The sequence below is a fragment of the Rosa chinensis genome, chromosome 6 (genome assembly GCF_002994745.2).
Source record: "Rosa chinensis cultivar Old Blush chromosome 6, RchiOBHm-V2, whole genome shotgun sequence".
NCBI classification, from domain to species: domain Eukaryota; kingdom Viridiplantae; phylum Streptophyta; class Magnoliopsida; order Rosales; family Rosaceae; genus Rosa; species Rosa chinensis.
The window spans coordinates 22868492-22940580 of NC_037093.1; the positions used below are offsets into that span (position 1 = coordinate 22868492).

The 72089-nt window shown below is 39.1% G+C and overlaps 2 protein-coding genes, 2 long non-coding RNA genes and 1 pseudogene across 6 annotated transcripts in view; 2 read left to right on the forward strand and 3 right to left on the reverse strand.

Annotated features, from left to right (window-relative positions):
* Positions 1-9192: 9192 nt before the first annotated feature.
* Positions 9193-51311, reverse strand: LOC112171069 (annotated as a pseudogene).
* LOC112173299 lies at positions 19688-21181 on the forward strand. Of its 2 annotated transcripts, XR_005801149.1 has the most exons (6): positions 19688-19906; positions 20042-20157; positions 20267-20386; positions 20632-20685; positions 20959-20999; positions 21127-21181. XR_005801149.1 is itself a non-coding variant. In XM_040507724.1 (5 exons), the coding sequence occupies exons 1-5, from the start codon at positions 19831-19833 to the stop codon at positions 21149-21151; spliced, it is 378 nt and encodes a 125-aa protein (XP_040363658.1). In that variant the 5' UTR covers positions 19688-19830; the 3' UTR covers positions 21152-21166. The 2 variants fall into 2 exon arrangements, 1 of the variants encoding a protein (XP_040363658.1); XM_040507724.1 differs by lacking the exon at positions 20632-20685 and having other exon boundaries at positions 21127-21166.
* Positions 23193-23813, forward strand: LOC121049721. Its single transcript, XR_005801152.1, has 3 exons — positions 23193-23229; positions 23337-23421; positions 23686-23813. It is a non-coding gene; the product is annotated as an uncharacterized LOC121049721 (long non-coding RNA).
* An 11547-nt stretch (positions 51312-62858) lies between the features above and the next one.
* LOC112171070 lies at positions 62859-65718 on the reverse strand. 2 transcript variants are annotated; one of them, XR_005801151.1, is made up of 4 exons: positions 65653-65718; positions 65135-65305; positions 63437-64238; positions 62859-63323 (listed from the first exon to the last, which is right to left on the reverse strand). It is a non-coding gene; the product is annotated as an uncharacterized LOC112171070 (long non-coding RNA). The 2 variants fall into 2 exon arrangements; XR_005801150.1 differs by having other exon boundaries at positions 65120-65305.
* A 5370-nt stretch (positions 65719-71088) lies between these two features.
* The window catches only part of LOC112168776 (3-ketoacyl-CoA synthase 4), a 1607-nt gene continuing 606 nt past the window's right edge, over positions 71089-72089 (reverse strand). The window contains exon 1 of the mRNA XM_024305694.2: positions 71089-72089. This exon is cut by the window's right edge and continues 606 nt beyond it. Coding sequence (XP_024161462.1) covers positions 71229-72089 — 861 coding nt within the window. The 3' untranslated portion in view covers positions 71089-71228.

The following is a 72089-nucleotide window of genomic DNA, read 5'->3' on the forward strand; positions in this document are numbered from 1 at the left end:
TGCAAGCCCGTATGAGTAAACTCAAAATCACAAAGCAAAACACATTTTCAAGTCACCTCAATCTAAACATGATATGCACATATCTCACACCTATGGCCATCAATTCCTTAACCTTTCATATCGTGCCTACATAAGTCAACTGGTGACTAAAGCCTCATGCTCAGATCCTTAATCCTAGCATCCAATTACACAAATTTCAGTCAAACAAGACTTCCTCAAGCAATGTTTGACGCCATTCTAACGCACTAAGGTGAATTCCAAATCACACTCATTCCCTTCCCCCCCCCCCCCAGGAGCCTTTGTCATCAAAGGTGAAAATCAATGAATCACCTTCCTATCCTCTCCACAGAGTACAATTCGTCACCACTATGGCTCTTAAGATAAATCAAACCATCAATCAATACAATCAAGAAGAAACAAAGCAATCACATATCAAAATAAGCAAAACAATTCATAGTAACCCCTGCATATAATTTAGTTCAGGAGGTCACATTAAGTCAAGCAATTCAAGTCAAAGTAGTCATCATAATCCCACACTCTGACGTCTGTAGGTAACCCCGGCCATCACAATAGTCTTCTCGATTATTGTTAACTTAATAACAATTCAGCTCCGCTACTGAGCCGTCATCGCACAGATTCCACCGGTCATCACGCATATATTCATCATCCTACTAATCATCACATAGATTTCAAGGATCATCAAATAGATAGCAATTGTCCAGCTGATCATCACATAGATTTTGCCGGTCATCACGCAGATAGCAATGATCCAGCGATTCATCACACAGATTTCACCGGTCATCACGCAGATAGCAATCATCACAAAGATTCATCACACTGATTTCAATGATTCATTACACAGATATTCCTACACAAGATTTACATGGCAATCATCATACTGATTTCAACGGTTCATTACACAGATATTCCTACACAAGATTTACATGGCAATCATCACAAAGATTCATCAATACATATATAATCACGTAAATATATATGTACATAGTCATTCACTCAGGAATACCACTAATACCAACTATAGTCATAGTTAACGTAATAACTCCAAGACAATAGGGTAATCTCGCTCATAACAAATATCGATCATGCTCATAACAAATATCGATCCTGCTCATAACAAATATCGTGAGATTTACTCACCTTTGAATCCCGCTGCGTCTTCACACGAAAACCAAAACAAGCACAATCGCCGCAATCCGTTCAACAAGTCCAACAAGCACCTGAACACATAGGGTCTTGATTCAGAAAATGAATCACAAAGTGATTAAAGTTCGAAACCGCCGTTTTGAACCCAAATCCCAAAAGTAACGCCAATTGAGGTGAAACTATATTCGAGACCTCCCTAAGTCTCCAGAACACTTCTACGATCGATGTGTCCAAACCACAACACGATCGGAAGCTCAAATCCTCACGAATCAAATAAATCAACCGGTATGAAACCGTAAAAATCATAACAAATCCATTCGAACTCCAAAATTTGCATATTATATATCGAAACGCTCATATCAACGAGTAGAACATATATAATACAAAAATAGTTCCCTACATGGCCGGAAAACCACCAGAATGCCGCCACAGGCGGTGGCTCACAGCCGCCGGCCAAAACTCAATATTTCACAAAACTCCCAACATAAAAAATATTCATCTAAGCATGCTTGTGAATTTTCATAACTAGCTTGAAGTCAGAAAACAAGCATAAAGGGTCGTAAACTACCTCACAAGCTGTGGATTACTATTCAATCCGAGTTGAACCAAGTTTCACGTGAATCGATCCAAACAACCACCAAGGATCGATCAAGGAGGTTGCTGCGAGCTCCCCAAGCTTTGTTTGAAGCCCCGCTGACGTCAGAGATCAGAGAACCGATCGGGTCCGAAATCCTCAAACTTCGCAGCCTTCTATTGCCGCCACCACCGAGAATCGCCGCAAGAGGATGCCAGAGGGACGATCGGAGCAAGGTGGCGAACCGATCTGGAGAGTTTCACCGGTAGAGGTTGCCGGAGTTGGCCGGAAAAGATGGGTCGGATCTCCAGGTTCGGGTCGGGTCAGACGCGGGTGAAGAGAGAGAACGGAGAGTTTCTGAGTTTCTGGTTTTGGAAACTTCCGAAAATAAAAATGGAAATTTCCGAAAACGCAAACCCCTACATATACAACTTTCCAAATTTTCAAACGCTTATAACTTTCCCATACGAACTCCGATTGACACGTTCCACATGTCCACGAACTCGTATCGACGCGCTCTACGACTTTCGTGCAGCAAGTTTTCGGAGAATCCCAACTAATAAAAAGTCAACCTTTGCAACCCCCCTAAAACCATATTCTTCGAATAATTATTCTCGAGAAACACTTCCGCTCCATCCACGAGCCACGAAATCGTCCAATAATCAGAATTTAAATTCCGGAAAATCCTCGGAAAATAAATACGAATTTCCGGGGCATCACATATGTACATGGCATGCACTATTATTAATGGAATTACCATTATTTCAAAAAATATATATAAATAAGTACAAATAAAATAAAAAACTCTTAGTAATATAATTGATTGAAAGCATACTAAAAAAAAATTAATATAAGAGTAAGTACAAATAAAAGTTTATTTAAAATATTGGGCAAATAAAATATATATGAGTCCCAATATATATTTTGAACAATTTTTTTTAAAATCCAACTTGTCTAGGTGCTGCCCAAATTAATCAAGGCGGTTAACCACCGCCTAGGCAAGGAATCTATTCATAAATTAGCCAACACTGCAATAAAGGTCGTAGTAATATAACTGATTGAAAGCATACCAACAAAAATAAGCATATAATAAGTACATACAAATAAAAAGTTATTTAAAATATTTGGCAGACAAAATATATATTTTGAACCATTGTTTTAAAACCCAACTTGTGTAGGTGCCACCCAAATTAATCAAGGAGGTTAACCACCGCCTAGGCAAGGACCCCATTCATAAATTAGCCGACACTCGATTCAAGGTCCTAGTAATATAATTGATTGAAAGCATACCAAAAAAAAATTCAGCATATAATAAGTACTTCCAAATAAAAAGTTATTTAAAATATTTGGCAGACAAAATATATATTTTGAACCATTGTTTTGAAACCCAACTTGTCTAGGTGCCACCCAAATTAATCAAGGCGGGTAACCACCGCCTAGGCAAGGACCCCATTCATAAATTAGCCGACACTCGATTCAAGGTCCTAGTAATATAATTGATTGAAAGCATACCAAAAAAAAATTCAGCATATAATAAGTACTTACAAATAAAAAGTTATTTAAAATATTTGGCAGACAAAATATATATTTTGAACCATTGTTTTGAAACCCAACTTGTCTAGGTGCCACCCAAATTAATCAAGGCGGGTAACCACCGCCTAGGCAAGGACCCCATTCATAAATTAGCCGACACTCTATTCAAGGTCCTAGTAATATAATTGATTGAAAGCATACCAAAAAAAAATTCAGCATATAATAAGTACTTAAAAATAAAAACTTATTTAAAATATTTGGCAAACAAAATATATATTTTCAACCATTTTTCTAAAACCCACCTTGTCTAGGTGCTGCCCAAATTAATCAAGGCGGTCAACCACAGCCTAGGCAAGGACTCCATTCATAAATTAGCCAACACACCATTCAAGGTCCTAGTAATATAATCGATTGAAAACAAACCCAAAAAAAATTAGGCATATAATAAGTACTTACAAAGAAAACGTTATTTAAAATATTTGGCAAACAAAATATATATTTTGAACCATTTTTTTAAAACCCACCTTGTCTAGGTGCCGCCCAAATTAGTCAAGGCAGTTAACCACCTCCTAGGCAAGGACTCCATTCATAAATTAGCCAACTCTCCATTCAAGGTCCTATTAATATAATTGATTGAAAGCATACCAAAAAAAATTAAATATATAATAATTACTTACAAATAAAAAGTTATTTAAAATATTTGGCAAACAAAATATATATTTTGTACCATTTTTTTTATACCCCACTTGTCTCGGTGCCACCCAACTTAATCCAGGCGGTTAACCACCACCTAGCCTAGGACTCCATTCATAAATTAGCCAACAATCCATTCAAGGTCCTAATAATATAATTGATTGCTAGCATACCAAAAAAATTAAGCATATAATAAGTACTTACAAATAAAAAGTTATTTAAAATATTTGGCTAACAAAATATATATTTTGACATTTTTTTTAAAACCCAGCTTTTTTTTTTGAAATAGAAGTTGAATTCATTAGATCAACAGCAAAAAAGGCTGAAGTCTACCAAAACTTACATAAGAAATCCGGCAAGAAAATCCGGAGTAACCTACCTAAGCTAAAGCAAACCTTTAAAGATCACTGGGTCGGTCACAGTTAAGCGAGCCTATACAAGAAATGAAAAACCTCGCCTCCTACGGAAAAGAAATCATTCAACTAGCCCTCACTTGCCAAGCACGCAATTGTGGTACAAACAAGAAACTAGAAACATCATAGAAGACTCATAGAGGTTAATCCAACCTCACACAGGCTCATACCCTAAGACATTAGGGCCCCATTTGCCTGGACCCGAGCCCAAGCCCTTAGGCCCAAGCCCAAGTCCAGTCTTGTCTAGCAGAAACAGAAACAAAAACAAACAGGCCCAGCAGCCCAAGCGCAGGCCCGTGTCCCATCAACCCAAGATTGAGCCCAGGCCCAGAGACCCAGGCCCAAGCCCAAGCAAACAGAGGAGGAGCCTCACACCGCTGCTCCGTTGCCAACGCCGCCATCATGTCCTCCGGCGGCAAAACTTCCGACCACAGCTCTGGCGGCCGGCCTTTCCAACAGTGCAGCAACATTGAACACTTGTTGCCTCTCAGCTCGCGGTGAACAAACGTCAATCCAAACCAACAGCCGATCGGAACGAAAGGAGAAAAAACCGAGCCTGCATAAAGGACCGGCCGGAAAATAAAATCCCTGCCGCTCTGCTATCAAATCCGACCTCGACGGCTTCCCCTGCGCCTCGCCGGTACGACGATCGGTTCAGCGTTGGTGCCCCCCCGAGATCTGTCGAGCAACCAGATCTGTCGCTGACCCCCCAATATCTGGTATTCTGTGTTGTCCTTGACCCCCTACGACGAGCTCCGTCGGTGCTGACGCTGATAGCACCCGGAAGGATGTTCCGCCGCCACGCTCTACTCAACCCTAGGGCTGCTTTAGAATAGTATACTTTTTGTATATTTTTAAAACCCAGCTTGTCTAGGTGCCGACCAAATTAATCATGGTGGTTAACCACCGCCTAGGCTAGGACTGCATTCATAAATTAGCCAACACTCCATTCAAGGTCCTAGTAATATAATTGATTGAAAGCATACCAAAAAAGAATTAAGCATATAATAAGTACTTACAAATAAAAAGTTATTTAAAATATTTGACAAACAAAATATATATTTTGAACAATTTTTTTAAAACCCAACTTGTCTAGGTGCCGCCTAAATTAGTAGGCGGTTAACAACAGCCTAGGCAAGGACTGCCAACACTCCATTCATCGTCCTAGTAGTATAATTGATTGAAAGCATACCAAAAAAAATTAAGCATATAATAAGTACTTAGAAATAAAAAGTTATTTAAAAATATTCGGCAAACAAAATATATATTTTGAACCATTTTTTTTAAAACCCAACTTGTCTAGGGGCCTCCCAAATTAATCAAGGTGGTCAACCACCACCTAGGCAAGGACTCTATTCATAAATTAGCCAACACTCCATTCAAGGTCCTACTAATATAATTGATTGAAAGCATACCAAAAAAAATTAAGCATATAATATGTACTTACAATTAAAAAGTCATTTAAAATATTTGGCAAACAAAATATATATTTTGAACCATTTTTTTAAAACCCAGCTTGTCTAGGTGCCACCCAAACTAATCAAGGCAGTTAACCACCGCCTAGACAAGGACTCTATTCATAAATTAGCTAACACTCCTTTCAAGGTCCTAGTAGTATAGTGGAATGAAAGCAGACCAAAAAAAATTAAGCATATAATAAGTACTTACAAATAAAAATTTATTTAAAATATTTGGCAAACAAAACATATATTTTGAACCCTTTTTTTAAAACCCAACTTGTATGGGTGCAGCCCAAATTAATCAAGGCGGTTAACCACCGCCTAGGCAAGGACTCCATTCATAAATTAGCCAACACTCCATTAAAGGTCCGAATAATATAATTGATTGAAAGCATACCAAAAAAAATTAAGTATATGATAAGTACTTACAAATAAAAAGTTATTTATGTTGTAGAGAATTGATATTTGAGAGTGAATTGCTGTGTGTTCTCATTGATAATAGGAGCCTCTTTATATAGAGGATTACATGATATAGAATCTGAATTGTACAAGGAAAGATAATCATACAATCAATGAATATCTCTAAGATTCTCCGAGATTATCTCTAATTAAAACCCTATTACCACTAGGTCAAGTAACCTAGAGTTTGGGCTTAACACAAAGTAGAGATTTACTTAAACAATTTAAATATTTGGCAAACAAAATATATATTTTGAACCATTTTTTAAAAACCAAACTTCTATAAGTGCCGCCCAAATTAATCTAGGCGGTTAACCACCGCCTAGGCAAGGACTCCATTCATAAATTAGCCAACACTCCATTCAAGGTCCCAGTAATATAATTGATTGAAAGCATACCAAAAAAAATAAAAGTTAAGCATATAATAAGTACTTACAAATAAAAAGTTATTTAAAATATTTGGCAAACAAAATTTATATTTTGAACCTTTTATTTTAAACCCAGCTTGTCTAGGTGCCGCCCAAATTAATCAAGGCAGTTAACCACCACCTAGGCAAGGACTCGATTCAAAAATTAGCCAACACTCCATTCAAGGTCCAGTTTATTGAGGAAATATTATTCATTATTGTGCTCTGATATCTGATAGGAGCATAAATGCGACAAATATAATGTGCAATCCTCTATACTTTTCTTAGCTATTTCCTTTAAAAAGTCAGTTTTAACTTTGTTTTCTTTTTAGATAGTTCGTGGAGTGATTCAAGAGAAATAAGCGCTTAAAAGGAGCAACGAAGCCATGAATCATGAATTACTGATGCAGAGGACCAACATTGATCAACCATTTGGCCAGAAATTACAAGGGAAGTCCACAGAAATCATTGTGCAAAACAGTTGCTGCAAAGAAGAAAACTGCAGTTTCAGAATCAGCTTTCTGGGAACGGTTTTGAGGAGCAATTCTTACATTCTTCCAGATGTACCTTTTCATAAAGGGCCAGCGATCCTTGAAGAAATGATGTTATACTTTAACAAGAGCCAAAGAACTGGTCATAAGTGTCAACGAGGCAGTAGGAAACCAAGCTCCAATTAGGCTTCCCAATAAGCCATAAACTTTCAGCTTTTCACGAAGCTTTTTGGGAGAACTTTTCCGGCTAATGAAGTGGAGTTTTTCCAGAAGGTTGTTGATAATTCTAGAAGATATGATGTCATAGAGAACATAGGAGTCAATAACCATCCATAAACATGGCAAAACGAAGTCGTTCCTTGTCCAAAAATGAAGCTTCCGAGACAGAAATTGAATCCTAGTCAAAACAGGGCATTTTGGCCGAGACTCTTCTTTGGACGGATTTTGGGTGCATTTTTGGAAGGTTATTGCTGCTGAAAATATTAAGGAGAGTCATAGAATAATTCCACAAGATTACAACAAGATTACCAAGGTTTGAAAATCATTTAATTGAGCACCAATTAAACGAATCCTCAAGCAACTAGGGAAGGTTTTCAAAGCATTGTTGAAGAAGGAAACTAGGGCTGCACTTCTCCTATATATATATATTGAGCTTCTGCACACGTGAAAAAGGACCACCCCTTTCACCTTCTCTCCTATCTCTCTTTCTTATTCATCTGCCATCATCTTTTCCTTCTTTTTCTCTATTTGTTTTATTTTGGTTTTCAAAACAATGTGTAACTAAAATTCTTTTTGTTAGGGGCGAGGTTTGAAGCCCCAATTATGTAGAACATATGTTTGTTTAAATCTAGTTTCTTGATCTTTGGTGTGGATTGGTTGTTTATTTCCGCTTGATTGAAAACTTTTATGTGTTTATGTTCTTTGGGTCGACACTTACGATATATGCATGAAATTGGAGCTAGGTTTAGAAAATAATTCACCTAATCGTCTTGTTTTCTAATCCACAAGTATGCAAGACTTTGGACAAAAGCTTATGTTTTAAACAACTAGAAGAGCATGCTAGGTAGGCGTTCCACACTAGACTGCAACTCTATAATCAATCGTTTCCATGAGATCTTAATGCTTCAAATATGTTGACACTATATGTGTTGTTGATAGGATAGCGTTCTATACCTTGATTGCATGTTTGATAGGCTTAGCTATTGTGCGTTCACGTAGACTAAGTAATTAGGGAAACATTAATAAGAGACATGATCTGCTCCGACTTGTTTCTTGATTGGTTTCTGTTCACACCTTAGTAATTGAATCTAGGTTAACTTAACATTGTTCGAAAGTAATTGGCGGTGGATTTCCAAGTCTCTAACATGTTCTCCATCTTATTTTCTCAAAATCAAAATTCAAATTTGTTTTCCTTTTGTTTTCTCTTTTATTTTCGTAGGAACATAAAAACCTCAAATCTGTTTCAACTTAGGATTGAAACACACCTTTCTATCCCCTTCTGTTTCCTGCCATCTTTTTCTCTCTTTTCTAGTGTTTGACGTTTTTGTTTTGTTTAGTTTCAGATTTTGTTTGTTTGATATGTGTTTTAGTTAGTTTAAATTAGTTTGTTTTTACTTTGTGTGATTAATTTGTTACCCTCAATCCCCGGCTTGAACGATCCTTGCTTACTCTATATTGCTAACTACTACATTTTGCAGGGTTAAGTTGAATGCTTGATTTTAACGTATCAATATCCATTTCTTTTTTCGGATTTGAAGTGGTTGTGTGACACCCCTGGCCAATTGAGATTAACTAAATAGAAAAAGGTCACCTTCAAATCTTCAATCCACACAATCATACATCATCCAATCTAGCTTCAACAGCAAAGAAAGATATATTGCATATGGCAATTATATAACTAACTTTCTTTTGTCTTTATTCCCATCGAAAGGCCTAAGAAATTCACTATGCATGCAGTAGCAACATGAACTGTTAGAAGCTTGTCATAAAAAAAAAATATTAAAAAAAAAACCTTGTACGTAGAAGCTGCAAATTCTTCTCAATTTCATCAATCACAGACCTTCCACTAGCATGGACGTAGAAGTGATCGAAAACGAGTTTGAAATCCGAGATGTAAGGCTTGATTTTCGCATTGAACAACTTGCTTGTAAGGAAAGTAGCAAAGAAGAGAAGCTGCTCGCTTATATGCAGGACAAGAGAACTAAGCAAAGTTGTGATCGATATTTGTCTTAAGAGCTACACCAGCTATAGCCATGAGCACTTCGACAACGAAACCCTAGTTTTGCCAGCATTGTCCTCCTCTTGATAAGCACGCCGACATGCGTAATCATCAGACCCTTTATGAGTCCTCACAACATGCACCAGCTCGGACTTAGCTTGCACCTATCTGATGACTTGTTTGAGAGCAAAACGGCAGACCTACCAACATGAAACAAACAATTTTGTACTAACATTGTCACGCCCCGAATTTTGAATAAAGGAATTCAAATCTGAAACGCGAAAACTCAACAATCACAAGAAAACACTTTAATACCGACTCGTTCTTAGAGTCACATATTACTTATCGAGAGTCTACAAATTAAACTGAATAACAATTTAATAAGTAAAAGAACCCACCACACTCACTACACAGTGGAAGACTAAAACTAAAGTACCCTACTACGTCCAAGCTACGACAGCAACTGATTACATGCATTTCTATGAATGTAATTGTATCTAAAACACTAGAATTAAGTTAATCCTCAAGTCAATTATTATGTAATTAATCAAACCTTTCACTCATTTGCCAATCCCATCAGCACGTGCCTCCTTATGTATTTCATTCCATATTGTCGGACAGAAGCCGAATGACGAAGAGAATTCCTTTCTGTTGTGAAGACCCAAGTGACCCAATCATCATTCAAGCCCAGCCCGTGGTATAATTAACCACCCTCTGTTTCTTCGACCAAGCCAGCCACCAGCATATATATACCCTCATTCATCTAATCTTGAAGGAGAGCGCCGCACACACAAACAGTAGCTGCAAGGGGCGGTCCTTTGGGCTGCTCTCTCTCTCTCTCTCCTCCCCTTCCGTTTTCCATTCTCTTAATTAATTTTCTTTTGGGTATTTGAGGGTTACTCACCCAAAGCTTCTAAGCATCAAAGAACTTCATCATCATCAAGATTTGAAGATTAGGTAAAAGTGGGGAGCTATAAATCAAGGTTTGTCAGAATTGCATCATAGCAATTGTGACTTGTTCTTGTTACTTCTCACTTCTTTTCATCTTTTCCTCTTTATTGATGTTTGTTGATGTTAATTTAACTATGGGTAGTGAGTAATTTCTTTGTTGGGGGTTAGGGTTGTGTGCCCTAGCCCAAATTTGACGTAATGGATGCTTAATTTAATTATATATGGAATTTGTTAATTATTGGATGCTTGTGTTTTGTGATAATTGATTAGAATGCATGCTTAGGAATTGTTAACTCTTGGGTATGTGTTTTATTAAGTCTAGATTAAAATTTAGGGGATGACGTCCTTAGATTTTAGAGCTAGAACTCCGATTTAAAATTCGTGGGAAGTACAAGCATGGTTCACTACATGATTAGCTTGATCGCAATTATGGTGAGCTTGGTTGCCTAATTCCTTGAACTCTAGGCCTCTTGATGTGAACTAGTGACCCTTGAACCGGCTCTAATTCATGTCAAGAGAGTTCCTAGGGCCCTTGAACCGGAGTAGGAATACGATGAAAGGGAATTTCGACCCTTGAGCCTTGAAAAGCCTTGGGTATGGCTTCTACCATCTTTAATAAATTGCATATAAATTAAATTAGCATCTAGAGCATTGAATTAGGGTTAGGATTCATCCCTAGCTACCAATCCCCAATTTATATTCATTTCTTACTTTGCATTACTTTATTTAATTTAGTAGTTTTCATTTAAATTCTTGCACTTTAGTTTCTAGAAATGCAAATTACATTTTCGGTGACATTTCCTACTTCATTGTAAATAGTCATCACTAGGCTCATAGCTTTGATTGGTTTCGGTGCAAACCAAAGCCGACCATTGCTAAGCTTGGTGCCTTAGAGTAACATTTTTATTTATTTTCTTTTTCTTTTTCTTTGTGTGCTAAGTGTCTTTATTTCCTATTACCCAAGGATTATGGGTTAGCCACTAATCCCTTTGGTACGATAATTTTGGGCATAATATTTCCCTATCTTGACAATGATACGTGTGCTTGCGTAAATGTGTATCAAGTCAATGGCACCGTTGCCTGGGATTAGGGTTTAATAGCCTTAATCCCTTGGTAAATCGGTTCTTGGTCACTTTGGCAATTTTTTTGTTTATTTGTTATTAAAAAAGAAGAAGAAGAAGAAGTGATTCTAATTAGTTGTTATGTTTTGTGTGCCTAGTTTTCGATTTTCTTTTTAATTGTTGGTTGCTAATCTCACTCTTGGGAATTCATAGGTACTTATTTTTATTATCACTTTGAGATATGGATCGATGGAGCTATGGATGGGATGATCGTAGGGGATATGAGCAACAAAGTTATAATGGTGAAGGCTATCAAGAATGGAATACATATGCCGAGAGTCCAATGCCTTGTTACAACCAAGCTTGTGCCTTGTGTAATTCTCCGTGGCACTCACCTTTTGAATGCTCTTTGAGATTTGAGTACCCGGATTTTATGCTAGAGTATGAGTACAAGATCGGCATGTATCAAGAGACATTTGTACCCAAGGCATATCCACAAGAGCAAGCTTTTAAGCCTAGGAAGCCATCACTTGAAGAACAACTTGCTCAATTGGAAGCCTCCAATGCTCAATTGCAAGCCTCCCAAGCTCAATGTCTAGCCTCCCAAGCTCGATTGCATGCTAAATTGGAAGCCTTCAATGCTCAATTGCAAGCTTCTCAAGAAATGACTTCACATTCCAATGAGCAACTTGAGCCTAGTCTTGCACAAGAGCCATCCTTCACCATTTCTCATGAGCAAGAGTCTTTCTTTGACCAAGCGGAGCCTTCTTTAAGAGGAGTGTATTATGAGCATCATGAGCAAGAGTTGCCTATTCAAGATCGAGAGCGTGATGTTTATATACAAGAAAGTGAGCTTGGTTATGAAAGTTCCAATGCAAGTAGGGTGAGAGACAACATTTCGGAGGAATCGGTGCAATATTGGAACTCTAATCTTCGCAATGAAGATGTTGTATTTGAAGATGATTCTGAAAAAGATGATGATTTGTCTTGTGAGGAGGAGGCGGAGCTTGAAGACTTACACCATATTCCCTTAATTGTTGAGGCCGATATTCCCAAGGAGGAAGAGAGTCCTTCAATACCTTGTGATGATGAAGAAATTGAAGAGCCACGGACTTTCTCTCCTCCCACATCCACGGAGATCCATCATGTGCTTCCCAAGTGGAGAGTAGAACGTTGAACACTTATGTACTTAATGAGAAGATTGAGATCAAGGTACTTTTACCTCTCAATCCACCGTTTAGTGATCAATGTTTCTACAATGAGGTGATGGATTTGAAAGGAAATGGAACACTTGTACTCACCCTTTCCCATCACTCTCAAGAGTTTTTCCACCTATTGTTCCTAAGAGCATCATTTCTACACCACTTGAGAAGGAGAAGGCAAGGTTTGCCTCTAGAAGAAAAATTGAGAAGAAGAGGAAGATTAAGAAGCTACACTTTTGGTTACCAATTGGATTATTCATGGATATCTCTTGGTCTTGCCTCTATGATACATCAAGAAGTCCCTTAGCCCCAAACAATAGGGTGGTCGCACTTGAGAAGTATCCACCTTGACAAAGTTCACGTTCTATGGACCGGCAATGAAGTCCTTAAACAAAGCGCTCGCTAGGGAGGCAACCCTAGCACATCATTGGTATTATTTCTTTCTTTCATAGTGTATTCTTGTTGTGAATAAAGCTTTTGAGGCATTTTGGGAGGATGGGAGGTGTTTGGAGTTGGAAGTGTGAAGAAAGAATGCATTCTGCAGTGGGCAGTTTCTGTTAAGATGTTCAGTTAACTTTGGGAAACTATAGTTTTCAATATACATGGTAATTTGAGCTGAAAATTTCTAAAACTATTATATTATGGGTCTGCTATCTTCTGCAAAAATTTTAGCCATTCTAAGTCTCTAGAACTTCAGTTATTTGGTGGTAAATATGTGAAGGTCAAAACAGAGACAGCTACTGTAGAGTGACTTTGGGAAGCTACACCTTCTACATCCCAAGCAATTTGAAGCTAAAATTTTTCAGAGATGTGTCTTCACATTCCTTCTATATACAGGAGAAACAGTTTTTTATTTGGACCTTCACCACTTCAGATTTAATGTTCCAAGTGACAGAGGCCAGAAACAGGGCACAACAGAAACTGCAGAACAGATCAGTGAGTTTGGAGGCCAACGATTTTTGACTCAGAATTGATTTTTCAGTGTAATTTTAAGAAAAAGTAGCTTCATGAGTCTAGTTTTATATCCAATTAGTCTCACTCTCTTTACGCCTCTGGAGCCTCAGAAATTGCAGCTTTGGTCGCTGAGGGTCAGTAGCAGTCATCATTACAATCTGGCAACTTTGACCAGCTATAGATTTCTTTTCAGTTGAAGATAGCTGGCTAACTTTATATGGAAAGAAAGATCTCTGAGTCTACTTTTTATTCTATGAAGCCTCCTCACTTACTTATCTATTTCTGAGTTTGAGATATAGACATTGGAAGACAAATAGGTCATTGCTGGAAGTTTTCTGCACTCACTAGTTTTGTTCACTCGGGTTGGTTGGACTTCTTGCACTTCAATTCTTCAATGGAGGCCAATAGAGGGTAGTTTTGGGTGTATTGGAGGTGCCAAGGCCTATGATCTTAATGGAGGACCTTTGTCTTCACTATTTGATGGGCTATTTTCGACGCATTGCTGTTTGGACACTACATTTCTCAATGGAGTCGATCTTTCATGAGCGCCTGGAGCTAGCTTGGTGCATACATTAAGGAAGTCAAGGCTTTGTGCCTTGAGGTTGGTGTCTCATATTGGGCTTCCCCAAAGGTCGTGAGCAATGGAGGGTCACAAAGGGGGTTTTCCGTAACTTTTCTCCGCATTTAGATATTTTCATTTTCATAGTTAATTTTTGTGCCTTCGCCCGGACTTCACTCTCATGCCTAAATCCGACTTGGATTTAGCTTTCGAGCTCACTTGACCGTATTGAAGACAGTGTTGGTTTTAAGTGTGGGGGTGAGGGTTCGGGCACCCTAAAAAAAAAAAGATTGCTTTTTGTAATTAGAATTTTAGTTGTTAATACCTTTTCCAACCCCAATGACGAGACATGGACTTAACTTGTTATGATTGTGGATAGATTGAGCATGATCTAGGACTTTGAATTTTTTTTGTGATTAAGTGTATATGTGATCTATGCTTGACTATATGTGTGCACATAGCCTATGGTTAGGTTGGTTCATCATAATTAGAGAAGCATATAGATGATTTGATTGACTTGCATGCCCTTATTTGTGAGCTTTTGTGCCAATATCTATAGTGTATGCATTGTTCATTCACTTATTCTTTCATGTGTGTACAATTTCATGACATTGCATATCTAGAACTTGCTTGAGACCTCTCGTGGCTACTTTTAGCATGCTACATGATAGAAAGGGTGGAGCCATTAGGACTATATACCACCATGGCCAAAGAAGCATGTGCCCAAAAATATTTACCACTAGGTTGCCACTTTGAGCCTATTTATATATTTAGCATTTTTGTTCATTACCACCATAAATTCCTACCTAGCATATACACTTTTATCCTACCCTTCCATGGTAGTTGGGGAATCGATTCAAGAGAATGACTTTATGTTTGAGTGCTTCAAAAGAAAGAAAAAGTCAAAAGTGCGAGGTTACAAAAGAATAAGTGTGAGGATGAGCGATTTTGTTTAGAAAGGAAAGTTAAAAAAAAAAAAAAAAAAAAAAGAGTTGTTTGAAAAGAAAAGAAAAGAAAAAGTCAAATAGAAGAAAATCCAAAAATAGAAAGAAAGTGAAGTATTGTATATATTGTAGTATGGGTTGTACATTGGGTTTAGAGTAAGTGAGTTAGCATTTGAAAACAAAAGTCATATATCTCGACAAGAGAGGGTTTCTTCACCGGCTTCTATGGACTTTGTGTTTCCTTATCCTTCATTTATTATAGTCACTTGCCCTTAGCCCCATTATAACCAAATAAAAGACCTCTTGATCTTGAATTTTGTGGGTTACCTAGTGGAGATGAGATCGAAGAGCAAGCATATGGCGACGCGTGTTGTGAAATTGCTTTTGAGTGAAACACATATAGCCCCTAAACACTTGAGGGTAATATCTAGTGAACCTATGTGAGTTTAGCGGGTTATGTTGGGTCTTCTATATGCCTATTTGATTATGGCGGATTGATTTGACACATGGTCAACACATGCATATACTTGAGCATTTCTCATATGTGCTTCTTAATTGCCTTAGAAATTTGTAAGTCCTATGTTGTGTTTTATCAACTTTATAGTCATATACATAATTAGTTCTCTGAGGGTTATGGTTGGAAGGGCTAATACCACACTTTCTTTTGGTTGAGCATCTTTGTCTGAGTTAATAAATTTTCGGATATTATTTTACATTTAGTTTGCTTGAGGACAAGCAAAGTTCAAGTGTGGGGATGTGATTACACGCATTTCTATGCATGTAATTGTATCTAAAACACTAGAATTAAGTTAATCCTCAAGTCAATTATTATGTAATTAATCAATTTTTATTTATTTTGTAGTAAATAAGTGGAGTTATGAATTTCGGAATAAGTTGTGTAAAAATAGAGCAAATTGGAGTTTCCGACAAAAGGACGAAATAGTCGATGCCGGTCAATTGTGGTTGACGCTAACAAGAGAGCGGAACTTCACTAGTCATGATGTTGTGTGCGGAAGTATTTTAATTTGGAGGAAAAAGAGAAGAAAATTGAAGAAAAAGAAGTTGGATTAATTAATCATTGGTTTGATTAATTAATATTAATCATTAATTAATCAAACCATTTGCTTAATTATCCACATTCTGCTTCCATAACGTTCAGCATGCATTGGTGATGGGTTAATTACCCATTGGTCAATCACCACACTACGTCAATAATGGCATCAGACAACATGCTTCAGACAACTGCAAAATTTTTAACTGTTGTCTGATACTTTGGGACGACAGCAAAAATTATTCTGTCGTCTGAATTTTCGAATCAGACAATAGTTGTTACATTGCTGTTGTGCAATTATAAACCAAACAATGATTTTTTTTTTTTATGTTGTCTGAATCCACAATTCAGACAATAGTTATTTCATTGATGTTGTTCAAGGTTGATTAGCACAATAGTTGAGAAAATATGTTGTCTGGTTGTTTTTAATCACACAATAGTTATTACTTCTCTATTGTGCAACTATTATTCAGACAATGGTGGCATTTTGATGTTGTCTGAGTAATTTAATTCAGACAATAGTTTTTCCGTGTCTGTTGTGCGATTATTATTAAAATAATGTTAATATTTGATGTTGTTTGATTATATCTTGAGACAATAGTTTTTCTTGTGTCTGTTGTGCGATTATTATTCATATAATGTTAGTATTTGATGTTGTCTGACTATATATTCAGACAATAGTTTTTCTACGACTGTTGTGCAACTCTCGTTCAGACAATAATCGTGTGCGTTTTTGTTGTCTAAGTTTTTAAATGCTGCTGCCCTAATTGAATTTCTTCACTCAGCCAAAATTCAATTTTTCAACTCCCTCCATTTCGATGAATAACACGACATCGTTTTAACACTTACCCATCTCCAGTACTCTCTCTCATTAATCCCAATGCTCTCTCTCTCTTTCTATCTCTCTCTCTCACTCTCTCATTTAGACCAGAAGGATTTCTTAGACACCAAATGCCGCCGGCGATGGAGGAACCTTACACGATGGCATCCTCGATGACGATGATGATGATCGACAAGATTTATGAGTTCTCGGCCCAGTGCTTCTTCGATTTCATCAAGGACGAGACCTACGACGACAAGATCAATGCCGAACTCAGGTTTGACTCTGCCCCTTCCCGTACGATTCCCTATCCCTCTTCTCTTTTCTTTATTCTTCAGTTTATCAATTCCTTGGCTCACTTGTAGTTTCAGGTCAAATTAGAAGTGAACTTTGGTTTCAGTAGTCGCTCATTGTTTATCTCGTTGGTTTTATTGACTATGTTTCTGTTAGCCTTGTATATGAATGTTTTGGTTTGAAATTTGGAACAGGAACTGTGCAGCCTTTAGTAGACCCATGTCTTTATCTGGGCATCTGCTAAATTGAAATTTAGTCATCAAATTGAAATTTCTGAAATTTATTTGTGTTTGCCTTTTAGTAGACCCAGTCTTCATCCGGGCATCTGCTAAATTATCATAAAATTATGGATGTGAGAGAAAATGACTTTGCTACAAGCCCTCTGTAAATGTTATTGTTGAAGTAGTCTTGGACATTAGGAAAATGTTGGTTTTACAAGAGTTGTAGACTCTATTCTTTTTGGTGAGTTTGGCATGTTTGAATTGTCTCTTGTAGCCAATACAGCCTTCGTTCAATAAGAATTGTTGGTTGAAAGTTTCTGTCAATTTCCACAATATTGGGATTCAAACCAGAATGCCAATCCTCTATGTGATATCTGTGGTCTGCAGGCTATGTGGGATATATTAATGTTTGTCCTACTGCATACCCTGCAGATAGTAGTTCTATTGTAAGAATAGAATGCTCGTTCACCTATTATAATCAGCGACTTTTTTGAGCTGCTTTTACTTAATAAAAGACTTACATTTGGTGTTCATTGCCTGAAAGGAGAAAGTGTATCCTTAACCATCATCACTTTTCTGTCTTATTTGTTGGCTGTTTAAGATCCAAGTCACAGTTAGTTTGTAGAGATGAGAGGGTGTTTATTTCACTAGTTTAGTGCAGATTAAAAAAGATGATATTCAAGTGGTCAAGTAGATGATCTATTATTGAAGAAATATTGTATTTTCTTTTTCTTATGATGGAAGGTCTTGTAGTTGCTTTAGTTACTATAGAGTCTAATGATTTTTAAGCTTCCTGGCATGTGATTATGAGTTACTATGGTTCACTACACCAATAACCTCAACAGACAACACTTTTTGCACAACGAATTTTTTTTTTGTTGTGTGATGAGGGAAATTGAATCATACAACACCTTTAAAAAACTTTCATTGTATAAGGCTATTAAAATTTTAAAGTTTTTAGCTAAAAGGTAATTGCACAACTCTTACAAGAATAGTTTGTTGTGTGAATGAAAAAAAAATAGCGGCACATTTTCCTCCTAGCTCGACGCAAATATGGCTCCAAATTTGTACTACTTAGTACAACAGAATAGTTATATCTGTTGTCTGAGTGTAGCTTTTAAAATATCATACAACTGTTTTTTACTTTTCGTTGTATGATAAAGGAAGATGTATTAGGAAGATTTGGATGTGTCTAAATTTGCCCCAAAATGGCACCTATTCCGCCCTAAAACCTACAAATTTTGATCGAGATATATTTAGTGATTGTATGCTTCCACAACCAAATTACTTATTTGTATTGTGTGAATGAGTAATTTCTAAACCTAGCGCCAAACTACATGCTTTGATTGTATAGAGCGGGAACTTTCCCTCTTTGGAATGTTTAATTTTTACATAATCAGATAACATAACTTGTGTTTGTGTTGTCTGATTCATAAATACAACTATCCCACTTGGATAAAAATCCAAATATTGGCCTTGGGTCAGCTTCTTCGAACCATCTCCTCAATTCCTTAAAGGCTCAGTCCCAACTCCTTAAACAGCCTTTCCCCAATTGATTCAATTTGAAATCTCAAATCACCAAACCCAGACGTCTTCATCTTCCATTTTTCCTTAGTTTCCTTTTCGTTTCAATTTATAGAAATCCAATTGAAGATTAACTCCATTCCCAAATTTCCTTCTAAGCCCTAATTTCTCTGAATCCCAGTTTCCTTTCAATTTCGAACCACCCCGTCGTCGTTACTGGGCCGCCGTCCGGCTCTGATCTGTCACCCAACGGCTTACCTCCTGCCCTCTCCCGCGAGATTCTAGTCTACCATAGCTAGAATCTGAGGCCGATGACGGCCTCTGTCAAACCCTTGCCGTCCGATTTGGTCAAGAAGCTTCTCTTCCAGCTCCTGAAGGGCGTCGACGACTGTCATGATAACAGCATCCTCACTGGAACCTAAACCTAAGAATCTACTGCTTGATAAGAAACAACAAAGCCTCAAGATCGGCGATGGGATCAGTCAGTCTTTCGCTTTCTTCTATGAGTCTTTTGTGCCAGAGGTTTTACTTGGATTCACAGATTACTCGACTCCGAAGGAAATTTGGGCCGTCAGTTGCATCTTTGGTAACTTTCTATTTCCATTCATACTTTCTTGATTCAATTGAGATTTTAATGGTTCAATTAGTTGATTTAGTACTGTTTTGTGTATTCTGAAATTGAATTGTAGCTGAGATGGCATGGTAACTGGGGATGTACAGTTGATTGGAATTACTAAGATTCTCCCAGGTGGGGCTTTGGGGATTTGAATAAAAACTCCTTTACTGGGATTTATAGCTTTCTAGCAAATGGGTTCTACATGAAGCCCAGCATCCTTCATGCAACTTGTTCTTAGCAAATGGGTTTGCACATTTCTATTATGCTCTTGGCTCATCTTCTCTCCAGTATACTCAGGTGAGCTCCAATGCTTCTATTTCTTGGATTCTTTTGGTTCTTCCTACAAGTTTCGAGCTTGAAATGTATCAATATCAAGAAAATTAATTAGTGTTTGTTTTCTATTAATGTGTGTGTTCTATTTGTTTTTCCTAGTGGTGGGATTACATGGTGACTCTAAAGTGAGAGCAGTATATTTGGGAGGGTGGTTGGTAGTGGAAGGTTGGATCAAGCCTTCACTTTTTGATGGCATTCCCAATGGAGATATGCTTGTGAGCATCCTTCCAGAAATTTCTTTTTGATTTTCAAAATGGTTGGAGTTTTTGTTTTCTGGGTTCTCATTGTTGTTTCAGCTAACTCATTTGTGGCCATTGACATTAGGATGGAACAGTGGTACAACTAAAGTCGGTAACTTTGGATAAGTATGTCTTTGCAGAAAATGGGGGAGGGGCCAATGTCTCTGTTAGTAGAGATGTTGCATCTTCATGGGAAACGCTGAGGGTAAGATGCTCAATCATCAATGGTTCCAATTTTGTATTGGTTGTTAGCCGATTATTTGGAATTGAAGGATCTACAAACTCAAAAGTAATCATCTTTTTTTTATCAATTCCCCTTTTCAGAAATATGAACAGATATTTAGGTAAAGAGGCTAACAAGAGTGTATCATATGATTATTGGTCTTTCCTTGTATGTCAGGGGAACTATATACTTGCTCATTAATAAGTTTTCATTTTTTATAATTTCAGGAATAAGAAGAAAGAATGAAATCCAATCCAGACCTGTATTTTAACTGTGCTATTGTAAGTTAGTTTTTCTTTAGACATAAACTACTAATTGGTTTCTCAGTATTAGTAAGCTGCTGTTCATTTTTTGGTGATGAAAAGTAGTGGAAGCTTTCCACTTTCTATTAAACCATATATACACAATAGTACTATTTACACTTCCTATGAAACCTAGCACTCTGGCTTTATATATATAATACACGTATTCATTATTCATTTTTCTTGATGAATTATTATCTTTAAATTTCTGTTTAGTCTTTCTTGATGAGTTATGTGGTTAACTTTTGGCAGATTGGTTGTATTAATGTGATTATGCCCCAGCTTTTCACGTGGTAAGGAGTGGAACAAAGATGTTGAAGCAGCTATTTCTGGTTTTGGCTGTGTTTATTTCAGTTTTGGACACAAAGTTCAAATTTTTCTCTATTTGGACTAACTGGGATTTGCTTTACATTATTGCAGTGATTTCTGTTGTTTCCAGACTTGAGTCTTCTATGTCTGAAAAGCATCACAAATGTGAGTTCTTAAATATTTTTTTTTTTTTGCTAATTATTGGGCATTTATATTATGTTCAGCAGTTTGAATTTTGGGTGATAGTTTTTAGTTAAATAATTTTTGATCTTAATCCTTTTCCTCTGAATTGCTGGGATCTATCTTTTACTTTTTGTCCTCTGTTTAGTGTATATATGAGTATCTGGAGTACTTCAATTGATGTACAATCTTTTCGTTGCTTATACTGATTCGATGTTTGGAAATGCCTAGGGATGAGAAGACATTGGATTTCATTTTTGTTTCATACACTATCAATTCGATGTTTGTAAGTAACATTGGTTCGTAAATATTAACCTGTATTAATCAAGTTATATTAAGAGTGTAGCATATGACTAATATATAGCTCAGAGATGTATATGGCTTCCATTTGGACAACTTAACTTGCAACTTCCAATATTTAAATCATAAGCATAACAATTGGAGATACACACTTTTGGATGGCATATAGAAGGTTGTGTTCTGATTGATAGAAAGGAATTTAATTTATATGAAGCTTATTTATTTGTATATAGTTCTGGACTGGCTTTTTTGGCCGGAGGTGTCTTTAATTGGTTGGACATTTGGACAGGAAATAAACCACTCAGCTTCAACTTTACAAATTTGACACCATGGCTGCACAAACCAAGTTCCTAGAATGGTGCGAAGACGAGTTTGTATCAATATGTTGGCTGCACAAACTAAGTTCCTGCACAAACTATACATGTGGCATGTTTTGGAATAATGTGTAGCAGCTTTTGATGTCCCAAGTAGATGGGCATGCATTCAAATGCTTTTCTGCTTTTAATATTGAGTTGGATTACTCATTTGATGGTTTGCAATATGTTTTCTTTCCAATTGATCACTATTTATTAGGTAAAATGGAGCATTATAATGCACAAAATTCAAGAAATGAACATGATTGTACAACAGTTTATATAATGGCAATCCAACGTTATCTGAATAACAAAATTGGGCCATTCACTCAATGCATTCTTACATATCACACAATGGTTTTAAAAAAAAATTATGTCTTCTTATTTACAATCACATAACGGTAAAAATTGAATTATGTTGTCCAAAACCAATTCACACAACAAACATGCAATACAACTGAAGTGTGATGGTATTTCAGACGACAGTGAAATTAAAGAATATGTTGTCTGATTAGGCTTTCCAACAACAGCTTGGAAACAAATTATGTTGTGTGAAGGAGGCACATCCATGTTGTGCGGCAGCTGTGCCTAGCATCTGCCGAGAGAAGGCACAACGGTGTTAACAAAAAGATGTTGAGTGTTTGTACATCATACAACGGTGGAGCACCGTTGTGCAAATTTTAATCACACAACGCTCCGATACACAACAGTGATCCTCCAAATCAGACAACGAATTTTAACCGTCGTCTGTTTCATTTTTTGGTGTAGTGGTTCTTAGGTCCCCGTCTCGTGTTAGCGCTACAAACAACAAAGAGGCTGCTGCCTAGGTAGCTGCAGCTAATGCCGACAGTAGAGCTCCAACAATGTATCATCCTTCACATATTAAAACTGGTTTGATCTCACTTTCAATATCAGGGCATAGTTTTCAGTCCAAAGTATTCTATTTAACTGTTAAGTTTTGATCAATTAAAACATTGAAACTCGGTGATGGTTCCAATTTAAGGAAAGTATCCAGAGAGAAAAATGATAATAATTTTTCTCTAGTTAACTTTAGAAGGACTACTTGCAGTAATCTAATTCAATGGATTTCAATATATAAATTATAGGGTCATGCATCTAGAAAAGATAAAGTACCTTGTCAATATCATTGCTGCTTCTTTTTTCTTTTTCTGTTTAAACTCGTATGTCATTTACATTTTCTTGACAGGATGACTAATAGGTATCCTGTCAACATAAACAAACAAAAAGACCTGATCAATCTTTTGGGAGCTACCTATGCTGTTGTTCTTTTCCTTGCAGCTTGCAATGCCTCTGTAGTGCAATCTACTGTGGCGGTTGAGCAACATGAATGTACTCAGGGTTTCCTTATGCATTTGCTCAAGTAAGATATTGGAAATGAATCTCGTTTATCTATTTGATTTTTTATTTATTTTTTATCATATTGAAGTCACATGGATCTGTCATTGATACAGGTTTATGGTGCTGCAGGTGGCTGTTGAATCCTAGGAACAAGGCATTGTTAGAGATTTGGAAAAAGTCTGGTTCCTAGTCTATCAGGTTCAAATGATGATTGGTAAGTTTGATTTAATTTTCCAACCTGAAAAATGGTCAGATTGAGTTATGAGATATTGTTGCACGCTAAATAGGAGAAAAAATGTGAACTGCAATTTGTTGGTACAGCATAACAAAATGAGAATCATTCATGTGTTGCTCTCTCATAAGTATACCAGACTTAAGCTTTGTCTAAAATGTGTCTCTCATGTGAATAGGTACTGGTTGTATGTTGCTGCTAGTATAGTTCACGTTTTCTCACATGTTGTGTTTGTCCAAATGAAAGAGAAGGCAAATGTGTCGCTGGAAGTTTTAGCACCCCAGGCATGGATCCCTTGGATTTCTTTCAAGGACATGAGCTGCTTGTCATAGAGGAAAGTGAGCACACCATGCAGTGAAGGCGTTCCCCAAAGATGACCCATCTAAGCCCTACCAGCTGACTGCTTCCCATATATGAAACTATTGTTACATTTATATAATTAAGTCCAAATGTTGTTCATCGTAGTTTTATTGCTTTCTTTCGATGCTATTGCATCGCCCCATGTAATCCTTAGTTTCATTTAATAAAGATTGTTGTTCTTCCATAAAAGAAAATGTACATCATAAGAGTCACTTTCAAACCACTCTCAACTAAGTAAAAACAATTGTCTGAGAGAGTTAAACACATCTAAAATGATAGCAAAAACTGTTGTTGGAACCATCCTAGCACAACAAGACTACATCAAAAACCATTGTCCAATAAAAACTCAAACAACAGTTATTTAGAGAAACCTATAGTGTCAAAGGTGGACAGCCAACGCCATTTCAAGCAGTCTGTTGTGTTGTTTAAATCCAGTCAACAGAAAAAAACTAATCCTTTGATGTAGAAGCTTCATAGAGACAACAGTAACCATATATGGCGCTGTTGTTCTTTCTGGTATTCAGACAACAGTCATGTAAGTAGCTGCTCTTATGTAAAATTTACTCAGACGACAGTTCACTGCTATTGTCTGATAATTCCATCAGACGGCACAGGCTTTAACAATAGCGCCCAGACTCATCAGACGACAGTCCAAAACTGTCGTCTGATGCCATTATTGACATAGTGCCACTTGACACATGGAAATCATTAACCTTTCACTCATTTGCCAATCCCATCAGCACGTGCCTCCTTATGCATTTCATTCCATAGGACTACAGATAAAGCTGAAGTGATTAATGCTGATCCTCGACCGTTCCCTGTTTCCGCTAATTACGTTGATGCCTGGTACTACTTGGAGTAAATGATTCCATTGCAAGTCAGTGGCATCGATGACAAAGGCCGCCCCACAAGGGTGACGGCCTCTGAATTGTCACAGTGGGGTCTCAGGCTAGCGAAGGAAGGCCTGGAAAGGCCTGGCCATGTTGTGCCCAAACCCTTAAATAATTAATAGATTATGACCTTCCCGAGGAAGGGATAGAGGCCTTCCACTCTTTGTACGAGAGATTATCCTCGTATCTGGTGGAAAAAGAGGCGTATGATCAAGTCGCAACCTTTGAAATAGTTAACGAGGAGCTCTTTGACCATGAGAAGGAAGAAGAAGACATTCAGCTCTCCCCAGTGGCATTGGATAACACACCTCATAAGGTCAGGGACCCTATTGAGAAGGTCAATCTTGGAACAACTGACGAGCCCATGGAAGTGGTTATCAGTGCGTATTTAGAGCCTAGCGAGAAGGAGAGGCTCATCGACTTATTACTGGAATTCAAGGACTACTTCGCAGAAAAATACGAAGACATGCCAGGCCTGTCACCGGACTTGGTATGCCATCAGCTGCCAATACTCCCTGACAAGAGGCCTGTCAAGCAAGAGCCACGAAGAATGAGTTTAGAGACCCAAGTTCTAGTTAAAGAAGAATTCGAGAAAATGCATAAATCAGGCATTATCAGGGTGGCCAAGTACAATCAGTGGATATCTAACATAGTGCCTGTTCACAAGAAGAATGGAAAGATGCGAGTCTGCGTGGATTATAGAGACCTTAATTTGGCTAACCCTAAAGATGTTTATCCCATGCCGGTGGCGGATATGTTAGTAGACGTAGTACCGGGACATGAATTGTTATCCTTCATGGACGAAACTGCAAGATACAACCAGATTCCGGTCGCGGAACAAGATAGACAGAAGATCGCGTTTTGCTGCCCAGGCTTCGTTGGAGTTTTGGAATATGTGATCATGCCTTTTGGTCTGAAGAATGCTGGGGCCACGTATCAGATAGCCATGAACCTAATCTTCCACGACATACTTCGGAAGATTTTAGAGGTTTACATTGATGATGTGGTCATGAAGTCTAAGAAGCAAGAGGACCATATAGTAGATCTTATAAAGGTTTTCAAGAGCATACGGCTACACAAGCTCAAGATGAACCCCGCCAAATGCGTTTTCGGAGTTCAGGCAGGTGACTTTCTAGGATTTATAGTCCATCAGAGAGGAATCGAGGTCCCTGAAGATAAGGCAAACGCGGTTATCGAACGAAGAAGGAGCTATAGCGACTATTGGGTAAGATCAACTTTCTGCGATGATTCATCTCTAATTTTGCAGGTAAAATCCAGCCATTTTCCCCGCTGCTGAAGTTGCAGGGACAGAACGAGTTTGTATGGGAACTTCAACATTAAGATGCTTTTGACAAGATCAAGGCCTATTTGGCAAGTCCGCCAGTACTAGTTCCTCCTAGAGCTGGTTTTCCGTTGAAATTATATATTTCAGTAGCGGAGGCTTCCATTGGTAGCTTCCTCGCTCAGGATGATGAAGCTACCGTCGAACATGCTATCTTTTACCTCAATGGAAAAGCTGTGCCTCACTCTACACTTCTCTGCATGCAAGCTGCAGCATTACATGTTATCCTTTACTACTTGCATCATCGCTCAGACCGATCTGGTTAAATATATGCTGTCGCGAACTATCCTAAGGGGTCGTATCGGCAAATGGGTGCTTGCCTTGTCAAAATTTTTGCTACAATATGTCCCTCAGAAAGCAGTAAAAGGACAAGCCATCACAGACTTTCTAGCCCATCACCCTACACTGGATGTTCCCGCGGTAAGAGACTTAGAAGTCGTTGTTGAAACTGTAGATCGCCAGGAGCTGGCATGCTTGCCTGAGTACGCCATGCTATATCAAGGTACAGTTTCACTTCAACCTTGGGTGTTATATTTTGATGGCTCGAGAACAGAGACACTGGCAGGAGTAGGGGTTGTCTTGGAAAATCTAGCTGGCGATTGTTTTTCATATTCCTTCCAGTTAGAGTTCTGGTGCACCAACAACCAGGCAGAATATGAGGCCCTTATTATTGTCCTAGAGGTGTTGCTAGAACTAGGAGTCAGAGACATCCAGATACACGGCGATTCTTTACTCGTGATCAATCAGCTTCGCAAGAAGTACAGGTGCATAAGCTACTTGCTTGCACAGTATTTGAGTCACGCTCTTGAACTTCTGGCCCAATTTGAAGAAGTGGACTTGGAGCATATTCCTCGCGAGCGCAACTTTGTTGCTAATGAACTCGATCAGTTGGCTATAGACGTTACCTTGAAATATGGAGTTCGCGAGCGAATTCTAAAGGTTGAGCGACGCACGCTGCCTTTGTGGCTTGCATGACCCGACCCGCTAGAAGAGCCCACAGTGGCGGCTTTTGATCCTATTGATATGGATTGGCATATCCCGTTGATCGCCTACCTCACGCATCCAAATCCCACTGCAGACAAGAAAATCCTTTTTCTAGCACTAAATTACTTCCTCAGAGGCGACGAGAAGATGGCATCGGTTTCAGGTGTGTCTATGGCCGTGAAGCAAAACGATTAATGAGAGAGGCGCATGAAGCCATGTGTGGAGCCCATCAAGCGGGTCTGAATATGCGTTGGCTCCTCAAGAGACATGGGTATTATTGGCCCTTAAGACTGTATCGCAACGAAAGGATGCCAATATTTCCAGGCTCATGGACCAGTCCAGCACATTCCTAATATTCCCATGCAACCTATTATTAAACCTTGGACTGCGAGGCTGGGCTTTGGACTTTATTGGAATGATTCACCCGCATTCTTCACTCCAGCACAAGTTCATCATCGTCACTACTGATTTCTTCACTAAGTGGGTGGAAGCTGAGCCTTTGAAGGAGGCCTCCGGTGCCACCATTCGCCAATTCATCTTTCACAATATTATCTGCAGGTTTGGCATCCCAGAGGTCTTGGTGTCCGACAGGGGGGGCAGCATTTATAGGGGGTGATGTAGAGAAGCTCGTCAATGACTTTGGCATCCAGTTTATCCATAGTATACCTAATTACGCTCAATCCAATGGTCAAGCAGAGGCCAGTAACAAGATCATCATTACTCTGTTGAAAAAGATGCTTGTTGAGAACCCTCGCCAGTGGCACGAAACATTGTATGAGACACCATGGGCTTATCGCACTTCCAAGCGGAACCCTACTGCCACCACCCCCTATGCGTTGATGTTTGGCCACGATGCGGTTCTCCCTTTGGAAGTGAATGTTCAATCCCTATGTGTCCAAGATTAGCATCACTTGATCAGTGAAAATTATGTCTAGGCTATGTGGCAGGAGCATGAAGACCTTATCAACAAGCGCTTAGAGGCTTTGGACAACTTAGTGATGGAAAAGCAACGCATCGCTCGTGCCTACGATAGGCGGACGCGCGACCACAGTTACAAAGAAGGTAAACTGGTTTGGAAGGCAATTTTGCCATTAGGCAAGAAGTTGACTGATCGCGATAAGTGGACTCCACGTTAGGAAGGACCCTTTGTCGTTCATAGAATTTTGGAGCACGGGGCATTCCACCTAAAAGATTTGGACGGCGACCTCCACCGCAACCCCATCAATGGTAAGTTCTTGAAGAAATATTACCCTAGCGTTTGGGAATTCGAAGATCCACCAGCTCCGCCTGTTTTTGGGACTGGGGGGCAACCATAGTCTTCCTTGGTTTGCGTCCTCCCTTCCATTTCGGCCTTTTCTGTGGCCTCATTCTCCTGTCTTCACTTCACCTACTAAAACTAGGGGGGCAACACTCTACGCATTAAGGCTTGTATTAGCGGCCTTATATATCCCTTTTGTTCGTTGTAATTTTTACAAGTATTTCTTTTGACAATAAGTGTTAGAAGCATGTAACAGGGCCTACACCAGAGGCCATATTATGTAGACAGATATTGAAAATGGAGGAAGAAATATGTTTATATTCATAAAGTGGCTCTGCGGCCAAAAGCAATACAAATACATTTGTAAATTACAAAGCCAACAGTGGCTGAAAATCATAAGGATTTCAGATCTTCTGAAAATTTTCTGGATTTCTGAGTTTTTGTCTCCAGAGGGGTCAGTGAAATGATCACTCTTACTCTTCCTCTCTTCACCCTCCTCTGATCTGAGTCGCCGCTGCTACCATTGGTATTGTAAGGGGAGGGAAGGAAATAATCCATCGCAACCCTTCTAGTGAGTTATCCTCCAGGATGGAGATGGTCATCAGAGTAGAGCGCAGCCCAGTTGCCTCAACTCCTTCAGAGGGAAAAACAGAAGTCTGTCCTTCAAACCCCTGAGGTAGGGAGCCGAAGAAGAGCATAGGGCCTCAAGTGGCCTTCCACCCTTCTTCTTTTTGCTCCACGCGAGGGAACCTAAGGAGAGAGACTTCCTAGAATGTGGTACCCCATGTTAGGAGCGCTGTGTGTTCTTCAGCCTAACTGGAACCGGTGAATCCCATCCAGACTTTCTGCGGCTAAACCTGAGATTAGGCCATAAGGCCTCCCCAGGAGGTGAGATTAAGCCATAAATCCTAAGTTATAGAGGCTAAAAGAGAGATAGTAAGAGGAGACGATTTCAGGAATAGGAGGAAGAGAAGTAGGGATTGCAAGACATTTTCTGGATAAATCATGATTGCGTGTATTTGCACTCTTACAAGTATAGGTATTTATAGGGGCCAACTTTAGTAGCCTCAGCCCTTTGGTCTAGGTAGTTGAAGTAGCTTCAACGTCATCAATGGGGTCATCAAGGGAATTCAATGCTATGATCTCGGAAATGAACGAAATTCAATTCCCCATTTCGAGGTTATCCCTTTCAAAACTGTTTTAATGAACAGTTAAGGCGAAATTGATATCGCTTTGTTACCAACTAAGATAAAACAGAAATTTGGGCTAGAAAAGTGGGCTAAATAGATAATTGGTAATAATATTAATATTGTTCATACAAAATAATGGGCCTAATACTAGAGGCCTAAAGTCTCCGGCCTGTATAAGTTAGGCGGAGAAAATGTTCGTCCAGGCGAAAGCTAGCATCAGCGGCAGCTTTGGCGGCTGTTGGGCTGCCACGCGGGCTTAGGCCAGATCCTGTGATAACGCCTCGAAACCGGCTAGGGTTGTTCCAATTGGGGTTCCTCATGGTCAAACCTGGCCATCATCACAATAATCAATTGGGCCTGAAGATCCTGAATCTGGGACCGGAGATGGTTTCTCTCTAACTTCATCTCCCTGATGAGATTGGCCCGATCATCCAAAGAGTTTCGTGAATTGTCTATTTGATGAGTAAGAGCCTGATAGAGTGCTTGGGTCTACCTAACTTGCGCGGTCGCGGTTGCTTTCTCATTGAGCCATTGGGGGAGATCCTGCAACAGCTGGTCAATATCAATAAACTGAGCTTCAGTGATGGCTCCTTTGCGGAGAAGTACCCTTAGGTACTTCAAAGCTCTCGTGGTCGCGCCGGGGGTCATAATGTCAGGGCCCAGGAGGCGACCTTCTCTAGAATCATCTACAACCCTAGGTGGGACCACTTCAAGGACGCGAGCCAACCTCTCTTGACAGGACCAGCCCCGGATTTCACCTCGAAATCCGAAGTGGCCCTGCAGGGCCCACCTTAGAAGAAATTCTTCCAAAAATTTGGCGGAACTTCCCCTAAAAGTAGGCTACCCAAAACCTGTAGGAAAACATTTACACTTCTAAATCATCCATCCTTATTCTCCTGGAGCCACCCTGCTCCCCAAATTACAACATCAACCAAAAATCACATAACACAAATCACAACTTAAATAACATTAATTTCCTCAGGTAATCAGAGCAATTCTAACAGCAAGGGTAATCAAGGAAAACCTAAATCAAATAAAAATGCGGAAGTCATCTTGTTGACTATGCCTCAACTCCAATGTACGCCCGAACTCAACTAATTTCGCCTGCAAACTGGGCATTTGAAACCGAAGGGCCCAGGGGAAAGTAATTGAAAAACATGTTAGAGTGAGTGGACAAAATAAATGACTAAATAAATAAATTAAAAGAAAAGGAATTGTATTACTTCCCCACGAATTTAAATTCATAAAACTTCGATGCATGCAACATTTATAAAACATATGTCTTTAAAACTCGGAGCCTTGTGAAAACATACCAGTCCCCGTTGGCTAAAAGAATCGGACTAGCCCCGCTAGTCAAGTAACAAATAAAAGGATATGGGGAAGGGATGTCAACGTACGGGTAAAGGAACCCCTAACCTCTACTGCCACCCACACATAGATTGTGTGAGGAGGAGACTAATAACCTCGACTATCACTCACGTGAGGAGGAGAAACCTCGACTGCCACTCACAAACACAAAGTAAGTGAGGAGGAGAATAAGCTACCTCAACTGCCACTCACAAACACAAGTAAGTGAGGAGGAGACCTAGTAATTGGACCCCGGTATGGTGAAGGAAAACATTCAAAATCCATAAAATCCGTAAGGCTTCCCCAATCTCTCACGAGAAAATATATATATTCCAATGACGTGACCCCGCACGCTAAAATATTCTCAAATCGGTAACCAAAACCAGAAATTAGTATAAGCAAATCCCAATTCCAAAAATCTCTCAAAAACTCCAAGAAACAAACCAATCCAAAAATCATTAATTAGGCATTCCCAATGCCAAAACCGAAAGTCAATAAATAAATGAGAAATCCAACTCCATCGAAAACTCATCTCGAAAATCTTCCAGAAATCCGAAGTCGGTGATTAAAAAAAATATATTTAATCCCGAAAATTCCTCGGAAAACGAATTGCTGGAAACCATATAATAATCATATTCTCCAAATCGAGCATAATAAACTTTGATTCAAAAATCCCATTGACATAGTAATAAAATATTTAAATCCGTTTAATATGCTCGATAAATTAAAACAATAATTTAAGTCACTACTTCAGTTCCCAAATCAAAACAAGACAAATTAATAATAATTTTCTGAAAACAAAATATAATCACATGGAATTAAATAACTAAATAATTAATACAAAAACAATTGCATGCATCCTTATTTAAAAGCAAAGGTCCACTAAAACTTTCATGAAGAAAATTTTCTCAAATTTTGACCCAAACAAAAATTCAACTTTTAGGGTCACTAAAAGTATCGAAACAAACTAATAAGTGAAAATAGTTGTCGTTTATCGTCCAAATGACTAGTGAACTGGTAAATTGAGGTACGGGACGTTACATCTCTAGTCTTGAAGGAGGCACAGGTGGTAGGTTGGGATCCACAGCGATAAGTGCCTCAAGAGGCTCCACGACAGGAACTGCCTCTGGTATTGGTTCATGAGGTACTTCTTCCTCTACTTCAAGCACTTGGGGGGCAGGTTCCTGGTCAGCCACGTTTCCACCATCCGGTTCAGCGGGGTTCTCGATAGCCATTTCCTCGGCAACGACAGCCACTTCCTCATTAGGAGCAACATTCTGATCCTAGAAAGAGGTCTTAGAATGTAAAAAAGAGTAAGGCGGGGGTCAGAGTGGAAATGTTTATAAGGAAACATACGTCTTCAACAGGTGACTCGCGGGGAGCATCGGTTGCCACTTGTTGTTGGGCAATCTCGAGAGGGTTGGCCGTTTCAGGCGATATCTGCTCCAAGATGAGGGTTGCAGGTGGCTGCTCGTGAGATGTATCTGTTGGTGGCGCTCTTTCTTTAGCTTCAAGCGAGCTGTCATCCAAAATCTGCACTGGCACCAGGGGTAACTTCGAATCACTCGCGGTATTGATTGGAGGTGGAGGATTAGTCTAATCAGGTCGTGCTTGGATTTAAGAAGAGGGTGCTCCGTCGCCAGCCGTAGATGATCCTTCACCAGTTGACCTTAAGGGCCTACCACGGGCCTGCAAGTGAGGAACGTTATAGGCTGAGACATAATGATGGAATGAAAATTTCAGTGCTCGCGTTATGAAGTACCAGTCGAGAAGCGAGTGGTTCATCTTCTGCCCACGAGTCAGTCCGGGGGTCAGCACGACTACGGCGGCAATCTGTCAGGATCGAAAGAGAATCAAGTTAGACTTTAAAAAAAAAAATGTCGAGATATTAGATTATAAGGGAGATTCCTTACAGTGTGTGGGTCATTGTCATCATCGTTGTCATCGGAAGAAGAGTCTTCAACTTAGGGCTCCGTTACTGCAACTTTTTGTTTAGCAGCCTGACCAGTGGCAGGATAAGCATCCACTACGTGACTGCCGGAAGGCGGAATACGTCCCTGTTGCATTAAAATTTGAGTTAGGGGAAAAGAGTGGAGGTAAAAGCGAAAGGAGAAAATGAAGACATTCTAGGGCAGTTACCTCTTGTGAGGGCTCGCGGATAACAATGCCGGCTTGAGCAGGACGCAGGGCTCGCGCGGGTCGCTTAGACGGCTAAGGTAGTGGAGATCGCACCTCATCTTCAGGGAAACGAGCAAGCAATTCAGTATCAGCATCATAGGGATACCTCAAAGCTTGGAAGATGGTCACGAAGAGTTCATCATCCCTTTGTCTCCAGCAGTTTACAGAGACTTCTTTCCACCATTGATCATAATCTTCAGCGGTCCCGTCGACGGGAGAGATTTCGTTGGCCCAGTGAGGGAGCTCGACCAATGCAAGCATGCTTTAGGCTGGCGGAGGTCTAGTTGGGGGACCAATTCTGCGCCAGGAGGTGTTGTAGTTCTAGGCATTAAAGAGGGGGAATGGCACTAACTGGATTAGCCCGAGTTGGCGAGCAAAGTGGTTGGGCGCGTAAAGCTCATAGCTGAGTTCTTCCACGGTGAGTCTGATGTCTGAGCAGGAGATCGCGCGGTAAAAATCCAAGCGCGCGCGATCACTATAGTTAGGATCCCCAGGAAGGAACCCATGTTCAAGTAGAGGCGGGAATCTCCTACTGATCACTAAGTCGAGGTAGGGCATTACATGCAGGAGGTACAAATATGAGAAACACTCAAAATAGGGTGGGGATGTGAACCTTGACTCGCGGCAGAGCCATTGACCAAGTAGGGTGTCAGCCGGTGGTAGCAGCGGAATGTCATCGTGGCGAAAAAATGGAAAGTAAATTTGAATCCAGAAATCAAGAATCCAAAAGGGGCCTGAGATGCTAGTTTCTAAAAGATGCATGGTGGCTTGGTATAGAGTACGTTAGAGAGCGCCCAGAATCAGTTGTCCGAGCCCTACGCGGTGGCCGTTGTAGAGGGCCGTGGGGAGAGAAGTCTAAGGACCAGTGGGCTTGTTGGTGGAGGTGCAGAAGATGAACTTGCAAAGCCAGTACTCCAGGAAAGGAATTCCTCAGGTTGCACTGTGTTCTTTGCGGTAATGGGTCAGCCACTGCTGGTAGGAACCACTATGGGAGCTGCGCCTAGTTGAGCCATTGTCAAAGTGAATGTGATAGAGTAAAATTGGCCATGTACATAGGGCTCGCCATTGATGGGTAACCCAGTAATAGTGAGGATGTCTAGCAAAGTGATGCTCATTTGGCCGAATCAAAAATCAAAAGTGTTGGTGGCGGTGTTCCAGAAACAAAGAAAGGCAGCCAGCAGTGAACGATTGCCACCGCGCGGAAGGCAAAAGCAAAGATCGATAGTCTGAGTAATACCTGTCGTGTTCCAATGAGCCAGATCTCGCGCTTGCGCTTCGCGATACCATGAGAGCTCAGCCGCATTGATGGTGGTGGGCCAATGCCCTATTTTGGCTCTATGCAGATGCGCACCCCAGCTAGTGAAATAAATCTCCAGGTGTTCTTCTGAGGACTGGAATGGGTCGTCAGATGGGCAGGCCGTAGAGGGCGAGATCGTCGTCCGGGATGGAATCTCGCAGAGAATGACCCAATCCGAGATGTTAGTTTGGGAGTCTGAGAAGCAGGGGTCTCTGGACATTGGTATGGATGAAACAGCGGGAACCTACGCCGGTTCCCCAAGTATGGGCGGCTTTCTCGTTAAGTTCCTCTTCCTGATCGATGATTATCTTTTTTGGGGCAGCCATTTCTGGGTTTCTGTAAAGATGTGTATAGAACAAGAAGTTTTCTGGGTTTTGAAGACTGGAAGGGTTTCTGATGTGACAGGTCTGAAGTGGCTGCAGGATTTAAATAAGAGATTTTTTTAGGGAAACGATACGACGAAAAGACGTTTTGCGAAGCGAATGGACGCGACCCTCATTAATGGCCTCGTTTTGGTCGTCATGCATGTCGTTTAAGTCCACTTCAATCAATTACATTTTCGCGGGCCTGGGGGGGGGGGGGGGGGGCAATGTTTGAAGCCAAAAGTATTTTTGGCAAGATCCCTTAGGGGATTTAGCACAGTAGGCCGATACCTGCAGCCCAAAAATAAGCTTACTTGGGTTTGGGTTACAGCTTCACCCATTCCGTGACCCATAAGGAAAGCGAGTCCTTATTGGAGTCAAGTAGCGGTGATCGAATAGGAAACTTCAATCAATAATCCTTCTATGGCAAGGAACAGTCGAAACCCTAGGTATAAATACCAGGTTTCAAGGACGAATACAAGACAACTCTTCAATCAACTAATTTCAACGATTATCAAAGTCTCTCCTGAGAAAACCTACCTGTAACCCAGTTGCAACCCAGCGAAGCAAGGGTAACGCCCTCACAACCCAGCGAAGCTAAAGATACGCTTTAGCAAACCCGTGCTTTCTCCAAACTTCCCAGTGATTGCTCTGCTCAACCTACAACATTGAGTGTCGATTCGGTGACATGAAGAGAACACAACCAAAGCCCTTACCCGTAAGGCAAGAAGTCCTTTTCAGTAAGGCAGAGAAAAGAACCTTGTGACGAGGTTGGTGTTCTCCTCGTCCACATCGTTTGATCAAGAAGTCAGGTCAAGGGATTCTCCGACGACTACACCCCACGGTGTTGGCACGCCTACGCACATGCTCAAAAGAGACAGTTTGCACCCATAAAGGTTTTGGAGCCAAACAATACCTAAAGTTCCTAATTAGAATAATCCGTATGGGTAAGAAGATCGACTGGGAAATCACAAACAGACCTAGGGAACTAGAAAGACCAACCAATATAGCTGAACTTTCTAATAATTATCTGTGGAAGCTGTTTGTGCGCTTATAACTACATGAATTGCCAGACCCAATTCCCTCTGCTTCAATTGTGGACTATGTGGAAAATACACGTCAAGCTCACTAACAACAAGCCAAGTTCATGGGAATCAATGTGTAAAACAATATAAGACGTTATTTTTGAATGAGTTACGATGTTACTATGCATTGTTATTCTGCAAGACCTGTACTTTGTTAACATTGAATGCCAAAATATGAAGTTAGGCATAAAAATTTCTGATCATTATAACATTTTTAATCAATTCATGATATTTCTTTGCACCCACAACGACATCGGTCTGTTTTATTGTTTCATATTGGCTAAAAATTAATGTCTAGTGATATTATCCTAGCAGTGGTTTGAGAGGAGATTAATTGAACAAATCTGAAGGTCCCAATAAAGAGGAAGCAGCTACTATGTGCAACATTGAAAATTACTTCTAGTGCTTCCAAAAATCACTGAAGCACTTTTTAAGTTTTGCCAAACTCAACGAAAACTATTTATAAGTGGTTTTACTAATTGGAAAATACTTCAGTACATTAATGTACCGATACATCAAGTAGACTAGGTTCAATACAGATGTAGACTAGCTCGGTACAAGGGTAGACTAACTCCATGCATGTTTACCCATGTACTGAGCTAGTCTACCTCTGTATTGAACGTAGTCTACTTGATGTATCCGTACATTAATGTACTATAGACAATCCCTAATTTTAAAGCACTCTTGGTCTTTCTAGAAAAAATTCCTAACGGAGCCATTGGTTGCACCATTTTAAAAATCAACTTGAAGTGCATTTGTAACTCCACATGGCATTTATGAGGAGTTATTTTGATTGGTGCACATCATTATTCATTGTTCTGTTTTTCGAAGAATCATAGCTGTCAAGGAAAAAAGTTGGCTCTTTCATTGCTTTGATTATAGAAAAAAAAAAGTAGTTTAAATATTCAAGAACATCTTAATCATAGAAGGTAAATTTATGACCGATCCACTGACCAAAATATATCAACACATGTTTGATTCTTCATGTAACCAAGGCTGAAGAAAACATTTTGACAATCGCGCGAATGACTATTTGCAGTTTACATCACAAGTTGCAAATATTTACCACACTTTAGTCTATCGTAAATTGCAAGATTTAGACTTTATATCACTCCATGCATGTATTCTACAGTTTGGGCATGAAACTATGGGAGGGACGGAGTGCACGTAATAGAACAAAACTAGAGGGGGGGGGGTAAAAGTGTTGAACCCGTCAAACTATAGCTTATAGGGACCAAAAAGAAAGCACAAGAACGGCAACTGCACCAGAAAGAACACCACGCAGAGACAAAACAATAGATCAAAAATGCAAACAGCGTCAGAAACTAGAATACAATAAGAAGAATCTGCGCAAGTGCTTAAAGGACCAATGAGGACGCTGTACTACTAGTAGTCGAAATCTTTCCATGAAACATTATCTCTCTTTCTTGTCTTGGCTGAATAAACAAAACTGCAAAAAACGGCATCAATAGCACTCCATTCAAAAGGTCATTATTGTTGTGTCCTACTGAAACGCAAGGTCCAGTTTGTTTGGGAAAGATTAAGGTGGTGTGACACCCTGGTCCAAAAAAACATCACTGAAATCAATCCACACATTAATTGAAACAAATATTCAGTGTAGCATCCAAAATAACTACATTTGCTCAACAGCAAGCAATGTTTATGTAGGTATAATGTTTGTATGTTGTGTTGGTATTTCCATACAAAGTACAGAAGAAGCCTACAAACTGGTCTCGGAGAAACCCTACAGGTTAATGCATCTTATGAGTCAGCATATGCATTGGGATTGCAACCTATGTTGCAATCCCCAAGTCAGTCCTAAGTTTTAGGAAGTTCTTTTCCGGAAAGTATCTTTCTGTTTTTCAAATATTATTTTGCAAAAATATTTTCCATCATTCGTACCATGGAAGTCCTAATTGATTTAGGATATGTTTATTTTAATCTATTAGGAGTCAATTAGGGTAAAGTCATTGATTGAATAAGATTTTTTTTTTCCTCCATATATTCAGAAGAGTGTGCGTTCATTTTTGTGTGACTTTTATGCAAGATTTGTGTGCATCTTGCTTGCTTAGAAAGAGTCTTATAGGCGTCCCTGAAACACTTGTTCTGTCTCAAAGTGTTTCATCATTCATTCATTCATTTGCATGGTTCTCTTGAGATCATTAGAGAAGTCATTTATGCAAGAAGAGTGATTGTTGGAGATTGTTCAAGTGAAGAATGTAGAGAAGATTAAAGACAAACACCTCAACTAGTTAGTTTAGAGATTGTAGCCAAGCGTAGCACTATTTGTGTTTGTAAAGAAACTTGTTCTTCACCACTAATGGATTGATTACATATTTTGGGTCCTCAAGAGTAAGAGCCCCGCAGTGTTTTTAACCTCAAATTGAGGTTTTCACTGGGTAAACAAATTTGTGTCGTTTGTGTGAATTTCGATTATCTGCCCAGTACGAATTGAAACATAGCTATCAATCCCTGATATCTAGAAAGATGTTCATCCTAGTATTTTCAATTGGCATCAGAGCGATTCCAAAACTTTTCAGTAGATCCGAGGACAAGATGGAACGTGAATGTGAAAGAGCCTCTAGTTCAATAAATTAGCCCCCTTTGTTTGAAGGTGAAGATTAATTTACAATGGAAGATTATGATGAGGGCATTTCTCTGCTCCCAGGATGAAAATATGTGGAATATCATTGAGACTGGATGGGAACATCCAACTAAGGCAGAAGACTCAAAGAAAGAAAAAGGGACATTTGCAAGAGTTCTTAAGCTTAGGCAAGAATGGACACAAGAGGGATTGTGATAGAAATTGTGATTTCAAGGAACGAAATTCACTATTCAAAGCTTTATCCAAGAAGGAGAGGATGAGAATTAGCCACTGTGACACAGCCAAACAAGCATGGGATCTTCTTCAAGTCACTTGAAAAGGCAATAAAAAGGTAGAGGCCAGAAACTTCAAACACTTGTCTTGGAGTTTGAGAACATGTCAATGGCCGGCGGAAGATGAATCAATTGATGACTTTCATGCTCGACTTCTCAATGTAACCAGTCAATGCCGCAGCTTGGATGATCCGTTTGAGGAGCACCGGATTGTCAAGAAATTTCTCAGGTCTCTTTCTCCAAAATTTCAAGGCAAGTAGATTGCCATTGAGGAGGCTCAGGACCTGGACACCTACTCTCTTGACGACCTGGTCATGGTAGGAAATCTCAAAACCTTTGAGATGAGACTCAAGCCTGAGAAAAAGATAAAAGGCGTTGTTTTTTCTTCCATTAAAAAGAAAGATGATATTGTTGGTGATTCTGTTGAATTAGCTTTGTTGACAAAAGAGTTCAAAAAGTTTCTGAAAAATAAAATCTCTTCTAGAAACACTTCAAAAAACTTTTCTGACTCAAAAAGACGATAAGATAATGAAGAGGTAAATCTTGCTCTTACTTCCTCTTTTAATATTGATTTATATGATGATTCTGACTTGGAAGATGAAGCTATTGATGAAGAGATGAATGAAAAATGTAAGCAATTGTATAATGCTTCAAAAATTGTTCTTTGAAAAAATTAAAAACTTGAGGAAGAAATTGAACCGTTAAGAGTTGAAAAAGAAAAAATTGGGCAAAAGTTTGAAACATGTTTAAAAAGTGGGAAGAAGAGCATACTAATTTTGTTGATAAGATTAAAGTCTTGCTGGATGAGGTCAAGTCTCAAGATTGGGACAAGAAGCATGATGATCTTATTAACAAAACCAAAATATTGCAGGTTGAAGTCAAGGCTCAGTCCACACTAAATGTTTCACTAACCTTTGAGAATGAAAAATTGCAGGATGAGCTAGCTAGAGTCAAGGAAAGCTTCAACAAGTTTTCTATTGGGTCTGAAAAGGTCTCTAAGATGATTGAATTTGGTAAAGCTCAAAGCAACAAAGAAGGATTAGTGTATGAAGGTGAAACTTTCAAGCCCTTGACCTTTGTAAAAAGTATGGAATGTGAAAATTCATTGGGGCCATCTCAAACTTCTAGTGACAATGATTCTGTTTCCAAGTTGCCCAAAAGATCATAACTGAATTTGGACCTTCGAACCTATCAGAAAGTTGCTCAGGTAAGTTCTGACAGTCACACCTCAGTCCAAGTATGTTCATGACCTTAAAATTTTCACTCCCACTTGTCATTATTGGACACATACATCCTAGGTGTAATATACTTCGCAGGGTCGCTCAAAATCAGACGAAAACATAAAAAACTAGCTCAACAAGCTGAGCTAGAATAAGGTTTGATTCTGATTAACATGATTGCAAAGCTGGCTACAATCCTTGTGGGTCTAGAAACAAAAACAAAACAGACTTGGGTTGAAAAGGATCTACATGTTTTTCAGCTAAGAATAGTGATTATGATATGCCTTCTGAATTTATTGATGCAACTTGTTTACTGACTACTTGCTACCATTAATGAGGTTGAAGATGTGAAAGCCACTTGTCTTGTGGATTTGACTGCACTCTCTGATAAAAGAGGTAATGTTTGGTATGTTGACAGTGGTTGTTCAAGATATATGACAGGGGACAAAAGCTGGTTTGTGTCTTTTTCAAATGAATTTACAAGTGGATCGGTTAATTTTGGAGATGGACAAAAAGCAAAGGTAATGGGTAAGAGTACGGTCAATGCTCCAGGTATTCCTAATCTCCAAAATATTTTATTTGTTGAAGGTCTTCAAGCAAATCTCATAAGTGTTAGTCAATTAACTGATGATTATGAGGATGTGAATTTCAACAAAAAGAGATGTGTAGTTCTTGATAACAATGGAAAAAATATCATGGGAGGATTTCGATTTAAAGACAATTGTTATCATGTACTTGCTAATGAATCTGTTGAAGTGCAGACATGTTTGAAAACCAAGACATCAGATGATGTTCTTGAACTTTGGCATGGACGTTTGGGGCATGTAAATTTTCAAGATTTACTGAAATTTTCGAACAAGGAAAGTGTAAGAGGTATGCCTACATTAAGTGGTAAACCAGACAAGATGTGTGAAGGTTGCAAAGCAGGCAAACAAACCTAAGCTTCACATAGAAGAATTAATTTGGCCCCTACCACTCATCCCTTGGAGCTTATGCATATGGATCTTGTTGGACCTTCACAAACTGAAAGTATGTGTGGAAAAAGGTACATTTCGGTTGTAGTTGATGATTTCTCTCATTTTACATGGGTAAATTTCCTTAGAGAAAAATGCGATACCTTTGAAATTTTTAAAGGACTGTGCAAAAGAATTTTAAATGAAAAACATTCTTCAAATTTATGCATTGTTAGAGTTAGGACCGATAATGGTACTAAATTTAAGAATGCATCGTTTGTTGAGTTCTTCCTTGAGCATGGTATTTCACATGAGTTTTCAACTCTAATTAGTCCACAACAGAATGATGTTTGTGATGCCCTAGAAATTCGTATTTATTTTCTGAGGATTTTTTTGGAATCTAATTTATGGTTATTGGACGATTTCGTGGCTCATAGATGGAGCGGAAGTGTTTCGGACGAATTTTCATTTGAAGAATATGGTTTTAGGGGCGTTGCAAAGGTTGACTTTTTATTCGTTGGGTTTCTCCAAAAACTTTCTTCACGAAAGTTGTAGAGCGCATCAATACGAGTTCGTGGATATGTGGAACGCGGAAATCAGAGTTCATAGGAGGAAGTTATGGTCATTGGAAAAAGTTTCCATTTTGGTATATATGGGAAATTTCAGGAAAAATATCAGAAAAATAAAAATTTTCCCTTTTTGGAAAATTTTTCTCTCTCCTCTCTCCCGAGTTTTCCCAAGTAGCCATTTTCACCGAACTCGTTCTCCCTCCTCCGGCTACCAATCTCGGAGATTTTAGTTCAAAACAGGGGTTTCGAACTTAAATCAAATGTGAATCTTTACTAAGTTGGAACTGTTTGTGTTAGGTACTTGACGAAGTACTTTGTACGGTTATTTTGTGGATTAGCTGCTTTGTGCTATATTGAAGACACAGCGGGAGTTTCGTGGTGAGTAATCTCACATGGTTAATTATGAACGGAATTACCATTATTGTTTTTGCGTTAATTATTTAACTGCAAACTATAGTTGGTATTAGTAGGCATTCCTGAGCGAATGACTACGTATATATTTACGTGAAATATATATATTCTTGTGAATGATGTGTGATGAATAATATGCATGATGGTGTTCATATTATTGTTGAAGGTGACTTTTAAGAAAACAATATTGTGGAAAAAGATGTTTTCTATTGTTTCAAAAGTATTGAGTTTGATATTACATTTTTGAGTCAAGCGTGACTCATTTTAATGTATTGGTCCTTGTACCAAGGGTCACAGATGGTGAGCAGGGATGGGGAAAGCCGAAACTAGTTGTTTGTAACGTTTTTAGGTCAGGTGTGACTTACTTAACGTTTGACTTTGAGACCAAACGGGGTCTGAAATCATATGTCATAGATGGTGACAAGTCGCAAATGGTAACCAAGGCAGGAAATAGGTAATCGCGTCCTTGGCCAGACGAGTGGTTACGTTTTTAGTTAGAGTTCTAGTCTGTCTGCCATGGTACCTCATGGATCTAAGTAGGTTATTTACGACTCCTAGGTACGTATTTTGTCCAGGTTAGACCAATGATTCATATTCGATTTGTTAGGTTAACAATTGATATGATTTGATGCGTGTGTGTGTTGGTATTTTGTCCAGGTTGGACCAATGAATCATATTCTATTTGTTAGGTTAACGATAGGTATGATTGATGTGTGTTAATGTTGTTTTGTCCAGGTTGGACCAATTTGTTGTTTTGTCCAGGTTGAACTGATTTGATGTTGTTTGTCCAGGTTGGACCGATTTGATATTGTTTGTCCAGGTTCGACTGATTTGATGTTGTTTGTCTAGGTTGGACTGATTTGTTGCTTTGTCCAGGTTGGACTGATTTGTTGCTTTGTCCAGGTTGGACTGATTTGTTGTTTTGTCTAGGTTGGACCGATTTGATGTTGTTTGTCTAGGTTGGATCGATTTGTTGTTTTGTCCAGGTTGGACCGATTTGTTGTTGATTGTCCAGGTTGGACCAATTTGATGTTGTTTGTCCAGGTTCGACTGATTTGATGTTTTGTCCAGGTTGGACCGATTTGATGTTGTGTCCAGGTTGGACCGATTACTTGTTTTGTCCAGGTTGGACTGATTTGATGTTTTGTCCAGGTTGGACCGATTTGTTGTTTTATCCAAGTTGGATTGATTTATCATATTTGAATTGTTAGGTTAACGATTTATATGATTTTGTCACGGTGTGACTTTCGTTGTTTTATTTTGGGAAAATAGTATTGTTTAGCGGAAGCATGGTATGTTTGCCTTATTCTCGAGTTGAAAGGTTTTCCTCGTTTTTGGCATGAGTTATGTGGTGTTTTGTTTTGAGTTACTCATACGGGGTTGCAAAAGCTTACCGGGTTTGTTGTGTGACAACCCGGTGCACCATTCAAACGGTGTAGGGGTTAATCCTGCAGGTTAGGGAAATCGTGGCTGAATCTGAGGTAGCGTGCTAGCAGCTTTACGGTGGGAAGTCAATTTTGTGAATTTACCGTTATTCAGACTTCCGCTATGTAGTAAGCTCTGAGGAGCATTTACGTTTTATTTTGTGATGACAATTTAATTCGTAAGTTCTGTAATATGTGACTCTGTGGAGTGGGTCAATATTTGAAATTGTGGGTTCAGGGCATCAATATGTACTTGCTATAAAGGGAAGATGTCTCCATGTATTTTGTATTGATGGCTGAACGATCGCGCATGTATAATTATGAGATTATATATATATTTTTATTTGTGTTAAAAATCAGGGGCGCGACAGGTGTCGTTGAGAGAAAGAACAAGGTTTTGTTGGATATGGGAAGAGTGATGCTACGCTCAGTTGGATTTACACCAAATTTCTGGGTTGAGGCTATTAGCACTGCATGCTATACCTCAAACAGTGCATTCCTAAGACCAATTAGTAGTAGCAAAACTCCATATGAGCTTTGGAAAGGTGAGAAACTCAACGTAAGTCATCTTTGTGTCCTTGGAAGTCCATGTTATATTTATAGAGATAGAGAGTATCTTGCTAAATTTGACGCTAGGAGTGATAAAGGCATTTTTCTTGGTTATTCCTTGGATAATAGAGCATATAAGGTGTACAACAAGCTAACTATGTCTGTTATGGAATCCTATAATGTATCTATTGATGATATTGTTGTGAGTATAGTTCATGTCAACATAGATGAAGATCAATCCTTAGGAAGCAGAGTAAGTATGGAAATAAAGGAGGAAATGGATGATTTACCTGATGATCCTATCTTTGATCCTCCACCAGTTTTGAGAACAGGCTTCAAGCAAGTCCAGAAAGATCATTCTGCTCAGGATGTCATTGGCGACATACATGATGGAATTCAGACTTGTAGACAAGCTACAACTAAGGTAAGTACAAATTCTGCACTTGTATGCTTCTTGACTGAAAATGAAGTGAACATTAACATAATTTCTCATTGTGGTTTTGTGTCACTCATTGAGCCAAAAAATGTTAAAGATGCTTTGAATGATGATGATTGGATAAATGCCATGCAAGATGAATTAAATCAGTTTGCTAGGAATGATGTTTGGTATCTTGTGCCTAGGCCAAGTGAGCGCAATGTAACAGATACTAAGTGGATTTTTCAAAATAAGAGTGATGAGTATGGTAATATTACTAGGAACAAAGCTAGACTTGTTGCCCAAGGATACACACAAGTTGAAGGACTTGACTTTGATGAAACCTTTGCCCCTGTTGCAAGGGTTGAATCCGTTAGACTTCTTCTTGCACTTGCTTGTCATCTTCACTTTAAACTGTATCAAATGGATGTAAAAAGTGCTTTCTTGAATGGTGTGTTACAAGAGGAAGTTTATGTTGAACAGCCTCAGGGATTCAAACCTGATCATGTGGACAGACTTAAAAAGGCTTTGTACGATCTAAAACAGGCTCCAAGTGCCTGGTATGAGCGTTTGTCTACTCATTAGTGAGTAAAGGCTACATTAGAGGTTCAGTAGATTATACTTTGTTTGTTAAAAGGGACAAGAAACATGTCATGATTGCACAGGTTTATGTTGATGATATCATATTTGTCTCCAGCTATGATATGTATGTTAAAGAATTCACTAATGTCATGGAAAGTGAATTTGAGATAAGCATGTGGGGGGAGTTAAATTACTTTCTTAGCCTTCAAGTTTGTCAACTGAAGGAAGGTATGTTTCTATCTCAAACTAAGTATGCTGAGAACCTTGTTAAAAAGTTTGGGCTCAAATCTGCTAGAATTGTGACTAATCCCATGAGTACAAGTGCCAAACTTAGTGAGGACCTCACTAAGTAAGTCTGTTGATCAAACTCTACAGGAGCATGATTGGTAGTCTTCTTTATCTCACTGCTAGTAGACCTGACATATCATACAGTGTTGGAATTTGTGCATGTTTCCAAGCAAATCCCAAGGAATCTCACTTGGAAGCTGTAAAGCGTATTATACGATATGTATCAGGTACAACAACTTGTGGTGTCTACTTTACCTTTGATACTAATGCTGAAATTGCAGGATATTCAGAGGCAGATTGGGGAGGGAATTTGAAGGATCGAAGAAGCACCTCTAGAGGCTATTTTTTCATTGGGAACAACATGGTGGCCTGGCATAGTAAAAAGCAAAATTACATATCTCTCTCCATAGCTAAAGCTGAGTAGGTAGCTGTAGGCAGCTGATGTACTCAAATGCTCTGGATAAAGCAAATGCTCCGAGATTACGGGCTTTCACAAGGTAAGTTGACTATCTTTTGTGATAACTCAAGTGCCATAAGTATTTCCAAGAATCCAGTGCAACATTCACACACTAAACATATTGACTTGAGATATAAGTTTATCGGAGATTTGGTTGAAAAAGATTTAATTGAACTTGCTTTTGTCCCAACTGAGCATTGGTAGACTTGTTTACAAAACCCTGGGATATTGCTCGCTTTGAATCACTTAGAAGTGTCATTGGTGTTCTAAGTTCTAGAACTCTCCCTTGATTCACTACATCCTTGTATTCATTTACATTGTATGTCATTATATTAGTACAGGTGAATTAATTGTTCTTTTTGTTTCTGAATTTTTGTTTTCAGTTTCTGGCGATTCAGGATTGCAAGTGAGGTTTGTATCCCCAAGTGTCTGACAGATCAATTTGAACTTAGATTGCCAAGTATTATGGTATTTCCTTAGATCTGATTGTGATGAGTTAAATAGCATGTTTTGAATTAGTTCTTGCATCGCTCTGTAATCTTGAGCATGAACAATATATGCTTCATCGCTTTGTATTCTCACAAGCACACATATACTCTTGTGTGGTGGTAAGTATCTTCTTAGTTGATTTGATCCTCGTTCACACATACGGAGTTGGTAAATATTGTTGTTGCTCCTTATTAAAAAGGTACAAATTTATTGGAGCAGGCTAGGCTATTCCCAAAGTAAACAAGCCTTGCTCATGGTGAATGATATGAGGTTTGGGAAAAAAAAGGAATGGTTTGGTTACCCCGGTGGATTGTGAAACTATTAACTCAAGTTGATGTGTCATTTGGGATGTCTTTGTTACATCTAGTTCCCTAAAGTCAACCGACTTGTGAGTTGCTGGCATAAAACTCGTTACATGGATCCTTGTTTTCTTAACAGTTGCTGGCACGAAACAAACAATTTTGTATTAACATGGATTTCTTGTTCCCAGGGTACCAATTTTGAGTAAGATTCTCAGTGCTAACAACAACAATCATAGCAGATAATGAAGGATTTGGATTAAACATACTAGAATTCACAAAAAGAATCCCAATTTTATTTGGCAATTTAATTGTGTTATTTATATAAGTTTTTTAGAGAGGGTTGGTCCTACTGAGTGAAAGTTCACCCCTATAGATTCTTGTTCAGGTACGTTATGATATACAACACATTTATCGAGAGGACTAAAAGAGACATTAGTACTATTTACAAGACTTGGAAAGGATTACAGAAGACGAGAGTGAGTTAGATTTGAGAGCAAGATGTAATTTTTCTTTATTTGAGTTTTGTTATTTCAAATGTTACATTTCGACAATTTATGAAAATCTATCTAGTATTGTTTTTAATTTCATTTTACTTTTCTATCGTTGACGCCTTGGATTGGGCGTTAGGTATCAAATCTCAACTCCACCTGGTTCAAGACGTCACACGAATGGAATGCAGTGAGATCATGCAAAGAAGGCCATGAATCGCACTGGAAGGCAATAGATTTCACTGGGAAGGTCATGGAATCATGCAAATGTAGCCTGGGAAGCCATGAATCTCATCAGGAGCCAATAAATCTCGCCTGGAAGGCAATGAAATCATGCAAATTAGGTGGCCATGGGACCATGAATCTCGATCGGGAGGCCCTGAGATCATGCAAATGTAACCATGAGGCCATGAATCTCGACTGAGAGGTGATGAATCTCACTAGGAAGGCAATGAGCTAATGCAAAGGTGGCCATGAGGGCATGAATCTTAACCGAGAGACCTTGAATCTCGACTGGGAGGCAATCAATCTCACTGGAAGGCAATGAGATCATGCAATGGTAACCACTAGGCCATGAATGTCACCTGGAAGTGCAATGAATCTCATCAGGAAGACAATGAATCTCACTGGGAATGCAATGAATCTCGTTGGGAAGACAATGAGATCTCGCATTTGGGTGTTGTAAGTCATTGGCACCAAAGTTCTTCGTTTAGAAGGGTCAAATGAATCAAAGTATTCGCATATATAGCCTATAGTATGAGATAGAGACAAAGTTTTCAACCCTATTGAAGTGACCCTTCTCGACCATACATCCCTACGCCTTTAACTAAAACTGACCATTATTATAAAAATTGAGAATACCCATTTGCTAATTCTTGACTACATCGTGTAACTTATATCTTAAGAAAAATCATGATCATTAAGAACACTAATACAATAGACATGCTTGAATACAAATTATTACAAAAGGAACCAAGATACATACCTGAAGCAATAAAAGCATCAAATGCCATTGTGCAAGTCCGGTCTTCTGCAAAGCTCTATGTCCGAGAATACTCACAATGGAGCTGAGATTCCTTAGTACTCGTGTTTAGAGGATGCAAGCACATTAGACTTATATAGAGGTTGATTATTAGGATTAATCCCATAATAGCAATCCTAATACTAAAGCAATTAGGTCCTCTATACTTTGTATCAATGTAATCATTTCTCATAGAAGTAAACTAAGTTTCCCAATATGATAAGGATCACAGATATAAAATCCTTATAGTTTCAGGGATAGAATCTTTAATGCAATCTCGATCACTTCATCCATAAGTAACCGTATGTAATTGTTGAAATCATAACGTGAATAATGTAAGTGACTTGATACACATTTATGCAAACGTACGTATCATTGTCAAGATAGGGAAGTATTAAGCCCAAAATTATCATACCACGGAGATTATTGGCTAACCCACAATCCTTGGGTAGTCGGAATTAGAGTCACTAAGCAAATAAAAGAAAAAGAAAAAGAAAATAAAGAAAAACGCTATTCTAAGGCACCAAGCCTTAGTAATGTTCGGCTTTGGTTTTTGCCAAGGCCTAATCAAAACTAAGAGCCTAGTGATGATTATTTACAATGAGGTAACAAAAATTGTCTTTTAAAAGTGTCATTGTAATTTTCTAAAAAGACTAGGTCAAAAACTACATGAACAACAATAATTAAAAAAAAAAAAAAAAAAAAGAGAGAGATAGATTTGGGTACTAGGGATCACTCTCTAGCAATTTCATTGTAACGAACACATTTCAAGCAAATAAACATATCTTCATGAGAGCCAATTCCCGTACTGAATGTCGGTCAAGGCCACTAAGCCGAATTTCCTTAAGTGTATTCACATTTTTGGTTAGGACAAATATGAACTCTCTAACTCATGAATTAGTACCTTACTAGGGCTACCAAAACATGAACTAAAGGTGTAGAGCTCTAGAAATTAGGGATTTAAGCATGCAATAGTTACAGCCGAGAATGTAATGATTACTTAGTTCTCTACCTAATGCCGATTAAGGCCACTATGTCAATTTCTCTTATTTGGTATTCATTCTTCCGACGAAGGCAATAATGAACTCTCTAACCCTAATCATTATGTCTTGCTAGGGCCACAACATCTAGGATTAAAGGCGAAGGGCACAAGAAAATAGGAATCTAGGCAATCATTAATTCTCGATTAAGCAACTACTTGACACACCACACTTATTACATGAAGCTAGTGAACAAATGAACCACCAGTTGTATCACACAACACAAATCTTAACACATAGGCTATGTGACATAGCAAAGAGAGTGGTTAATTTCCTAAAATTCATGCATCAAGAATCAATTGACATAGTAATTGGAGTGCACCTATATGAAAATACATTATTTATCACTTGAAAAATATGTCCATTACATCAAAATTGAGCTAGAGTTAGAAACCCTAGCCCCTAAAAGTAACTACTCACAACCCATATTCATGAACTTCAAAATTACAAAATTCAAATGGCAAAGAGTAGAGAAGTGTAGGAGAAAACAATGATAGTCACAAATAGCTATGAAGCTAGCATGACTAGCCTTGAATTACAACCCCACAAAATACCCAAATCTTGAATCTTGTAGAGATTGAGCCCCTTGATGGATCCTTGAAGATTTGTGTGAGTAGTCCTTGAAATCTCAAAAAAAAATTTCTAGAAAAGAGGAAAATGAATGGGAAGGAGAATGGGGAAGCCTTTGTGTGCGGCGCTGTGTTTATGTCCCCAGTAGAGAATGAGGATTCCAATATATATAGCTGGTATGTGACTCATTAATTGGAAACGTGGTCATTTTGAAGGGATATGAGATGCGTAGATGGTTGTTGACGCGCGAGAGAACGATAGGATTTTGTCTTTGGCGTGTAGTGAAGCAAAAACACGCTGCAATGCTTCCCAACTTAATTAAGCCACCATGCTTAATTGTACTGCTGCCATGTGTCAACAATGGTTTTAGACCCCTCTAATTAAGCTAACGTGTAGCACTTGATTGGCCTTAATGGTTAATTAAAACTAATGGTTAATCAAGGTTGTAATTTTCCTTTTCTTCAATTTATTTCTTTTCCCCAATTTACTTATGCATTTCTTGACTGTGCCGACTAGTGGTTGACCAATGTTATACTATTTTGTCATTTTGCCCAAATTACCAATTTACTCTAATTTTGCGTCATTTTGTCTCGTTTCCGCGAGTCCGCTTATTTCCTACACAATAAATAAAAAAAGATTAATTACATAATAATTGACTTAAAGATTAGCTTAATTCTAGTATTTAGATACAATTACATGCATAAAAATGCGTGCAATTAGTAAGTCCAATCTTACATTCTCCCACTTGGACTACATTAATCACTCAACTGCATACAATTAGAACAATGAAGTAATCACTGAAGTGTGCACATGAAATTGCATAGAATCCAAAAACTTAGTTCAAGCTCTGTCAAGTTGCGGCTACCAGAATAAAGCTAAAGAAAAGAGTATGCTTACAAAAACATATCACTCCAAAACTACCAAACCAAAACTGCAGCTTACAAGAGCTCGATTGATACAATGAAAGTAGAATAAAACTGATACATATACTGTGTATATCTGTCCCTACTTAATGCATATGTATATGGTCCAAACTGAAGGATTTCGACTATCAAAATCATAAGCACAGCTTTATAATGGTATAGATCATAACCTGATGTTCTTACATCTAAAGACCAAATTGAAATGTTGATATAATCAATTAGATCCATCCATCACAAAAATCAAATAGCTATTTGCAGAATCCAATCAACACAGAAATAACACAATGAATAAAATAACATAGCTGTAGCAAATTATTTTTGTAATGAATACCATGGAATGACTTGAACTGAAACAACAACGATTCATAAATCTCAAGTTTCAGAAAAGACAATACTAAAAGAAAATAAGCTGGAACCACTACATGAAAATCTGAAATTTTTTTTCTTCAGAAAATAAAATATAAAACAAAAATTGAAAACTGAAGATAAAACTCATACAAGAAAACTTCATGCTCCCACTGATCCTAGGCGTCTAAAGTTGGAAAAATTCCCATATCAGCTACATGTTTCTGAAAAGCTGGTATTGTTAATGCGTTGGTGAATGGATCAGCTAACTGTGAAAGTGTATCCACTTGAACTACTTCAATTTCCCTTTGCTTCAGGCTCTGTCTAACACTATAGGACTTCAAATCTATGTGTTTAGAATTATTGGATCTTTTGTTATTCTTTGTGAAACACACAGCTGCAGAATTATCACAATACACTCTCATAGGTCTGGTATTAACATAATGCACTAGCTTAGTTTGCATTAGAAAGTTCCTAAGCCACAGTCCTTGACACACACCATCATAAACAACTATAAATTCTGCTTGCATAGTAGAAGTAGCTATCAAACTATTGCACCCAGAAGTATACTTCAAGGAATCTGGATATTTTCTAGCAAAGTTTGCATCAGTATAACCTACTACTTCCAAGTTCTTCACTTTCTTGTAGACCAACATGTGACTTTTGGTCCTCTGTAGATACCTCAATACTTTTTCCCCGCAACCCAATGCTCATAACCAGGGTTTGATTGAAATCTAGATAACAGTCCTACTACATATGCTAAATCCGGTCTAGTAGAAACTTGACATACATCAAACTCCAACAAGCTTAGCATAGGGTCTGTTTTGCATATCTTCCTTCTCAAGTTCATTCCTAGGAGAATGCTTCTTGCTTAATCTATCTCCTTTAGAAATAGATACCTCTCCAGGTGCACACTTTTGCATATCAAACCTAGCGAACACTCTGTTTATATAATTCTGCTAAGATAAACCCAATAAACACCTTTTCCTGTCTCTCTTGATTTCAATACCCAGTACGTAAGTTGCCTTACCAAGATCTTTCATATCAAAGTTTTTAGATAGAAAAGACTAAGTTGATTTCAATAAATTTATATCACTGCTAGCAAGCAATATATCATCCACATATAAAATCCGAAAAATAAAATGGTTGCCTACTGTTTTCAGACAAACACATTCATGAACAATATTCTCAGTGAATCCGAAAGAAGTAACCACAACATCAAACTTTTTATATCATTGCCTAGACGCTTGTTTCAGTCCATAGATAGATTTCTTCAACTTAAAGGCCAAGTGTTCGCTGCCAGGTTTAACAAATCCCTCAGGTTGTTTCATGTATATGGTTCTTCTAATTCCTCATTTAAGAAAGCTGTTTTAACGTCCATTTGGTGTAATTCCATATCGAAATGAGCCACCATAGCCATAACCATCCTAAAAGAACCCTTTGTAGACAGCAGAGAAAAAGTTTTAGTGTAATCGATGCCTTCTTGCTGTGTAAACCCTTTGGCCACCAATATAGCTTTATACCTCTCTACACTGCCATCTGCATGTCTTTTAGTTTTATAAACCCAGTTGTATCCTACTGGTTTATGATCTGGAATAGGTTCAACTAAATCCCAAACTGAATTGTCATACATACTTTGTATCTCAGCTTCCATAGCTTGTTTCCACTTTTTTGAAAAATTACTCTTAGTGGCTTGTTTAAAAGTAATAGGATCATCATCTTCCCCCCAATCAAAATTGGTTTCTTGCAAATACACAACATACTCATTTGGGTCAATGGTGGATTTTCTCACTCTACCAGATCTCCTAAGTGGCTGATTTTGCTCTACATTATCATTCTGTGGTTGCACAACATTATCTTGAAGTGGTATGTTTACAGGTGCTTCTAGTATTGGCTCTACATTTTCTACAGCTAGTTGTGGAGATTGTAGAGTAGGCATTACAGGAATAGAAGGTAAAATTTTAAATGGGTATGTGTTCTCTGTAGCAGTGATCTCATCAAACTCAAACTCTAAATTTTCAGGTTCCCTGTTGTAGAATACCTCATCTAAGAATTTTGCTTTATTTGTTTCGATAATTCTGGTGAAGTGATGAGGAGTATAAAATTTATACCCCTTTGATTTCTCAGGATTCCCAATGGAAAAGGCACTTATCGTTTAGGATCAAGTTTCTGAACATGATGATTATAAATCTTAGCCTCAGCTTTACAACCCCAAACATGAACATGATGCAAGCTTGGTTTTCTACCATACCAAAGCTCAAAAGGTGTCTTCGACACAGCTTTGTTAGGTGCTCTATTGCAAAGATAATTGGCTATTTTAAGAGCCTCACCCCAAAGATATCTTGGCAATCCAGAAGTACACATCATACTTCTAACCATGTTCAACAAAGTCCTATTCTTCCTCTCTGCTACACCATTCTGTTCTGGAGTTCCTGATGTAGTATATTGTGCTTTAATACCATACTGCTCAAGGTATAAAGCAAATGGACCCTTACACTGTCCAGCCTCAGTGTATTTTCTGTAGAATTCTCTTCCCCTATCAGACCTGACCACTTTTATTTGCTTTCCTAATTGTTTTTCCACTTCTACATGAAAGACGTTAAAGGTTTCGACAGCTTGGATTTTTCAGAAATTAGGTATATATGACAAAACCTAGAAAAATCATCGATAAAGGTGATGAAGTAAGAATTTCCACAAATCGTTTTATGTTTAAATGGGCCACAAATGTCAGTGTGAATTAATTCTAAGAGCCCTAAACTTCTGGTGGAATTTTTCTTCCTAGAGTTAGTCATTTTTCCTTTTATGCATTCTACGTGTTAATGTTAGAGATCCGAGGGGTCTCTAGTTAGCTTTAGAGAGACAGAGAGAGAGAGAGAGAGATGAGAAGTATAGTGGTTCGTCTCCACCTTAGAGGGAGACTACGTCCACTTGAATATTGTACTATGTGTGTTTGGGCCTTGCGGCCCAAGGGGATTACAAAGTGTGTAATGAGATGTCTTAAGTTGTGGGAGGAGGCATTCCTTTTATAGGTGAAGGAAGCCATCTCCTTTACATTTTCTTAGATGTGGGATGTAGAAATCACTATTCTAGTCTAGAAAGCCTAGTTGTGAGGGCATGTTGGCAAGGCCGGGAAGGTGGCTTCCCGGTGACATATTTGCCACTTCCGGATACCGTAGCTGTAACGCCCCCAGCTGCACCTCACCAGCTTAAGCACGTCACAGCGCCGCGAGTCTCTAAAACACAAACCGAATGCTTGATTTATATCTTAGAAAACCGCTAGGCAATTTTGCTTGAAAACTTTTTGTATGAACATAGCGGAAGCTACAAATATTTTTGAGGTGAAAAACTTGAGTTGTGAAAACCTATTTCATTCGTCCAGAACTTGGATAAAAACTAGCATGAGGTACGAATCCCAATGAAAAGAATTCAACTAAAGTTGACACGAGACTAGATTTCAACAAGTCCAGAAACACGAAAATCGCGAAGTAGAATTTAGAACGGAAACCAAACAATGATTTACAGAACTTGTTCAGCACACCCAGCTCTGTCCGCTACTGTCCCGTCACCAGTGCACAGTACCTGCATCCATACTGTAGTAGGGGTGAGATTTCGTCCTAGCTGCTCAACAGGGACTCTAACTCGACTAGGTTTGAAAATCAATAGATAAGTAGTTGGAGCGCTCCAGTATGAAAACTTGCTTAAACCAAATATTTAAAAGAACGACAAACTTTATAAGAATGCTTTTTGACTCGAAAATCGATGCATGATACGAAATTGAATATGTGCGCTGAATCTTACCAGATGGCCGGTCCCATAGACCCACTACACGACCTTACCTCAATTTACTTTATCACCAGGTAAGCGTAGTTAGAGCGTCCGCTACCTAGCTACGCACACGTACCGGGCCCGTCCTTACGATCGGAATACCCGAATGACCGGCGTAACTAACCCTCCGGAGGTTTTGGGGATCGAACCCAAGGAAGTCAGAGCCACCCTTCGCTCTCAAGCCATCACATTTCTCACATGGTTTGGTTTGTATGCATTGCATTTGAACATAACCAAACCATACTAACTAAATAAAAAATACATACAAAAATCATCAACCGAGAAGAGTCCTGAATCCCTACCTAGATTCTGATGCTTTCTCTCACGTACTCCGAGAGTTGCGAACCTTCTGTTCCTCGGGTAACTGGAGTCCTCGAGTAACTGGAGTCTTAGATTCCGACATTTAGATAATTAATACTTTTTGAACAATTATAGGAAATCTCGACGATTAATGAATCGTCCAAACCAACTTTTCCGGTTTTGACCAACCTTTCTTGGTTTGACCAGGATTGACTATTTTGACCACGTTTAACCAATATTGACCAAACATATATTGAGTGTACCCGATTACTAAGGCCACCCAATATATACAAATAGTTAATTTCTTTTCTTTACTTAACATTTGTGTCACATAATAATTCAACGGAATTACTAAGGACACCCAATATTTTCCCAACATATTTTCAACTCAATATGGGTGTATCTAATTTACTCTGGACACCTATATATTACTTTAGGCCACTTCCACGACATAATCTCAATTCAACACTAATACCAAAACTAGTCTTAAACAAGTCATCAAAAACACCGAACAACCAACAGCCAAAATAGTACTATCAAAATATCAAACTTGATGATCACAAGTCAGTCAACTCAAGGCAAACAATCCATTCAACACAACCCACTATCAAGCTCGTACCTATGATATTCTGATTTCAACCAAACACTACAGTTCAACAAATCTATCAAGAGTGCCCAGAAGTACAGAGCCTCAATTTTTACCTTCTGGGGTAGAATTTGCAGACGAAACCTCGATGACGAAGAACACAATTGCCGAAGATAACCTAGTCGACGCCAAGTTGATCAACTCCGTCCTACCTAATTAGAAGCTCAACCTGTAATGGAGTTAGACGTCTGCAACCCATCAAGTTCGTGGCTTTCTGCTCCAATTGTGGCTAGATTCCTCCTATAGATGCAACCTAGCCAAAATGAAGCCGGGAAGAGCTCGGAAACCTGCCGGCGTCGAGGAACCGCGACTGAGGCTGAAGCAACCCAGAAACAAAGATGAGAAAGTTGTTTGAATTAGAAAACTAATCATACTGGGGTGTTTAGCATGACGAGAAGCTGAGTTCCCGTACCAAGTGTAGCTTAATCGGTCGCCGGAAGTTGCAGAGGTGGCCGGAGAAAGCTCAGGGCTTCCCGTCGTTACTGCTCTGTTCACCGTCAGTGCATGGGCGATCTGAGGATGTAGGGAGGTAGGCGACGCGGAGATGAAGCAGACGGTGGTAGTCCATCAGCGATCAGTGGCCGGGTCACGTTGTCGGGTAGCGCTGCGTCTCGGTTCAGAGAGCTCCGTGTTCTCTCTCTCTCTCTTGAGTGTTCATGTCTCTTCCCACCGTCCACAACTTATATAGATGTGTCCAATTAACGATGGAAGGCTAGGATCAAGCGGTGGAGACGGTGGATGGCTAGGATTTGCTCCACCAGTTTTCTGTTTCTGTAATTAATTTCTGAAATTAATTTCCAAAATCCCAAAACTTCGGACAGCCACTATAAATAGCTCGGGTATCCTAATAATTCTCCGTAAATTTTCTCGAGCATCACCAGTTTAACGAGATCGTTGAATAATTTATCGCACGATCGTCGCAAAGCTCGACACATTTTTCCGGGGTCACAATAGCGTAGCTTGAACATAGGGCTATGGGAGGCATGTCTCGGTTGGGCCTCACCATGACTTATGGGTATCCCAAAGAGGGTGTTACTTATGCTTGGTGATGTAGCAAAATCTCCATGCATAGTGAGAGGTATCTACAAGTCCCCGAAGTCCCCAAGTAAGAGGAGCTTCTTTGTTGGGGAGTTATAATCATGAAGTCATCAAGCATAAGTAATTGGGCGGCACAAAGCCCCTACAAGTCCCCGAACTCCTTAAGCAAGAAGGGACTCGTCTAACCTGCATAATGAGACAAAAAACGCGCATATGTAGAATGCTTTGTCGTATTGGGCAACAAATGTGAGTTGCATTGATATGCGTTGGCATGTACGAATGTACGAGGTGCATGATACATGTTGATGTATACATGCGAATGGCGCCGAGTATGATCGATTACGACGTATAAACTCGCGGTTATGTGGTTGTGTGAACATATGAATTGCATATGCGAAATGTGTGATGCGCGTAAGAAAAATGAACGAGGTCGAGTTGACGAGGTTACACTCGGTTTAAGTTGCATGAAAGCCATGAAGGCAAGCATTTGTAATTCGTGAACGATGAATATGTGAACGCTTGTGTTTGTTTGGTTTTAGCTCGTATTAATGGAACGCGAAAAGAATTCAATTTGTTGCAAAGGACAGATGGTAGAAGAATTCAATGTTCCATTAATCTGTATTATGTCGGGGGGATGTGAGTATAACACTTGGGAATGCCGGGAGGCAAGAGCATGGAAGCTTGGGGGTGACGGGAAGGCGTGAGCGAAAGCTCGGAGGTTGCTGGGAAGGCATGAGCAGAAAGCTCGAGGGTTACCGGGAAGGCATGCGCATAAAAGCTCGGGGGTGAGCGGAAGCTTGGGGTTGCCGGGAAGGCATGAGCGGGTAGCTCAGGGGTACCGCGAAGGCGTGAGAGGGAAGCTCGGGGCTACCCAGGAGGCATGAGAGGGAAGCTCGGGGGTGCCGCGAAGGCGTGAGCGGGAGCTCGAGGTGCTGTGAAGGCTTGAGCGCGAAGCTCCTGAGCAGGAAGCTCGTGGATGCCGTGAAGGCATGAGCGCGAAGCTTGGGGTTGCCGCGAAGGAGTGAGCGCAAAGCTCGGGGTGCCGTGAAGGCTTGAACGCAAAGCTTGTGAGAGGGAAGCTCGTGGATGCCGTGAAGGCATGAGCGCGAAGCTCAGGGTTGTGCCGCAAAGGCGTGAGCGGGAAGCTCGATATTGCCGCGAAGGCGTGAGCGGAAGCTCGGGGTTACCGAGAAGGAGTGAGCGGAAGCTCGTGGGTGCAGCTGAGGCGAGAGCCTGAAAGCTCGGCGGATGTCGTGGAGGGGAGATCATGAAAGCTCGGCAATGCCGTGGAAGGCATGAGTGTAACCGTCGCTAATTATGCTGGGCTGTATGTACAAGTCCCTGAAGTCCCTAGTCAATGAGGGTTTTCTTGTGGGGTTGATACCAAAGCGTAGCTTTGTGCCGTATTTTGAGCATAATTAGTGCAAGTGCGTCGTCCATCTAGAATTGGTCAGAGCGAACGCTTATGCCCTTTCGGGTGGGCCCATGCTAGGCCCTCCAAGGAGTCCCTTACTCCTGGCTATAGACCTCCGCATGGTCGGAAAATTGTTTGATGAAGGGAGCTGCATTAAAGCAGTGGGCGTTAGGTAGCGAACCTAATCTTTGATACTCAAGCGTCGGGGGTTAACTGCCATGGGCTACGTTAACCGGTCTCTTTACTCTTTCCCGGAGGAGAAAAGCTTCACTGCAATGCCATGTAGAGGTCATTGTCATTATGAAGCGTTGCCTTACCTCTTGGCGGTTGGTCGTAGACCATAGACTCGTGGAGTCTAGATCCGTTTAGGTCTCTTTCCCGTGGGGAGGGTTTGACAAAATATGGTGGCCAAGAGGCTAAACAAGATATTTGCATATAGTGTATGAATGCATGAACATCAAATAAGCATGGCATATGTGTACGGCATGTATGAGTAGCATAGTGAAAGCATGCTTAAGGGTCGTGAAGACATTTAAAGTATTACACTAGGATGTGTGCGTAGTAGGTGTGCTACTGAAACATATAACATGTGTTATAAGCATGATTAGTTTATCATGGAAGCATGTAAATGCATATCAAGTGTGATATATTATAAGCATGCTTAAAGTAGTGAAATCATGTAATGGCTCTAATTGCCAGAGCGTAAAAGATAACATATTGATACTTATCTTATGCCGATTTGGAGCGAGTTGGAGTTGGAATTGATGTAAGTACCCAAATCATGTTGGAGTTGTCCAAGCATGACGCTCCATTGCTCCATTGAAGTTCCTTAGTAGAAAGGTGATGATTTCGGTATTTGGGGAAGTGATCGGTGATTATGTCTCCTTAAAACAAAATAGGTGATTATTACATGAGTATGTAAAATCAACGCTTAGTATTTTGCATATATATTTTGCATATGTACTTTGATGAAATTTCAAGTAAAGTGTATTTGCAAAATTGTAGTTGACAACAAATGGCATATTTGATTGCGTCTCAATGTGAATTTCAAAGTGGCCATGACATGTTAAAGAGGAATGTTCAATAAGCCATTATGCATCTACTAGACGCTGGAGCACATGCATAGAGTTATGTGCATCAAATCATTTTGCATAGGATAAACATTGGTCTAGAATAATTAAATTGGGTTTGGATCAACAGGCGTTGCCATTTTGAATGAAAGACTTGTAGTGAGAGATAGGACTCCAGAAGTATGCAAGTCAGGGTAATCTAATTCCATCATAGTATATGCATACACGTGAGCTTTGAGATAGACCCATTAATTGAAGATGGGTATGCTGTATAATGCACATCATCAGTTCATTTGGACTTGTGCCAAATATGCAAAGTTTGACCTTTATAGTTGGTTCACATGTAAGCATGCTCTGTTAAACAAATTGAACCATGCATACCAATTTATCACATGCAATTGTAGCACTATATAGGACAAGAACAGTCATGCAAGTTATACTTATGACACAATAGTTATCAAGTGGTGGCTTATATGCACAGTTCATACGTAAGCATGTGCCTTCAATTGATAATTAGCTCAATACTAGATGAGTATGTGTCTATAGCTGATAAAAGCGGTGCATGCGGCCAATATAGATACCCAACGTTTAGGTGTGATCACGTACATCACAGCTAGCATGCATGAGCGATCAGCTGAACGTATACGCACATAACATTAATTACACGTGTCGTCCTATCAAATATGGGGGCATAAGTATATATGATGAATATCACGTTTAGTCCGGACTCGACTCTTGATCACTGAAGAAACAGGCAAAGAGTATAGAAAGCTTAGCTTATTGCCCAGTCTAGGATCCAGAGGTGCTGGAGTCTTTGGCCGGCAGAGCGGAAAGTTGGCAAGCAGAGCGGAACCTTGGGTGTGACAGGTGACCGGAGGCGGGAGTGTGTGCGGTCAGTTGGGTGTCCAAATTTGGATGACCGAGAGATTGAACCTCCGCCGGGATTGAGTCTCCGCTGGGATTGAATGAAGCTCCACTGAGATTAAGAAGCTCTGCCAAGACAACTGAAGCTCCGCTAAGACAACCGAAGCTCTGCCGTGATTGAATGAAGTTCCGCTAGGAATGAATCTCCGCAAGGATTGCAGAAGCTCCACCGGGATTGAGAAGCTCTGCCAAGACAACTCAAGCTCCGCTAAGACAACCGAAGCTCCGCCGGGATTGAATGAAGTTCCACTAGGAATGAATATCCGCAGGGATTGCAAAAGCTCCTCCGGGATTGTAGTCCAGCGGTGGTGGTTTTTGTTTGTATCGACAGCTAGCGGAGCTTGTGGGTCAATTGAGAGGACGGAGCCTTGCTCAACAATTGCCTGAGCGTTGCTGGCGGAGGTTTGCTTAGCGGTTTGGCGGTTATTTGATCAACGTTGGTTGGTGGAGTTTTGGCCAGCGATGAAGCTCGGCGGAGCGGAGATTTTGCATGGGTCAGCAGTAATGCTAGGGTGGCTGCTGCCGGTTGTCGGAGTGGAGCAGAGGTTGGCTAGCGGAGCTGTGCCGCTGATGGTGATGACGCTAGCGCTGATGATGATTGAAGAATGGTGATGGTGTCCAGAGTAACTCTCTGGGTGTCCAAAGAAAAATTGGCACCCAAAATTTTTATTTTTTATTTTTTATTTTTTTGTGGTGCAGCGTTGACCATTTGAGCTGGAGTTGACCAAGCTCAATTTTTGAGTGGGTGTTGCGCTGACTTCGTTTTGACTTGAAACCTTGCAACTTTGCAAGCACTGGGAACAAATTTATGTTTGAATTGTTTTTGTTACCGCCAAGGATGGATAGCGGCGGATGTAAGGCTTGATTGAGAATACAAGGCAAGGAAGGCCGAGTGCTTCTAACATTGGCGCTAATGTTTGTGATCCGAGGGGTCTCTAGTTAGCTTTAGAGAGAGACACACACACACACGAGAAGTATAGTGGTTCGTCTCCGCCTTAGCGGGAGACTACGTCCACTTGAATATTGTACTATATGTGTTTGGGCCTTGCGGCCCAAGGGGATTACAAAGTGTGTAATGAGATGTCTTGAGTTGTGGGAGGAGGCATTCCTTTTATAGGTGAAGGACACCATCTCCTTTACATTTACTTAGATGTGGGATGTAGAAATCACTATTCTAGTCTAGAAAGCCTAGTTGTGAGGGCATGTTGGCAAGGCCCGGAAGGTGGCTTCCCGGCGACATATTTGCCACTTCCGGATACCGTAGCGTAGCTTGAACATAGGGCTACGGGATGCATGTCTCGATTGGGCCTCACCATGGCTTGTGGGTGTCCCAAAGAGGGTGTTACTTATGCTTGGTGATGTAGCAAATCCTCCATGCATAGCGAGAGGTATCTACACTACGCAGTCACCTAAATCTTCAAAATTTAGTTCAGGTAGAATATTTTGTTTAACTATAATCTGCAGTCTTTCTTTTGATATGTGACCTAATCTCCTGTGCCAAAGAGCTGCAGATTTCTCATTTAAATTGTGTCTTTTAACACCAGTAATGGAATTAAAAGTTGATGTGTCATTCACATTGTTTCCGATAGATAAAATCTCTTTAGGAATTGAACAATTTAACTGTATGTAATCATTTACAATGGCACCATAAGCAATATTGATGCAGGACCAATACGTAAACTGTAGGATTAAGGTTGCTGTAGAAATAATATGCAGTAGGCTTAGAAACCAAAAGATAACTACTGGAATCACACCAGTAGGTTCTAGAGTCACACCTAGGAAGGAGGTAGAGTCACACAACCAAGGATAGCAAACGCTCTCAATTTTATTAATCTTAATCTGGAAATAAAAGACTACAAAGGCCTCTATATATAGGGAGGCTAAGATAACTCTAGAATAACTAGGGATATCCTTGAAGAATCCTAAAGAAATAATCCTAATAATTATAAGAATCCTAATAATAAAAACCTAGATATATTTGAACTACTTTCCAAATCTTGACTTAAAATATTCTACTTGTATTCTTCATCATTCTCCCCCTGTTGAAAGACTCGACTCCGGCGAGTTAAAGGTGTAGACTTCCCTTCCCAAACCACCAGGTTCTATCTGAAACCATTTCAACACAAGAATGTGAAGAACTTTTCCCTTGGTTGCATCAGGTTTCTTAAGCATCCTCCTCCTGTACATGTCCCTGTCAACTGCCCTCATAGGCTTCCAGACAACCTTTTTCTTGTTAAAGAGAAAAGAATATGTATTTTCCTTTTCATGATGGTGCACATCTTGATCAGATAACCAAGGTCTTCCAAGAAGGATATGTGCTGCCTTGTATGGTTGCGGGTGTGGCTGCCCGTGAAGGTTGAGGCGCTCAACAGTAGAACTTGAGACAATAAGTGCACTTGAAGCTTGAGTTGTAGGAGGTGCTAGATTGTGGCTATCTAAGTCTTCATCTAGATCAGATGGATCATAAGTTCCGTAGTCGAAGGCACTGTCATCCCCACCTTGGATCTCTTCTTTGTCATCAGTGTTGGTTTCCTCAACTATAGTATCTTCTTCTTTATCTACCTTATCAGTTGCGGAAGCTTTCCCACGATCTCCTAACTTTCTGATCCGAGTGTCCATCGATTCACTCTGATTGTCCATTGATTCAAGTTACTCAACAATCTTTAGTAACAAACCATCTCGCTGGTTGTCAGTCAGACGCCCCCTGAAGTTTTTCCCCGATCGTATAGCCATTGGATCAGCCTTGCTCTGATGCCAAAATGATGCAGGACAAGAGGCAAAAGAATTGCAGAACTGGGGTTTATTTGCATCAGTCTCGATTGTTAGAAATAAAAGGGATTTAGAATAAGAAACTGAAGAAGAGAAGGAATAGAACTACTAGCATCACACCAGTAGGGTTTCTAGGCATCACACCCAGAGAACTTAGGCATCACACCTAAGGTTAGGTTGCATCACACAAACCTGGAGAGAAGCAAAAGTTTTCAATTTTTATTAACTCAATTCTGCCAATAAAAGACTACAAAGGCCTCTATATATAGGGAGGCTAAGATAACTCTAGAATAACTAGGGATATCCTTGAAGAATCCTAAAGAAATAATCCTAATAATTATAAGAATCCTAATAATAAAAACCTAGATATATTTGAACTACTTTCCAAATCTTGACTTAAAATATTCTGCTTGTATTCTTCATCAAATATGAAAAGAATTTCTTGAAATCTTTATTCCATTACAATCAATAAGAAAGCTACAACCAAGTTTAACTAAAAGGGAGACACTTATCAAATTCCTTCTCATGGAAGGTACAAAATAGACATTGTCTAAAACAATAAAATTTCCAGATCCTAAATCTAGTCTAACAGATCCTATTGCCTTCATTGCTACACCCTTGATCCATTGCCAATACATATGTTTTGTTCCTCACTTCTGGGATTTCTCTTCCTTCTGTATCCCTGCAATGAATTAGTTATGTGAATAGGCGACCCTGAGTCAATCCACCAACTACTAGAGTTGTTTTGAACTAAATTAATTTCTATAGAAAAACAGGGAATTAAGTTAGAATTACCTTTTTTTTATTCAACCAAGCTTTGAAACCAGTACAATATTTCTTATGGTAGCCGGGTTTTCTGCAGAAGTAGCATTTTGTCTGATAAGGTTTGGGAATTTTATACTCAAAGGCTGGAGCTAGGGCTTGTTTCCAGTTAAATTTCTTCCCCTTCTGGTTGTTTCCTTTCCACTTAGGTTTCCCCACAAGATTAACTGTCTTCTCACCCTTTTCTTTCTTAATTCTGTCATCCACTTGCACGAAATTGAAATCAACTCATTGATGTTCCATTTGTCTTTCTATGCTAAGTAGCTGGTGTTGAGATGTTCAAAACTAGGTGGTAGAGAATTCAGAACATGGTGGATAATCATCTCATCAGAAACAAGATTCTTCAAGGCTTTTAGTTTAGCTGCATAGTCTACAAACTTCAAAATGTGTTCCCTAATTTTCCCTGAACTGGTGTACTTAGTGTTCATTAATTTCCCCAGCAAAATTGCAGTTTGAGCCTTGTCACTCTCTGTGAATTTTTCACCAATGGAAGCTAGAAAGTCTGTGGCCAACTCCTTCTCTTCAATGCTACCACTAATGGCATCTGACATGGTTCTCTTCATTATGTTTTTACAAACTCTATTCAGCCTAAGGCACTCATCAAAGTATTTTCGGCCATCACTGGTGCTAGCTATAGTGAGAGCTGCTGGAGGTTCCTTATACATAGGCATATCTAGATGGTGAATGCTCAAATAGATCTCCATGTCTGCTTTCCACTTTTTGTAGTTTGATCCTGTGAGGGACTCAATGTTGATGAAGCTATAAGGGAGTGAACCTAACGAAGCATTGAAGTTTTGTATAAGTTTTATGAAAAAGTATAAATACAAAAGTGTTGAATTAAATTTTGTTTTTGCTCAGACTAAGTGTTTTCTGTTTTATTCATAAGCTTTCAATCATTCCAACAATCATAGAAAACATACATGAAGTAATAAGCATTCTGAGAAAAACCATAATCAACAATCATCAATGCAATAAAAGAAAACTGTAAAATTGCATTAAATGTTTTAAGCCCCATTTTAGATTTTTGTTGAATGTTCCATGCCAAGCATCACATGAGAGCAGAAGACAATGGTAGAACTAAATCACAAGGCCAAAATAAATAAAACATGGTATACTTAGATTAGTCATCACCTAAAATGGCAGAAGAAGAAATCTATGTATCTGAATGTGTTTTATTTAATTTGCAATCTGTGTCTTAAGAACATGTAAAGAGGAGGCCTTCTATGGAAGCTACAATCATGACCCTAAAACACAGAGTACAAGATTTGGTTTATGCATATTGCATTGGCTAACCAAGAATACTAAGGATGAAGTGCTATGACACCATCTTCCTTAATACCCCAATAAGTCATGAATAAAAAATTACAAGTTGATATTATAAGATTTCTTAATCTCATTTAGCCATTTAATCAACTAGATGCCTACATACTGCAAACATCAGTAATTCATAGGGAGAAAACTGGAGTTGATGTTTACTGTGTAAGTACCAATCAATTGCTAATTCTACGTCTAAATGTATATGCATACTCAGACAATATTTATTGAAATCGTAAAGCAATTTTCACAATTGTCCATAGAATGGAGTATCATCCAGATATGCAACATAGATACAAAATCAACAATTTATTATGAAATTCGAGTTCTGAGAATGTGTACCAAAGCAGAACTCACTATTTGCTGCATAATCTTATAAGCGGAAGCAAGAACATTATGCAGCCCTCTAGCCGAGACCATCCGAACCCAAAGCACCGAGCCATTTAACGCCGTATACCCAGAATCAGAGAATCCCTAAATTGGGATTTTGATGAACTCCAAGGTGCATACCCAGCAAAAACAAAATGACTGTTGTTGTAAAACATCGGTCAGATTAGCTTTGTTTTGTTATTTGGATTAACAGGCCAAGTATGGGCCTTGAGTTCTTATGCGTGAGTTTGGCCCGAATAACCAAAGGCAAGTTTTTATTTATTTAATTTTTTTTTTGTTAACACAATAGGAAAACGTTTTCTAAAACATGTTCTGTAAACCATAGCAAGCATACAAGGTTTGTTTTGAAGAGGTTCATAACGTCATGAAAGATGCTCTAATACCACATGTAACTTATATCTTAAGAACAATCATGATCATTAAGAACACTAGTACAATAAGCATGCTTGAATACAGATTATTACAAAAGGAACCAAGATACATACCTGAAGCAGTAAAAGCATCAAACGTCATTGTGCAAGTCCGGTCTTCTGCAAAGCTCTATGTCTGAGAATACTCACAATGGAGCTGAGATTCCTTAGTACTCGTGTTTAGAGGATGCAGGGACCTTAGACTTATACAGAGGTTGATTATTAGGATTCATCCCATAATAGCAATCCTAATACTAAAGTAATTAGGTCCTCTATACTCTGTATCAATGTAATCACTTCTCATAGAAGTAAACGAAGTTTCCAAATACGATAAGGATCACAGATATAAAATCCTTATAGTTTTAGGGATAGAATCTTTAATCCAATCTCGATCACTTCATCCATAAGTAACCATATGCAATTGTTGAAATTCACAACGTGAATAATGTAAGTCAAATCTTACACATCGACAACTCCACACTATGAATGTTTCATCACGAGTAGGACAACGTACCTGAAGTATAGAACCGATTGGAACAACCTCCAGATTAGGTGATTAATTTTGGGGAACTTTAGTCCTCCAAAGCCTCTGCTAATGAGTGGAACAAGAAGAGGACATGCAATCAGTTCTCCATGGTTATATTGATAAAAGAAAAGACTGTAATTATAAGTGAGCACTCCACATGGCATATGTGATGCGACATTTTGATTGGTCCACATCATTATTCAATATTATTGCAAATGGTTACCATATGCCATACTTCAGTTTGTTGTAAATTGCAGGATTTAGACTTTATGTCACTCCATTGTATTCTTCACTTTCGGCATGATATTATGGGAAGGATATATGAACTGTACGTAACAGATCACAAATCTAAAAGTAGATAGAAGTGTGGAACCCGTCAAACTATAGAGACCAAAAAGTGTTGGGAAACAAGGATATCACCTTTATATAAGGCCAATGGATAATTGGTTATCTTAGGATCTAACTTTTTTCACCTCTCGTGTGATTTGTGAAAGTAGCAACAGATAAACAAAATAAGACACGATATTTAACGAGGTTGATCGACAAATGTACGTGCCTACGCTTCAGGACAGCAATATTTCTTTCTTCCACTATGTAAAATAATGGGATTACAAGAATTAACAATCTCACAATAGTGACTAAACTTCACTAAAATGGTAAAACTCTCTCTCTTAGTATTATCTCAAGAGGTATACTCTTTCTAACTTAACTTAGGCACTTTTTTCTCAATCTCTCTCATCAAATGTAACAATTGTTTCTGCTCACAAATGATAGACTCGCAGACTTTCTCAAACTCTCAAATGCTTGAATGAGTTTGGATACCTTGATCTCGAACTTAGACAAGCTCGGATGCCTTTGTTCTTGTATCTAATGCCTTTATATGGAAATTATTCTATGCACCAACGGTGTAAATAACCCGACACTTATAAGATGATTTAAACCCTTGATATTTATAATTAATATTTTTATTAATAACCTAAGAGTGTATTTAATATAATCTAACTATTCATTTATGTCAGTGCACTGAATCCTCACCCGCTTTTATATAGGCATTACTTTCTGGCATGTTGTAGTGTGAAAGCCTTCAAGGCTTCAAACCCCCCATAATTCACGTTCAATGTTTTCATGCAATATTAATTGCATGTCGCTTCTTTATTCAAAGCAGGCAGCACGCACCACCTTATTTGTCTCTTCAGTTTTATGGCTGAATAAAATTTCCATTTTCATTTAAGAAATGCAAAAGTGTAGATTGCAAACTTTTCTTTTTGCCATGAATTAGCAACACCCCATTCAATAGGTCATTATTACAGTGTCCTACTGAAACACAAGGTTCAGTTTGCCCGGAGAGATTAGTGTGATGTGACACACTACAACAAAATTGGTCTTTACGACACACAATGTGCACCGTAAAAGACAACTCCACCGCACAAAAAAGCGTGTCCTAAAAGACAAATTTCTCTTGTGGCACACAAAATGTGCGCCATAAAAAATATTTTTTGCGCGTCATAAAACACTCTTTTGCGCTCCATGAAACATATTTTACAATTTTGATTGTGTGCTGTAAAAGACCATTTTGCGTGTCATAAAAGACCATTTTGCGTGTCATAAAAGGCCTCTTTGCATGTCATAAAAGACCATTTTGCCTGTCGTAAAATATGTCTTCATTCACTCTTCTAATAGACAATACTTTCAATTAAACCCTTTCATTCAAGCATAGTAAACAAAAGCATTCATGTAGTAAATTATATCAATTAAGTAACTTCATATTACAAAATCATAGTATAATTAAACTTGTTTTCAAATATAAAACATGCTAGCTAGTGTTTGAACCCAAAATGAGTATTTTGGCCTGAGAAGGCGTGTCTTGGAGAAATTGAGCCAATATCAGTAGCTCAAGCTATATATTGTCGACAAATTCGAGATATATTATTTAGAGGCAAAATAAAGCTTACCTGCAGAATTATGGAAGATTATGCGAGCTGCAAGAAAAAGAAATGATGGAAGCATGGAAATGAAAAGTCAACTTTAGCACATTTTCCTACTTGGACTAGGAGAAACCGAGCTAAAGAAGGAAAGAGGGGCGGTAGACTAAACAAATGAAGTCCAAATGAGCTAAAACTTTCCAGATTCATTCTAGACATCCCTTTATTATGAATAGTGCAAGAGCTAGTTTGGAGTGGAAAACCTTCATTTCCTTGGTCCGGTTTTCTGAAAGACAAAACTGGAAAACTGGACCTGCAAGGAGTCCAGAGGTATTTTCGGCCTAACCACATGGAAGTAAACTCTGAAATTTTACCAGAGTGATCTACACTCATGGTGGATCATCATTTCATATGAAGAAGTCGAAGGCTCATTCTGAATTTTTGGTAGAGATATAATTGAAGGAATAAAGGAGCAGAAAGTGACTCAAAATCACTCAAAAACTCATTATTTTCAACTCCAATTAGTACTCCACTATCTCCAATTAGTGCTCCACTATCTTCATTTAGTGCTCCGCTATATTCATTAGTGCTCCACTATCTCCAATGAGTGCTCCACTATCATTTGTTTAAGGTCAACCACTTTGGCATGGTAGCCTATAAATAGAGGTTACAATGAAACAACACAACACACAATTTGTCAACAACAATCTCTAAGATTATCTAACCGGTGACCACACTCCAGTCCCAGAATCCTCAGGAGCCGACTGTCAGTGCCATCAAACCCTCTGTCAATGTGCTTCGGTCCTAGTCTCCTCAAGAACCGACTGTAGTAACGCGACCACAACGGTTACCGAACTAGCCAAGCAAGGGTAACGCCCTCGCAAACCAGCCAAGCTAAAGTCACGCTTTAGCAAGTTCTCCTCACTTCCCAGTCTGCTTAATCTACCACATCGAGTATCGATTATGATTTTGAAGAATCTCAGCAAAAGTCCTCCCCACGAGGCACAAAGAATCCCATAACGAGGTTGGTGCTCTTCTCGTCCACAATCGCTTGAAAGAAGTCAGGTCAAGGGACACCCCCGACGACGGCACCCGAACGATGCTGGCACGCCCACGCAAGAAAATAGACTGTTGACCAGCTGCAACAAAACTGGAGCTAAACAGCTAGATTAGACTTGTCTTCCGATTGATTACATGAGTACTTGAAAGGGCTGATGATAGCTTGATATGATGCCACATACCAACCATTTCCCATAAAGAAGTCATACATCAAAGAGCCTACAAAGACAAGCAATGACAAACATTAGTGAAGTTGGCTCTTCAGTTAGTCCATCTCTCTGCTAAAATGAAAGCACATCAACGTAAAGCCTCATCAAACCAAATTCACTTATTAAATTCTCCATCTATCACATTTGGCAATTGACCAGAACAACCCATTAAAAGTAACACAAAATTCCACCGACAACCCATCATCACAAAACACCAAACAATACCAAAAGAGTCACACAATTCAGCAAAACCATAACAGACCAAGTAATCCGACTAATTCAAACAAGAAAACCTAGAAAACAATTCTCAAAATTGGAAAGACAATAATACATAGTCCAATCTCTGGAAGGAAAATTCATGATCAAAAAGTTCGTAAATAATGTGTGTTAACTTTAAGAGATATTTAGACCCAAAAAAAAACTTTAAGAGACGCTTTACCTAAAGTAGAAACTAGTATTAATGTGGAATAACTTTCAGCATGAAAATTGAAATTAGTCCATCTTTAGTCAACATTATGTTATAAACTAAAATAAGGAGGAAAGCAGTGATAAATTAACAATGTGATTACGCCAGTTAGCTTCAAGTACAGAACAGTATGGAACCATCAGGCATGGCACACAGCCCTGGTTAGTACAACAACGAGTTTTTACTTTACAAGCTTATTATAACAGGAAAATTAACAAACGTTTTGGTCATAAGAATTTTCACTTTTCAATTTCTAATCCAAATTAACGACGTCTGAATGTCTAATCGATGTGATAAGAGAGCTTTGTTAGAACAGTAACATTCACAAGGATATTAGTTTATATTACTGCCTCTGCGTGCTATGAATTTCAGTCTAACTCTAACACATAGGAAGCAACGAGCAGCTCAACATTTAACATTGTTATCCATGATCATAAAATTTAAACCAACAGATGCATGAATGCTTCACCTGAACATTATGATTGAGACAGACCCTTGGTATTAATAATACGCAATCTATTGAATATTTTCTGATCAACTGAAAAAAATTCTCACAAGGTATGTTTAAACATGAAATCAAAGCTACAAAATGCTATGTGGAATTCGAAATGAAAAAGTGAATCAACAAATTGCAGGAGAGAAGAGCTAGTGAGAATTTAAAGCAGGAAATCAAAGATGCAAAGAAGGTGTTCGATGAAATTATCGAGAGAGAGAGAGAGAGAGAGAGAGAGAGGTTCTTCTGCTTCTTTCTTTTTGCTAGAAAAACATAAACTCGATCTATATAGGTGCTTCTCCTTCTACCGCCCCTAGAATTTTTTTGAGAGAGAAGTGCTTCAGCTTCCTGAGCTCAAGGGTCTAGAGGATTTTAATTCGAAGAGAAAACATAATGTAAATGAGCTGAGGATTTTACTTCGAAAAGAATTCTTTTTTGTTTTTCTTTTCTCAATAAAAAAATTTAATATACTTCGATAAAAAAAGATATTAATATTTTATAACTCATTTACGGTATGCTAAAAAGTAAGTCGTAAAAGATTAGTAAAATAACTCTTTTATAGCACACATAAGATGCACGCCGTGAATGACCTAAATAAACACATTATGTTGGCACACATGAGATATGCGCTGTAAATGACAATTTTTTATGGTGCTTTACAATGTGTGGCGTAAAAGACTGATTTTGCTGTAGTGACACCGTGGTCCAGTAAAATTAACCAAGTAGAGAAAGGTCACCTTCAATCCACACAAATCTTACAGGCTCGATCATCGAATCTAAAATTCAACATCAAGAACTATATATTGTACATGCCAATTATATATCCACCGAAAGCCCTAAGAAATTCAGTATGCATGCAGTAGCATGCATTTGGCATAAACATCAGTAAGAAACATAAATAACACTGACTGCAGATAGAGTCTTAATTATTTCACCCAAATTTATAATACAGTGGTGTATGGTTGAGCTAGCGCTGCTAGAGAACTGTTTGCATTGGATACCAATCAATGCAATCTTCCCAAGGGCTATTAGGAGAAGGTTTCACTTTCTGGAGAGCCTCCCAGACTACGCTATTACACTTGAATCCGCTTCCGAGCGCAATCTGCCACACACGGTTCCCCTTTTGTATCCTCCCTTTTGCCTCGGTGTAAGCCAACTCATACCAAATCGAGCTCGAGGAGGTGTTACCAAACCTGTGGAGTGTCATCCGTGACGCCTCAACATGAACTGGTAGAAGCTGCAAATTCTTCTCAAGCTCATTAATCACAGACCTTCCACCAGCATGGATGCAGAAATGATCGAAAACGAGTTTGAAATTCGGGATGTAAGGCTTGACTTTCGCATTGAACAACTTCTCTGCAAGGAAAGTAGCAAAGAAGAGAAGCTGGTCGTTTATAGGTAAGACAAGAGGACAGAGCAAAGCTGTGATATTAGTCTTGAGTGCTACACCAGCAATCGCCATGAGCTCCTTCGACAACGAAATCCCAGGTTTGCTGGCATCATCCTCCTCTTGATAAGCACACCTATATGCCTTATCATTAGAGCCTATATGAGTCCTCACGATATGTACAAGCTTGTACTTAGCCCTACACCTATCAGATAACTTGTTCGAGAGCAAAACCGCAGACCCACCCACACGAAACAAACAATTTTGTACCAACATGGATTTCTTGTTCCCAAGGTACCAATTTTGAGTAACATTCTCAGTGCTGACAACAACTGCATAAGTGTTCTTTTGAACTTGCAACAGGTGCTTAGCAAGATCTACAGCTATAACTCCAGCACTACATCCCATACCTCCCAAATTATAACTCTTAATACTTACCCTCAATTTGTA

What these genes read in the sequence shown, in the direction of transcription:
- LOC112173299 (XM_040507724.1), top strand. Translation starts at nt 19,831, where the DNA reads ATGCAACTTGTTCTTAGCAAATGGGTTTGCACATTTCTATTATGCTCT. An exon ending in TTCCCAATGGAGATATGCTT is followed by an intron (nt 20,158 to 20,266) that starts GTGAGCATCCTT and finishes CATTGACATTAG; the next exon opens with GATGGAACAGTGGTACAACT. An exon ending in ATGCCCCAGCTTTTCACGTG is followed by an intron (nt 21,000 to 21,126) that starts GTAAGGAGTGGA and finishes ACATTATTGCAG; the next exon opens with TGATTTCTGTTGTTTCCAGA.